The 64,817-nt window shown below is 39.2% G+C and overlaps 3 protein-coding genes across 6 annotated transcripts in view; all 3 read right to left on the reverse strand.

Annotated features, from left to right (window-relative positions):
• Window positions 1-2,149, reverse strand: part of Ms4a2 (membrane spanning 4-domains A2) — a 9,080-nt gene extending 6,931 nt beyond the window's left edge. The window contains exons 1-2 of one of the 2 annotated variants that reach the window (XM_039101547.2): window positions 1,208-2,149; window positions 307-430 (exon numbers count right to left, since the gene is read on the reverse strand). In XM_039101547.2, coding sequence (XP_038957475.1) covers window positions 307-430; window positions 1,208-1,476 — 393 coding nt within the window. In that variant the 5' untranslated portion in view covers window positions 1,477-2,149. 2 annotated transcript variants of the gene reach the window in all.
• Window positions 2,150-15,319: 13,170 nt separating this feature from the next.
• On the reverse strand, window positions 15,320-33,136 carry Ms4a3 (membrane spanning 4-domains A3). 3 transcript variants are annotated; one of them, XM_039101360.2, is made up of 7 exons: window positions 32,976-33,136; window positions 31,475-31,603; window positions 30,554-30,691; window positions 21,461-21,517; window positions 18,441-18,599; window positions 17,142-17,243; window positions 15,320-15,592 (listed from the first exon to the last, which is right to left on the reverse strand). In XM_039101360.2, the coding sequence occupies exons 1-7, from the start codon at window positions 33,024-33,026 to the stop codon at window positions 15,491-15,493; spliced, it is 738 nt and encodes a 245-aa protein (XP_038957288.1). In that variant the 5' UTR covers window positions 33,027-33,136; the 3' UTR covers window positions 15,320-15,490. The 3 variants fall into 3 exon arrangements, with proteins under 3 accessions (XP_038957288.1, NP_001413982.1, XP_038957289.1); NM_001427053.1 differs by having other exon boundaries at window positions 31,475-31,631; window positions 32,976-33,122; XM_039101361.2 differs by having other exon boundaries at window positions 31,475-31,587; window positions 32,976-33,077.
• A 136-nt stretch (window positions 33,137-33,272) lies between these two features.
• Window positions 33,273-55,585, reverse strand: Oosp2 (oocyte secreted protein 2). The gene is made up of 4 exons (XM_006231112.5): window positions 49,154-55,585; window positions 46,909-47,090; window positions 45,073-45,176; window positions 33,273-37,658 (listed from the first exon to the last, which is right to left on the reverse strand). The coding sequence occupies exons 1-4, from the start codon at window positions 49,227-49,229 to the stop codon at window positions 37,430-37,432; spliced, it is 591 nt and encodes a 196-aa protein (XP_006231174.1). The 5' UTR covers window positions 49,230-55,585; the 3' UTR covers window positions 33,273-37,429.
• Window positions 55,586-64,817: the final 9,232 nt, after the last annotated feature.

Below are 64,817 nucleotides of genomic sequence, written 5' to 3' on the forward strand. Positions count from 1 at the left end.
ATACACATCACACACATCTTTATTTAGATAGTTATGGTATACATGCATAATTATTCCTTCTATCTAATTAACAGCAGACATTTTGTATCCTTCTTCCCTGCTTTCCACTCATGACCTGGTAACCTAAAGTCTTTATGAGAAAATGCTTTTCTCTTTCCAGAGTGTGCAAATAATACCATCAACTCCTCACCTATCAAGAATGCTATAGAACTCCATCAGCTCACGAGAGAAAATATTAATATAACTAAATATTCTTTCCTAGAGTCAATCTGCATTTTGAGTTAAGAATAAAGGCTATGCACTCACGCCCAGGAACTCCAACTCTTTCTTCAAAAATGACTGCCATGTCTGCTGTGGTGGGGGTGAGGCTGGCTTCTCTGGTAGAGCTTTTGCAGGAGGGGACGCTTCCAAGAGTTCAATGTCAGGTGCGCTGAAATTTATAAAAATCAACAATTTCTAATTCCTTGCGTTATTTTGTTACCTGTCAGAAACTGGAGCATTATGTGTTAGCTGTTCCTCAAAAGAATCCTGCAGTTGAACTTTTTAGTGTAGTACCTGAGAAAAAGTCCCTGAGAGTCAAAGCAACCGACCACCAACAATGAATATTATCCAAGTGTTTGCATGCACCATAACAGAACAAAAACCATGCTGCATGCTCTTATTTATCCAGGGTTTCCATAAGTTCCTTCCTCAAAACCTCTATCTATAATATGCCTGTCTGTCAGCCTCAAAGAGATTTAGCATAGAAATGTTTCTACATGTGTTGTGTCAATGCATACAATGCATACAACTTCATACACAGAGGACGGCTTTGAGGGGATAGCTTAGTCTCCATTTCTATTTCAATCTTGGGTGCAGGATTCCATGGCCTAAGCATCAAAAGGGTCAACCAGGATCAAGATCATTTTGTAAATCCTGTGAGTCCTAAAACACACATAAGATATGGAAGCAAGAGATCTGTATGTTCCAACTCCCTGTCCCATACCCCAAACCACATGCCTTTAATGTTAGAAAATCTGATATTTCCAGTTTTCAAATCAAGTAAAAACCTTGTTCCCAACCTCTGAGATAGTAAGACATTAAGAAATTTAAGTAATCTTCTGGATTCTGTAAATAAATCTATGAATTGGCATCTGCCTGCCCAGCACTGTGAATTTCTGTGTCTTGATAAATAACTTTAATAAAAAAAATAATAGTCTTTGCTTACCTGGGGGATTCTTGTGGGTTTGGGAGAGCAAGATCTGCTCTGCTCTTATTTTCTGTGTCCATTTTTTTCATTAATTGGACTATCCAGGAATAAAAGATATTGTTACACAGAAACGTGGTGTGCTCTGAATGGGCAGTTAAGATGGGTTGACTCTGAATACCAATGATTATCTTCATGCAGAACCTACTTGTCAGATAAGTCTCCAGGCTGATGGATATCAGTGGTTCTTTTCTCTTGCTATAATGGAAAGTAACGCAAAACTGAGACATCTATTGAATAAAGAGCAGGATGAGAAGGGAAACATGAACATTTTAGAGCATAATTCTGCCCAAGATGTGGGATTTAAGGAACTTAACACTGAAGCATCTAGGCACTGAGAAGATGAAAGAGAAGAAAAAACAAGGGTGCTTTTTGGCAACTTCATTACTATACCTATACCATGAGCTCATCAATTTGGCTTCATGTGTGGAATCAAAGCTGAACTGTATGTATTTCTGACTTTACATTCTCTCTCTTCACCCACCCTTTCCCTCTCCCTCTCCCTTTTCCACTCCTTCCTCTTCCTTTCCCTCTCCCTCTCCTCACTCCTTTCTCATTTTTTCTTCTTCCCTTCTGGATAGTATTTACTATCTGCAGCAAATGATTTTGAAAAAGGACCATCAGAGTTCTAACTGCTGTGAACCATGCCTCGGAAATTATTCAATGTACTATTTGAATTACGAAATATACTTTATCTGAACATTTCTATGGCAACTGCTGCACTCTTGTAAGAACAAGACAAGGAAAATGTGGAGGGATGTGAATGTCGTGAAGAGAAATGGTGTGAGCAAGTCTGAATTGTGGAAGCTAAGCAATAGATTTGCCCAAAGTGCTCCCTTGACTATACCATACCTAACTTCCTGAACACAATGAACAAGAGGGAATTCACAGATCTCCCTTGATTAAATGATTAAATTTCAGTTTAATTCAATGAATGGTTTTGCCCAACTGCAAGATACTATGCATAGAACCATAAGTCACCTCAGTTATTTTCTGAGATATAATGTCTCAAAAAGATATATATATATATATTTGTAAATATATAATATATAAATACAGAGAGAGGGGGGATTTTAATGTACATACTGACAAACTTTTCATAACAAAATACTACTGTTCCTTCTTTCCACTGTACTGATGCTTTGGGAATCAGTACATCTAACAAGTACACTATAAGAATTAAGAAATAAGCCCCATCTTCTTCTTCATTTATACAGAAAGGACTTGATACTTCTTGCTAGCAACTGATGATATCATGAAGCAAGCACTATTGAAGGCCTGATCTCAGACTTATCTAGCCTACAACCTTGCAGGTATGAACAAAGAAAAATGATTACCCAGAAGGTAAAAGGCCAGAGGCTTCTGAAACATGACGCAGGTTACAACACTGACTGATAGAGCTTGCATAGAGCTCAGAGAAGGAATTCTCAGGGAACGTGATATTTGAGCCTAGCCTTAAAATGATTGGTTCTCTACCCAATTTTCACAAAACCACTTGTGTCTGCAGGGGAAGTCTTGAATAAACATAATGGTCTTTTGTGATATTTCCTAATAATATATGAAGGGTTATGCCCAACAACAACAACAAAAAGATGAGCTACTTAAGATTTGGACAGTATCTTTCTGTGTTTGGGCATATGCTGTGTTGTGAGGATTTCCAACAGCACTTTACAAGATACTAATAGGGTACTGAAAGGTGTCTTATGACTCCCAATTATTTCATGGCTCAGTGTTCATCAACAGCTTCATCTTCCTCCTTTCTGAGATACTGAGCACATTCTGTACTCAGAGGCCAGTTCCCTGCAGCCAAGCAGTTCTAGATCTCCAAGACAGTGAGTATCGGAGAATATGATCAAATGACTTCCTTTGAGGCTGGGTACTATTATCAAGATGATTTTTAACCATGCATCTGCCTGGACGGAAGAGATAACAGAGCTAGCATTTCTTCCCCAACACACAACGGTTCTCTGCTGGCACACACAGGCTTTCCACGTGTACTTTATTCTGGCCTTCTCTTTGATATCAAGTTTCTTTGCTTAATTAATTATATCTTAGATTTTTCATTATACTTTTAATTTTTCTTAATTTTCATAGAATATATTTTCGTCATAGTCTTTCTCCTCCCACAAGTCCTTACAGATCCTCCTTAGTTCCCAACCCACCCAACTTCATGTGCTCCCTCTCAAAACAATACAAAGAAATAACCCCCAAATCTCTCAGCAACTATCAATTACAAATAGGTTGTTGGTTGGGGTGTGTCCCTAAATTCAAAAGAAATTTACTTTTAAATTCCTTATGAGCAAATGTTTTCTCAAAGTAAATTCTAACTTTAACTAAAATAAATATTTTTTTTTATTTTAGGTGTACGAAACAACTTTTCATCTCAAAGGTTTTAAGTTAGGTTGTCTGTAGAGGGTTTTTTCTGATACTTCCCACCAAGTAACACAACATCTGTCCCTATCATTTCTTGTCTTTCCTTTTGCCACAACCCAGTTTCCTCTCTTCCTTTCCTTGGTGCGTAAAGGTGCTTTCTGCCAGTCCTGAGGGCCTGTGTTCAGGTTCTGGGCCTCACATGACGGAAGCAGAGAACTATTCTCTGACATCCATAGTCACATGGGTGTACATCCACACATGCATACATGCAGATGGCAAGCAAAGGAAATACTTTATACATATACACATAATATGGTTTAAACAGTCTAGACTGGCATCATGTTTCACTGTTTCATAGCAAATACAATTGTAGAAATGGCCATGGGGCAAATGGCTCAAAATGTTCAAGGGCCAAGTGCAAAGCAAAGCCTTCATCTTTTTATCCTTATGACTTCAGAAATGTTCAGAACAAGATTATGCAGTTCATTATGACTCTAAGATTTCCTTGAAGCCTTGTAGACAGCTTTTGTCTGGGATTATAGTCTAAGGGCCAGTTAGCAACCAAGGTGATTGTGTAATTCATATTAATTCTTATCTTTCCATATGCCTTCTATTATCTAAATTATGGATAATGATGGAAATAAATATGAGGAAAATAAACATGCCATATGGTTGTATTTTTAAAAAAATAGAAATATCTCCTGATATGGAATATCATGAGCAAAGTTTAGATATCATCTGTCATTCGTGGCATTATGAATGAGTTGCCATGACATCTCTCTTACACCAAACATTCTCCTACCTATGACCCTGAAATCATTATATTTGAATATTTAACCAAGTCTATTTTATTGTTTCCACTGTAATTCCAGAACCTTTAAGGAATTTTCTATTCTATTTGGCTTACATTCTAAGTCAAATGTTTAGCTTACAAAATCTTGTACTCATGAACTCACTCTCACTGTGGATACCTGCATAAGACTTAAGTAAGTTCAAGCCAACAAGATCAGTCAGAATATCAGTAAGTGGCACTAATTGGACCTGGTGGATTATGAAATAAAAGGGGGAAATAGAGAGAACATGAAGTTGTGAGAGAAATGAATTAAGAGATTGTCCAGGAGAAATGGGAAGTAGATTTCATAAAGATAATTGTATACAGTGATAATTTTTTCAAAAAAAAATAAAATGTTCAAAAATGATTCGAATCAAAATTTTCAACTGTAACCAGAATGTTAACAAGTTATTTTTTAAAATTGAAAAGATGCAAATATGCAAGGAAAACCATGTAAATCAGAGAAAAAATATAAAAAATGTGTTCTAGGTGTTAAGAACCATCATAAGCTATATCACTAAACAACAACAATGTATTATCCTAACAACAGGGAGGAAATGTCACTGGCCTAGGAAGTTGCCAAAGGAGCATTGTACAATTCTGTATCTGAATATGGCAACATCTTAGTGAAAAGTTCTAGAATTTTTTAGCTTCCTACATAGATGTTATAATAATAGTACAATAATGTCATTATCTATAGTCAAAAAACAAATTCATAAGATAAAATAATTTAAATATAATAAAAAGTGAAGTATTTAAAGTAAATTTAAGTAAAGTCTTAAATTTTAAAGACATGAAATTTTTAATTTTAAAAATATGTGCTTTCTGCAGTAGAAAGCCTGTGGCATTATACCTGCTACTGAGATAGGACAGCAATTTCTAAGGTTGAGCCCACTGAGTTTTGCATACTGAAATGACTGCATGGTCTCTTTCTCCCATTTGCCCTTTCTCCTTCAGAGCCTGACGACAGAGTTACTGTTGCAAATTGCTTATTCCCAGAGTGTTTTGCTGTGTTGGTGGATACAGCCCACACTGTTCCCTTTTATACTCAGGAGGTGGAGTTAGCAGAAGATTAAATAGTAATATTTAATCAGGAGCACACAGTGCTGGGCTGGATCAGGAACCCACGTTTTCTGGCTTGTAGGTCCTGTTTCTGTGTCTCTCCAAGCACAGCAGTCCATAGTCCAACACAGATGCTGAAGGGAGGGGGAATAGAACTTTGAAAACTCTGCTCCGGATGCAGAATTTCAGAGGAAGGAGGAACGTTGGGATGGTGGCCATAGGGTTCTGCTGCTGTTGTCTCATGTAGCTTTCTAAAGAGAAAGTTGGCACGGTAAGCACCGGTTACCTGTTTAGCAGATTTTTCCATGTTCAGTGCAGTCTCGTGGTCAGTAGACACAGTGCATGGCATAGGTCCAGATCTTACCTCTTGTGTCACTGGTGTTCTATGCCCTGATCAGCACCGAGCTCCAGCTGCTCACTCTTCCTGACCTCCCATAGTACACACTTACACCCGATCAGGGAGAGATACATGGATATGGATACACTTGTGAAGAGTATGCCCAATGCTCATTTGTTAGTAGAAAATACATTTTAATCTACCATGTTTATAATAATAATTGGTCATGAATATGTTTAGCACATGCATTACCCTGCACTGAGCAAGTTACAAGCATTATCTGAAGAGAAAATTGGTGACTTAAATAGCTCCCTCTGACCATGGGTTGTTCAGGAAAAAGTTCCAATCTACAAGAAATGAGATTATTGAACAATTTACAGAGTAAGATAATAACCTTAAACCATTTCTTAAGACAGATGCAGATGTGATTGGTGGCAGAGCCATTTCCTAGAATGTACAAGGTCCTGGCCTCTATTACCCCAAGCGACTAATCTGGAAAATCCTAAATTCAAGGCTAGCCAAGGTTTCATTGTGAGACCTCACCTTGCCTCAAAATGACTAAGAACCTAAGGTCACAAGGCCTTAGGTTCTATCTCAAACACTGACATTTTAATTAATTCTCAGGAACTTGGTCCACCTTCGCTTCACTTCACAAGAACTCATTTAATATGAAATACTAAGATTCTGTGATGGAATGGTCAGCGAAGGCACTGTGAGAGGAGCTGCAGCTCCAGGCCAGGAGTAGTGTAGGTAGAGACTGGAGTGTATGCCAGGCCAGCCAGAAAATGCAAACTATTCCTATGAATGCATCTTTAGGAAAAGAAAAAAACAACAGGAATCAGAACTCACGAAGCCCCTTGCACGGGACAAAAATGTTCTGACTGACTATATTTAATTTGTTGTCAGCCTCTTTAATTTTCCTCTGAACATATTTTTCCTCTCTTTCTCTGAATAAGTTTCATTTCTGGCTGCAAAAAAAAAATGTGCTTTCTGGTTTCTGCCTGTGCCTTGAACTGACCCTATACCACAGCTTTCTGTACCCAGATCCTGGGGGGAGAGAGCTGGTCTCCCAGAAGTGATGACACAACCAAGAACACAGGTGACACCACCATTTCTGCTCACATTTCTGGTCAAAGAGGAACCCTCATGGAGCCCTCTGGACACAAGAACCAAGGAGCACTCTGAGACAGGACCCTTCCAGTTTCTGCCTGGGCACAGAGTTGACCCTGTGCCACAGCTCTCTATACCCAGATCGTGCTGGGAGAAAGCTAGTCTCGCAGGAGTGCTGACACACCTGAGAGCACAGGTAAGATGAACACTTATCTTCTGAGGTACCCATCCAGAGCTCTCAGAACAGTGCCGTCTGGAAAAAGATCCTTCCAGTTTCTGTTGGCACCCTGAGCTGACTCTGTGCCTCAGCTCACATACCCCTGGGAGAGAGCTGATCTCCAAGTAGTGCTGACACACATGCTTGCAGGAGGGTCAAGCCACTGTCGGAGACAGCAAGACCAGATAACAACAAAGATAAGCAGATGGCGAGGCAAGGGCAAAAACCTAAGCAACAGAAACCAAGGCCACTTGGCATCAACAGAACCCAGATCCCTGACCACGACAAGCCCTAAATACACCAACACACCAGAAAAGCAAGATTTGGATCATAACTCATGATGATATTAGAGGACTTAAAAAAGACATAAATAATTCCCTTAAAGAAATTCAGGACAATACAGGTAAACAGTTAGAAGCCCTTACAGAGGAAACACAAAAATCAAACAAACAGGTGAAGGAACTGAACAAACCATCCAGGATCTAAAAATGGAAATAGAAACAATAAAGAACTGACAAAGGGAGACAACTGTGAAAATAGAAAACAGAGGAAAAGAGATCAGGAGTAATAGACACAAATATTACCAACAGAATAGAAGAGATAGAAGAGAGAATCCCAGAGCAGAAGATATCATAGAAAACACTGACACTTCAAAGAAAATGTAAAACAGAAAAAGTTCCTAACCCAAAACATCCAGGAAATACAGGACACAATGAGAAGAAAACCTAAGTATAATAGGTATAGAAGAGAATGAAGATTTGCAACTTAAAAAGCCAATAAATATCTTCAACAAAACTATACAAGAAAACTTCCCTAACCTAAAGAAACAAATGCCTACACAAGTCCAAAAAGATTCGACCAGGAAAGAATTTCCTCCTGTCACATAATAGTCAAAATACCAAATGCACAAAACAAAGAAAGAATATTAGAAGCAGTAAGGGAAGAAAGTCAAGTAACATATAAAGGCAGACCTATCAGAATTACACCATACTTCTCACCAGAAACTATGAAAGCCAGAAGATCCTGGGGAGATGTCATACAGACCCTAAGAGAACACAAATGCCAGCCCAGGGTACTATATCCAGCAAAACTCTCAATTAACATAGATGGAGAAACCAAGACATTCCATGACAAAATTTACACAGTATCTTTCCTCAAATTCAGACCTACAAAGGATAATAGATGGAAAACTCCAACACAAAGGGGAAACTACACGCTACAAAAAGCAAGAAATAAATCTTTCAAATAATCCAAAAGAAGAAAACCACAGAATCATAATTCCAACTCTAACAACAAAAATAACAGGAATAAACAATCATTGGTCCCTAATATCATCTCAACATCAATGGATTCAATTCCCCAATAAAAGGGCATAAACTAACAGACTGGATACATAAAGAGGAACCAGCATTTTGTTGCATATAGGAAATACACCTCGGTGACAGAGACAAAGACTGGGAAAAAATTTCCAAGCAAATGGTTCCAAGAAACAAGTTAGATTAGCCATTCTAATATTAAACAAAATAGACTTTCTACCAAAAGTTATCAAAAACAATGAGGAAGGTCACTTTATATTCATCAGAGAAAAAATCCACCAAGATGAACTCTCAATTCTGAAATCTACACTCCAAATGCAAGGGCATCTACATTCATAAGAGAAACCTTACTAAAGCTCAAAGCATATATCACACTGCACACAATAATATTGGGAGACTTCAACACCCTACTCTAATAAATGGACAGATCATGGAAACAGAAACTGAAAATGACAGAGAAACTAACAGAAGTTATAAAGCAAATGGATTTAATAGATACCTATAGAATATTTTATCCTAAAACAAAAGAATATACATTTTTGAGAGCCAAAATTGACCATGTAATCAGTTGAAAAACAGGCCTCAACAGACACAGGACAATTAAAATAATCCCATGCATCCTATCAGATCACCATGGACTACGGACGGTCTTCAATAGTAACAAAAACATCAGAAAGCCCACATATGCATGGAGATGGAGGTTGAACAACCTCTTCTCAATGATAACTTGGTCAAGGAAGAAATAAAGAAAAAATTAAAGCATTTTCAGAATTTAATGAAAATGAAGGCACAACATATCCAAACTTATGGGACACGATGAAAGCAGTGTTAAGAGGGAAACTCATAGTGAAAGACCCCCTTCCAGAAAAGGGATTATACAAGCCTATCCCTAGGCCCTCAACCATAGAAATGACAGATGAATTTTAATACACAGGCCTGAAACTAAAATAAGCCTTATGAGAAAGTTCAAGAAGTTCATATGAGTCCCAAGCTTTGTGGGACAAGCTGACCCAGCATTAAGACAAAATAGCCCCGAAAAGAAAACAAAATGCAGAAACTAGACTAAAATATGGGCATTGCTCCATGGGCCACCTGGCAGGGAAAAAGAAACAGTCCCTGACCCCCCGGGAGACCCGACCACCATGTACTTTTTGCTAACTCATTGTTATGATTATAGCCAAAATAGGTAATGTACATGTATGTTTCATTTATTCCACCAATCACATCCCTGTAACCATGCATCTGCTTCTGTAAGCCTGCTTCTGCTCCCCAAAATACTATAAAAAGCCTACCCTGGTTCTGCTAGGCGCGCCAGTCTTCCGAATTGACTGGGACGCCCACAGATACCTGTGTTTCCTGATCAATAAAAATCCTCTTGCACATTGCAGCCTGTGGACTCGGACTGGTCATTGGGGCTTGAGGATCTCCCTCCTGAGGGAAGATTCTCGCTGAGAGTCTTTCAATAGCTCTGAGTGCCTCCAAAATGAAACTGGAAAGAGCATACACTAGCAGGTTGACAGCACACCTAAAAGCTCTAGAACAAAAAGAAGCAAACACACCCAAGAGAAGTAGACAGAGGGAAATATTCAAACTCAGGGCAGAAATCAACCAAGGAGAAACAAAAAGAATTATATAAAGAATCAACAAAACCAGGAGCTGGTTCTTTGAAAAATCAACAAGATAGATAAATATTTAGCCAGACTAACCAGAGGGCACAGAGTGAGTATCAAAAGCAACAAAATCTGAAATGAAAAGTGAGGCATAACAACAGAATCTGAGGAAATTCATCAGATCCCACTACAAAAGCCTATACTCAACAAAACTGAAAAATCTGGCTGAAATGAACAACTTTCTAGACAGATACCAAGTACCACCACCACCACCACCACCACCACCACCACCAACAACAACAACAACAACAACAACAACAACAACAAAAAGCCCAGGACCAGATGGGCTTAGTGCAGAATTCTATCAGACTTTCACAGAAGACCTAATACCAATACTTTCCAAACTATTCCACAAAATAGAAATAGAAGGAACATTTAGGCCACATTTAGGCTTATACCTAAATGACACAAAGAGACAACAAAAAAAGAGTACTTCAGACCAGTTTCCTTTATCAATGCTAAAATACCAATAAAATTCTCACAAACCAAATCCAAGAACACATCAAAAAGATCATCCATCATGATCAACTGGGTTTCATTTAAGGGATGCAGGGATGGTTCAATATATGGGAACCCATCAACATAATCCAATATGTAATCAAACTCAAAGAAAAACTCCATGATCATCTCAATAGATGGTGAGAAAGCATTTGACACCATTCAACACCCTTTCATGTTAAAAGTCTTGGAAAGATTAGGAATTCAAAGCCTATACCTAAACATAATAAAAGCAATAAACAGCAAACCAGTAGCCAACATCAAACTAAATGGACAGAAACTTGAAGCAATCCCACTAAAATAAGAGACTAAACAAGGCTACCCACACTCCCCCTACCTATTCAATGTACTACTCAAAGTCCTACCCAGAGAAAGCAGACAACAAAAGAACTTCAAATGGATACAAATTGGAAAGGAAGAAATCAAAATATCACTATTTGCAGATGATACAATAGTATACTATCATATCTACCAGAGAAGTCCTAAACGTGATAAACAACTTAAGCAAAGTAGCTGGATTTGAAATTAACTCAAATAAATTGGTAGCCTTTCCCTACTCAAAGAATAAACAGGCTGAGAAAGAAATTGGGAAAAAATACCCTCACAATAATCACAAATAATACAAAATACCTTGGTGTGACTCTAACCATGCAAGTGAATGATCTGTATGACAAGAACTTCAGGTCTCTGAAGAAAGAAATTGAAGATCTTAGAAGACGGAAAGATCTCCCATGCTCGTGGATTGGCCGTATTAATATAATAAAAATGGCCAAAAGCATTCTACAGACTCAATGCAATCCCCAACATAATTCCAACTCAATTCTTCATAAAGTTAGAAAGAGAAATTCTCAAATTCATCTGGAATAACAAAAAATTCAAGATAGCAAAAACTATCCTCAAGAATAAAAGAACTTCTTGGGGAATCACCATCCCTGATCTCAACCTGTATTACAGAGCAATAGTAATAAAAATCATATGGTTTTGGTAAAGAGGCAGCCAGATAGATCAATGGAATAGAATTGAAGAACTAGAAATGAACCCACATACCTATGGTCACTTGATCTTTGACAAAAGAGCTAAAACCATCCAGTAGAAAAAAGATAGTATTTTCAACAAATGGTGCTGATTCAACTGGAGGTCAGCATGCAGAAGAATACAGTTCGATCCATTCTCATCACCCTGAACAAAGCCCAAGTCCAAGTGGATCAAGGACCTCCACATAAAACCAGATATACTCAAACTGGTAGAAGAAAAAGTGGGGAAGAGTCTCAATCTCATGGGCACTAGGGAAATTTTCCCGAGCATAGCACCAATGGCTTATGCTCTAAGATCAAGAATTGAAAAATGGACCTCATAAAATTGCAAAGCTTCTGTAAGGCAAAGGACACTGTCATTAGAACAAAATGGCAACCAACAGATTGGGAAAAGATCTTTACCAATCCTACATCCGATAGAGGGTTAATATCTTATATATACAAAGAACTCAAGAAATTAGACTCCAGAGAACCAAAGTGGGTACAGAGCTAAACAAAAAATTCTCAGCTGAGGAACATTGAATGGCTGAAAAGTACCTAAAGAAACGTTCGATGTCCTTAGTCATCAGGGAAATGCAAATCAAAATAACCCTGAGATTCCACCTCACACCAGTCAGAATGGCTATGATCAAAAACTCAGATGACAACAGATGCTGGGAGGACATGAAGAGGAACACTCCTCTGTTTTTGGTTGGATTGCAAACTAGTACAACCATTCTCAAAATTAGTCTGGATGTTCTTCAGAAAATTGGACATAGAACTACCTGAGGACACAGCTATACCACTCCTGGGCATATACCCAAAAGATGCTCCAAAATATAACAAGGGCACATGCTCTATTATGTTCACAGCAGCCTTATTTATAATAGTCAGAAGCTAGAAAGAACCCAGATATCCTTCAACAGAAGAATGGCTACAGAAAATGTGGTACATTTACACAGTGGTATACTATTCAGCTATTCAAAACAATGACTTCATGAAATTCATACGCAAATGGATAGAACTAGAAAATATCCTGAGTGAGGTAACTCAATCACTATATATATATATATGTATATATATATATATATATATTATACTAACTGATAAATGGATATTAGCCCAACAGCTTGGATTACCCAAGATACTATCCACAGACCACATGAAGCTCAAGAAGAAGAACGACCAAATTGCAGATGCGTCAGCCCTTCTTAGATGAACAAAAATATTCACAGGAGGAAATATGAAGACAAAGTTTAGAGCAGAGACTGAGGGAAAGGCCATTCAGAGCCTGAGCCACCTGAGGATCCAGCCCATATACAGCCACCAAACCCAAACAATATTGCTGATGCCAAGAAGTGCAAGCTGACAGGAGCCTGATATAGCTGTCTCCTGAGAGGCTTTGCCAGAGCATGACAAATACAGAGGCAAATGCATGCAGCCAACCATTGAACTGAGAACAGGGTCCACATTGGAAGAGTTAGAGAAAGGATTGAAGGAGCTGAAGGGGTTTGCTACCCCGTGAGAACAATACCAACCAACCAGAGCTCTCAAGGACCAAACCACCATTCAAAGAGTTCACATGGACAGATCCACGGTTCGATCTGCATCTGTAGCAGAGGATGGCCTTGCTGGACATCAATGGGAAGAGAAGCCCTTGGACCTGCCAAGACTCAATGCCCCAGTGTAGGGGAATGTCAGGACAGGAAGGTGGAAAGTGGTGGGAATGGGTGGGTGAACCCCCTCATAAAAGCAGTGGGGGTTATAGATGGGAAACTGGGAAAGGGGATAACATTTGACATGTAAATAAAAATATCCAATAAAAAACAGAAAATGAAAAAAAGTTAATTCTTATTTTCCTCAACAAAAATATGTTCCTCTGTAAAATTAAGTTACATGTGTAGACCTAAATGTGCTTGACTTTTTGAAAGTGTATAAGGAATTACATCCTAATAAGTGACCCAGTGTGAAGCTCCAAAGCTTCCAGATTGTGGAAAAGCTCACTGAAATGTATAGAATTTGGATCTGGTTAATTTCAATATGTAATGTGTTTGCTTTGCAAGTTCTTTTAATAAAATAATACAAAAATGCAAAATGTATAAACCATATTTAAAAGTTAAATTGACTACAACAGGAATTGGGAATACTTGAAAAAATGAAGGAAACAACAAAAATAGAAGTTAATAAGTACAAAATATTTGTCTGGTGAGACAGCTCAATTCATAAAGTCCTTGCTGTACAAACATGGGTTTGATTCTTGGATTAAGTAAGTTTAAAAAAATGAAATAAAAGCCAGACATGGTGTCACACTCTGGTACTCAGCAAAGAAAAGTAGACAAGCAGATCCTTGGAGCTCCTTGGCCAGCCAGTCAACCAATCCTAACTGATGAGCCCTCCTTCCAGTGAAAGAGCATGTCTATATAACAAACAAACAAGGTAGTTGGTGCCTGAAAATGCTTGACACCAGAGGTAATCCCCTGACCTGCATGCACATGTCCCAAATTTACGAGACATCAGATTCTATATACACATTCCAGGGTTACTAAATTAAAGTTGTTTTTTATTTTCTAAATTTCTCATGTGTGAACCCCAGAGTAACTAACTATTCAGCAACTTTCAGATGTTATCTCCTAGTGGCTTCCATTTCAAGTTATATTTGATTCTTATATTTTATGAAAAAGTCATAGAGTCTCCTCAGTGAAGATGACTCCACACTAGAGCCAAACTGTTGTCCGTGAAGAGGTTATGAACCAGTGCACTCATCAAGATAAGTATTTTAATAGAGTAAGACCATTCAAGGTGTGTCCCTAAAACTCAATATGAGGTCAACTCCAGCAGAATCTGAAGGTGGTTGTCAATTCTGGTCATAGGAAATGCTAGTGGGGAAGCCACAGTGTTCTTGTGTACTGTTAACATGCTTTAATAAAGGATGATAGAAGATGTATTCAAATAAAAGGAAGCAGACCATCTGTAACACAATAGAAGTCGAATCAATGGAACCTGGCCATGCAGAACAAAATCCCTGAACCCAAACCATCATTGTATCGGAACATGTTTGACTCCCAGAAGCTGGTGGAAATAAAACCTGAAGCTTAAAGTTCAAGTCTAGTAAAAAGCAAATTAATCACAATGATATTTTTAACCTTCTAGATTTGTAATTCTGGTATCAGCCAAATCAAAAAAAAAAAACATTTTTTTTCTGTGCTGAAAAAAATCTGACTCATTCTCATTCCCAGGAGGTGGCTGAAATTTGACTTTTACTGAGATCCAGACAATAGGGCTTGTGCCTGGGTAATGTGGGTAATGGGTATGTGGTCGCTCACACCTGTAATCTCAGCAGTCGGAAAGCTGAGACAGCATGGGTGTTATACGTATAAAATATCAAACTAAGTATGCTTGTGTATGCCTATAATCCTGAAACTTGGCAGGTGACGATAGGACGAGCAGGGCTTCAAAGACGAACTTGGCTTCAGGGTTACTAAAAGCCAGCCTATAGGGCATGAGACACTGTGTTTCAAAAGAAAGGGGAAAAAAGAAAATTATTACATGTTCTTTCATCCTTAAGCCTCACAAAGCAATGGGGTAAGGAAAAAAGGATTCGATAGCTGGAAAGAGCTTTGGAAGAAAGACTATAGAGGTTGCAAATCCAAGAACACCTAAGGAAATGTATTTATTCTTCTAGATCTAGACCGTGCTAGTGGATTTACAGGGAGGATGGGGAGAATTGGGACAGATGCCAGCTTTCTTGTGAATATTTCCACGACAGAAGGACTGTATTTCATCTGTTTATGCCCTCCTGAGTTCTCAATGAAATTCTCACTCTTCGATGGTTTGAGGCTGGGTGATCAGGTTCTCAGAATCGCTTTCTTCAGGGGGTATTCCTGACTCCACAGAATTAGGAGGTGAAGAACTGATCTCCTAGAAAACGAGACATCAGTTCTCAAGAAGAGGATCCTCATCTTCCCTCTCCACTCCGTCCTTTCTCATTACCCCCAACTATCACTATCACAGGTCCACAAAGATTCCTTCATTGGTGCTTACTCTGATAAACACTGAATAATGGTCATATGCATATGGACAAAAAGACAATCAGAACATTTTTATTTTCATTTCCGTGGGTTGCCACTAAATAGGTGGTTGCAGAACTGAATATGAAGATTGGGGAAGCAGTCAGGAAAATCAAATGTACAACCTATCTAAGTTGTTTCTGCTTGTTCCTATCGAATTATATGTCTTCACTGAAGACTTGGTCCTGAACACACAGCATGCTGCTGCCACACCACAGAACACCAGTGAAGACTGCTCAGATTAGATAATAGTGTTTGTTCTGAATGGCAGCAATGTCTCTCATAAAAGTATAATAATATAATAACAGAAGACAAATACTGTAATATTTACTACTATCCTTCCTTAGCATATAAGTAACAAATTATATCTTTGGGTTGTTTTATTTTTGATTTTTGATATTGCTGTTTGGATTGCTGACTTGAATTTGTAAAACATTGTTGAATGAGTTTTGACTTGGGGTTACGACAAAATTTCCAGCATTTTTCAAAATGGCTATAAACATATTTTTGTTGTTTTGTGTTATATTTTAATGCAAAGCAGTAGACTCAGCCTTGACAATAATAAAATCAGAATATCTATCAACTTTCAGAAACATGAAAATGATCTCCCATCCTGTAACATCTAATATTTAGCCAAGATGTCATTATTGTGAAAAAATAAATACAAACATTCATTTTGTTAATGTGCAAATTTGCTTTGGTCTTTAGTACATCGTAAAATTATATACCAACTAATTGCTTTAAATAGATTTTTCTATGATTTACTATCCATAAATGTTATAAAAATAAACTATCTTTTAGTTATTCCTCCCTCATATAATACATCCCAACTGCAATTTCCACTTCCTCCACTTTTCCTAGTTCATGTTCCCACTTCCCTTCTTCCCCCAGGTCCCCTGTTCCTCCATTTCTCCTTCAGAAAAGATCTCCTGTGGATATCAACCAAATACAGCCTAACAGGATGCAACAAGACTAGAAGGAAAGGGGTCCAAAGAGCAGGCAAAAGAGTCAGAGACACATCCATTCCTGCTCTTAGGAGTCCTGCTAGGGCTGCATAAAGCTTCCTTGGCCAAAAAGGAATTGCAAGTGGAAAAAAACATTTAAAAACTGAATTACAAGATCTAAATATCTAGCAAGAATATGTGGTCATCCGGAGACATACCTTTCAAAAGTAAAAAGTAACATGAATTTGCATTAAATTAAAGTGCATTAAAGTGTATTCTAACATATGGCTTGCATTTTCAAATCTGAATCATTTCTAGCCTTACTTCATCTCACACATTGATTTAATAAATAATTCCCAGAGCCCCACAAATCATAACCATACAAACGTTTCTTATTCTAAAAGTTGGAAATAACTTCAACTGTTGTGGAATTTTCAGACAGCAACACAAACTCACCTCTCTTAAACCACAAACATTTCCTAGGCACCACATGACTGAGAGCGAAATGGTCAGGGCCAGCTCCAGCAGGGTGAAAATCAGCATTAAAGACACCAGGCCCTAGGGAATGATGCCTCAGATCAAATCAGTGCAAACATTCAGAAGGAAAACTTGTCAACAGGAAACCAGACTGAAAGCCCCTCAAAATGTAACAGAGTGAAACACAGATTAGACTGAAGATTGATCTATATGAACTAGTCAAAGGGAGATGAAATCACAGAAGAAAAATTCTAACACTCAGTAACACTTATCAATGTAATAAATTACAGAAAAGAATACACAGTCTAGTAAAATGGGCAAAAATTATGATTTCATTAACAGGATTTTAGGAGATTTACATTAGGCCTATAGAACAAAATACAGTGCTGGGAGAAACTCAACACATTACTGCAGAAAATTACCCTTCTATTATTGCTGAGCACCTAGAAGAAATACATGATCAAATTCCTATACAGGGAAAATACCACTTAATCCATAAAAATAGACATAGACAAATACAAATTTAGGTGATTAAAAAATTAATGAAAGATGGGTTAGAGAGGTGACTCAGCAATTAAGAGCACCTGTTAGTCTTACACAGGACCCAGGTTCAGTTCCAACCACCAATATGGTTTGTCAATACCATCTGTAACTCCAGGTCCAGGAGATCAAGTACCTCCTTCTGCCTTCCTCAGTCACCAAAAACACACATAGTGCACATACATACATTCATACATACATAACCTATATACATACATAATGCTGGGGATATAGGCAACACACTCACATAGTCATACAAAACCTAGGCCAAATATATGTATGGTGGTAGTTAAAGTTGATAGAGTATACCTAACATACACAAATATTCTAGCTTGCAGATTAAGTGGTATGTCCCTGAAGTTTGTTTCATAAAACAAACTTATGTGACATAAATTAATTTATTATCTATCTCTGGAAAGTATAATAAATAGCAGTGATAATAATACAACATGATGACTAAACACTGTTTCCATTACTTATCAAATATTATCATATTGAATTTTATAGCAATCTATAGTATAGTAGGTACTACTCATTATTATCTTTAATATGATATTATAGATATTTAGATATATATTTATATACCATATTATCTTCAAAGATAAGAACATTAAACATTAAATAATTAAATCTAATGTGTCCTTCATTACAAAAGTAGTAAAGAGCAAAGCCAACATTCATATTAACATGTATATTTTGAATGATTTGAAATACGTTATTAACAGTTTTAAAACATACATTTGATGAGGAACCCAGGAAAATGCAAATATCAGGTGACTGTGAAGACCGGCAAGCTCTGAAAGCCAGGGTATTGAGTGCCAAATGTACAGAAAGGAAAGCAGTCCCAACAAATGCAATCATCGTGCTGGCAATGTTCATCCCAAAACTGTTTTGCATCTAAAACAAAGCCAAAATGTCCATTAATATATGCAGAACATCCTTTAACCCCTTGGCAACTGAAGTATATATTTAAGTACCCAACAGTAATTTAGGTGCAGAGCAATCTCCTGTGAACTAAGATTCTCCCACTGCACAAAGGACATACAGTCTAGCAGTAAAGACAAGGGGTTAGCATACACAGCTCAAGTTGTAGAATGCTTGCTTAGCATGCATAGGGCCCCAGTATAAGTCATTAGCACTGCAAAAGCTAGGTGTCACTGTCATTCCAGCACTCTGTGGGTGATGGCAGAGATTACCACTCAAAGCTAGCCTATAGTATTTGAATTCATATCTCAATTTACAAACAAAAAATAACAAGGAAAGCTATAAACACACCAGTGTATAAATTATGCCATATTTTTAAGTAACTAGGTATTGAGGCTAATAGAATGGCATAACAAAATGGAAATTTAAAGAAAGTAGTAGAGGTTTGTGACATTGCATAGTAATGCATATGAGTATAGAAGATTTCCCTAGATAGTCCAAAGGAAGTCTGGGTAAAGAAGATAGGTCAAAGTCCGTGAAGCCACATGTTCCCAGGAAGCAAGGGAGCCAGTGTGGATAAGGTTAGGAAACTAAGTCAGAATTAACAGAGATATACATTATGTAAAGCCATGTAATTCATAAAAAGTCTATTTCTTTTTTTTCTAATTCTGAAAAAAATACAAAATTGATGGAAGATTTTGAGCAAAGAAATGACAGATCAATAAGCCACACTGGGTCACTTTGTCTTTATTAAGATCAGGAAAATGAGATCCACCAATAGAAGAAAAGAGCCCAGTTAGAAGACTCCATGGAATGCCGTCGGAGGAAAGATGAGAAAAAGCAAACACAAACGGAACTCGTAAGATGGAGCCCATGCAATTTGCTGAGATACTGGCTTCAGGATGTGAAAGAAGAGGTTGGGAGAGGGATAGCTCATGTTATTGGTCTAAGAATCTAGAAGGATTAGGTTTCCATAATGAAGTTGAGTTTGGGACCTTCTAAGTAGAAGCAAAATTGATGGGAACAACCCGATGCTCAGGAGAAAAGTCTTGGCAAAACAAAAATCTTGTCAGAAGTGCATATATCAGGAATGTGATCATAGCAGTGTCATCTGAAGCAATGAAAATTGCTAAAATCATCAAAGTAAATATAGATTGAGCACAATAGATGCCAATGATGGGAACACTGGGAACCCAGCCCTAAACAGTCTGGAAAAAGAGACAGAGACTGTTGTGGTAAATATTTAATCTCAATTGGAGGTTTCTACCCTGCCTTTGATCATTCAGTTTGCAAATAAAAGACACAAAACTTTTATATTAATAATAAGCCTTTAAAGCACTAGAGCTGAGCAGATATCAATCCCTGTGCTATTATTTCTACTTCCCTGCCAATAACCCCAAGATATATGAGTTGCCATGTTCTGCCTGGGCCGCTCTTAGTGACGGGCCAGCCCTCACGGCCAGTTCATGTCTTACCCATGACATTTCCTCCTCTCTTCACCTTCTTTCTCCCTCCTGGTTCTCTCCTCAGATCCCAAGCCCCACCTACCTCTCTTCTGTCCAACTATAGGCTGTAGGCATCTTTATTCAGCCAATAGTTTTAAATTAAGGATCAAGGTTACATAGCATCACTGATTCCCTCCTACTTGAGGCAACCAGATCTTGAGGGCCATATTTAGCATTACAATAAATGGCAACAGAGTAAACCTCAATGGGAGACTGTAAAGGAGATTTCAAAGGACAAGACAAACATAAGTTACTCAAGATGTCCTGGAGCCCAAGAGAAAAATTACCAGAAGAGGAGTTGGGCTGAACACTGCTTATAAGTGAAGGCAGAAGGGGAGCAAAAACTGAGAACTGGACACCTTCAACATTCTTTCAGAGGCCAGGAAGAAACAAAAGAGTTAGGAAGGTGGGATCATTTAACTATAACTGAAGAGAGAAGAATTGGAGACAGAGCATAGATAACTCCTTTAAAATGGAGTTTTGTCGGGCTGGGGATTTAGCTCAGTGGTAGAGCGCTTACCTAGGAAGCGCAAGGCCCTGGGTTCGGTCCCCAGCTCCGAAAAAAAAAAAAAAGAACCAAAAAAAAATGGAGTTTTGTCACAAACAGAAAAAATAAACTATGCATAGCTATCAGGAAAAAATAATACCAAGATGATATAAATTTAGATAGATGGATAGATAGTCAGAAACGTTCTTATATGCTGATTTAAATTTAAAGTACCCAGTAGAGATAATGTATTAGAGTGATGAATTTTATATAGTAGAAAGGGGCATGGGCTAGAACACCCAAGTAGGAGGATCAGCTTTAAAGAAGTCAGTGAGTTCCTCCATGGTAAAAACTGAGGTAAACATACACCGGAGCAGGTCAAGCATACATGGCAGACGTTATAGTGTTTTAGTGTGTGTGTCTGAAACTCTCTCCATGGCTGCAGTTTCTCAGAACCGAGAGCGAGCCCATCGTCAGGGAGTGGGGATGAAAGAAAAAAAGATAGGTGTTTGAGGATGGACTACTGTGATGGGAAAGCCAGGGGAGTACAGGGTGTGAGCAGAATGGGACTGGGGAGCTAAATCACCAGAGAACATAGAACAGAGAGTTACCTGCTGTGGAATGAATAATCAAAAGGAGAGAAATTTTTGCTTTCAAATTTGAAGATAGTGGTGAAAGACCTTTCACTAAAAAGAATTTGTTAAACCTGACAGCACACGAAAATGTTGTGCATTAAATGGGACTTGGTTCCTCAGCCAGAGCCACCCTCTGCTTCCCTATGGCTGGTGGGTCATTTATTTCTCATCTGGTCACAGAGAAAAAGAGGGAGAAGCAGCACTTACCAGCGTTCTTGTGGGGCTTCTCCCTGCTGCAACACTCAAAGATCCTGAGGTGATGAACTGTTTAAAATAGAAGCAGGACGAATAAAGGGACATTTACTTTTGACCTCTTTCTCTGTGGCATTCCCCTGACAGCCGCTATCAGTAGAAGTTACCCAAATTGTTTTTGTTCAGTTCACACAAAAGTATACTTTGCATTATGCATTACTTTTTATGACTAAAATTTTAAATAGTTCATATTATAAGAAATTCATCATAATTTTATTTTGTTTGAATCTAGCTTTTAATGGCTTAGTGTATGATTATAAATAATAAAATGCTATAATTGTGCTTAGATTTATGTTGCTATAAATGATATATTTTAAAATTCACATAGCGCTGCCCATATTTCAGATTTATCTAGTTTTTTTGGTCTAGATTCTCAAAAAAAAGCATTTCTAAATCTAAATGTATTCTCCAGTTTTAAAATCATTATATTCATGCACTATATTCCCCTGACTCTAATTTTGATAAATTGGGTTTTCTATATATTTTATGATCTTCCAAAATTTTTCATTGTTAAGATTTTACAACTCTTTAATCAACTTACCAAATATTGGAGAATAAAGGGTTGCTAAGCAAAACTTAACTACTGAATTCTGGGTAAACATGTAGGAAGAGACTTTGAGTTCTGTCTCAGACACCAGAGATTTTCACAGGTCTTCCCACCTCTGTATTTTGTGAATGAGCACCTTCGTGTTCAATAGTAGCTCCAACTCATAGCCAGCAGAGGATCCTGGGTAAATTACTGAGGCTTTCTTCACCTCAGCTTCTTTTCCCACCTAACAGCATATCCTCATGTTAGCATCATCTACTAACAGTTGTGTTCTATTGAAATGGGGAAAGTATAAAGTGCAGTAGGCAGAAAACATCCAAATTAATGATAATATATGCTTCTCATTTGATTTCAGAGACCCCAAAAGATGATCCATTTCTGACATCCTAGTAAGGAAACTGAGGGCAAAAGTTCGTGTCTAATCTTTTAAACCACATCCTTGATAGGATGATAAGAGATGAAGCAAAGACTCTATAGTGGGTATACAGAAGGCATGTTCGTGGTTCCAGGAGTTGATGGCTATAGGCAAAGGCAAACATGGAGTACAGAAAGGTCATACACCTGGAACTTGCCCTGAAAGTGTATTAGGGCCAGAGAACAGCTTCAAGAATTGGAATCAATTCTCAAATCTTGTGCTGAAGATAAAGCAAATCCTGATCCCTAATTCCTTCCCCCTTTTAAATTCATGTGTGTGGCCTGCATGTGTCTCTGTACATATGCACAGTTCCCATAGAGGTCAGCAGAGAGTGTTGGATCTAGAACTAGAAGTACAGATAGTTGTGAGCCTCCTTGAGGGTGCTGAAAATTGAAGCTGAGTTCTCTGGGGAAACAGCCAGTGCTTTTAACTGCTGAGCCATCTTTCTGGCTCCCTTTCCATTTTGAAACAAACTAATTTCACTTTCTAAGAAGATAAAACCCAATTCTTGTGCGATGCCTGAAATTCTTCATTTCTGTCTTTTCTAAAATGCAGACCACAAAGTCTTCACTTGAACTGTCAGATTTATTATGCAAAACAACTCAGGAATACTTCAGAGCTTAACTCTTCCATCAAAATTTTTTCTTAACTGTCTCAGAATTTCAGGAATATCAAGTTCAAAGCACCATTGTGAATGAGCGCCTTACACCATGAACTGAAAATGCATGGTCTTTTCTCAGACTGAGAACCAATGCTGACCATGATCTTCTTTCACAAGACACTTCTGCTGCTGCTGTCTTCTGTCCCTCTTCCCTTCCTTCAGATCTCTTTTCTCCTTTCCTGGTCTCTATTCTAGTCTCACAACTTACACCCACACCCACACATACTTAGGTGCATATGTAAAAATTAAAATCTAGCCCAGGAGCGGCAGGACTTCTGCGCCTGAGACACCGCCGGAACCTGAAAGAAACAGACCGGATAAACAGTTCTCTGCACCCAAATCCCGTGGGAGGGAGAGCTAATCCTTCAGAGAGGCAGACAAGCCTGGGAAACCAGAAGAGACTGCTCCCTGCACACACATCTCGGACGCCAGAGGAAAAAGCCAAAGACCATCTGGAACCCTGGTGCACTGAAGCTCCCGGAAGGGGCGGCACAGGTCTTCCTGGTTGCTGCCGCTGCAGAGAGCCCCTGGGCAGCACCCCACGAGCGAACCTGAGCCTCGGGACCACAGGTAAGACCAAATTTTCTGCTGCAAGAAAGCTGCCTGGTGAACTCAAGACACAGGCCCACAGGAACAGCTGAAGACCTGTAGAGAGGAAAAACTACACGCCCGAAAGCAGAACACACTGTCCCCATAACTGACTGAAAGAGAGGAAAACAGGTCTACAGCACTCCTGACACACAGGCTTATAGGACAGTCTAGCCACTGTCAGAAATAGCAGAACAAAGTAACACTAGAGATAATCTGATGGCGAGAGGCAAGCGCAGGAACCCAAGCAACAGAAACCAAGACTACATGCCATCATCGGAGCCCAATTCTCCCACCAAAACAAACATGGAATATCCAAACACACCAGAAAAGCAAGATCTAGTTTCAAAATCATATTTGATCATGATGCTGGAGGACTTCAAGAAAGACATGAACACACTTAGGGAAACACAGGAAATCATTAATAAACAAGTAGAAGCCTACAGAGAGGAATGGCAAAAATCCCTGAAAGAATTCCAGGAAAACACAATCAAACAGATGAAGGAATTAAAAATGGAAATAGAAGCAATCAAGAAAGAACACATGGAAACAACCCTGGATATAGAAAACCAAAAGAAGAGACAAGGAGCTGTAGATACAAGCTTCACCAACAGAATACAAGAGATGGAAGAGAGAATCTCAGGAGCAGAAGATTCCATAGAAATCATTGACTCAACTGTCAAAGATAATGTAAAGCGGAAAAAGCTACTGGTCCAAAACATACAGGAAATCCAGGACTCAATGAGAAGATCAAACCTAAGGATAATAGGTATAGAAGAGAGTGAAGACTCCCAGCTCAAAGGACCAGTAAATATCTTCAACAAAATCATAGAGGAAAACTTCCCTAACCTAAAAAAAGAGATACCCATAGGAATACAAGAAGCCTACAGAACTCCAAATAGATTGGACCAGAAAAGAAACACCTCCCGTCACATAATTGTCAAAACACCAAACGCACAAAATAAAGAAAGAATATTAAAAGCAGTAAGGGAAAAAGGTCAAGTAACATATAAAGGGAGACCTATCAGAATCACACCAGACTTCTCGCCAGAAACTATGAAGGCCAGAAGATCCTGGACTGATGTCATACAGACCCTAAGAGAACACAAATGCCAGCCCAGGTTACTGTATCCAGCAAAACTCTCAATTAACATTGATGGAGAAACCAAGATATTCCATGACAAAACCAAATTTACACAATATCTTTCTACAAATCCAGCACTACAAAGGATAATAAATGGTAAAGCCCAACATAAGGAGGCAAGCTATACCCTAGAAGAAGCAAGAAACTAATCGTCTTGGCAACAAAACAGAGAATGAAAGCACACAAACATAACCTCACATCCAAATATGAATATAAAGGGAAACAATAATCACTATTCCTTAATATCTCTCAATATCAATGGCCTCAACTCCCCAATAAAAAGACATAGATTAACAAACTGGATACGCAACGAGGACCCTGCATTCTGCTGCCTACAGGAAACACACCTCAGAGACAAAGACAGACACTACCTCAGGGTGAAAGGCTGGAAAACAACTTTCCAAGCAAATGGTCAGAAGAAGCAAGCTGGAGTAGCCATTCTAATATCAAATAAAATCAATTTCCAACTAAAAGTCATCAAAAAAGATAAGGAAGGACACTTCATATTCATCAAAGGAAAAATCCACCAAGATGAACTCTCAATCCTAAATATCTATGCCCCAAATACAAGGGCACCTACATACGTAAAAGAAACCTTACTAAAGCTCAAAACACACATTGCACCTCACACAATAATAGTGGGAGATTTCAACACCCCACTCTCATCAATGGACAGATCATGGAAACAGAAATTAAACAGTGATGTCGACAGACTAAGAGAAGTCATGAGCCAAATGGACTTAACAGATATTTATAGAACATTCTATCCTAAAGCAAAAGGATATACCTTCTTCTCAGCTCCTCATGGTACTTTCTCCAAAATTGACCATATAATTGGTCAAAAAACGGGCCTCAACAGGTACAGAAAGATAGAAATAATCCCATGCGTGCTATCGGACCACCACGGCCTAAAACTGGTCTTCAATAACAATAAGGGAAGAATGCCCACATATACGTGGAAATTGAACAATGCTCTACTCAATGATAACCTGGTCAAGGAAGAAATAAAGAAAGAAATTAAAAACTTTTTAGAATTTAATGAAAATGAAGATACAACATACTCAAACTTATGGGACACAATGAAAGCTGTGCTAAGAGGAAAACTCATAGCGCTGAGTGCCTGCAGAAAGAAACAGGAAAGAGCATATGTCAGCAGCTTGACAGCACACCTAAAAGCTCTAGAACAAAAAGAAGCAAATACACCCAGGAGGAGTAGAAGGCAGGAAATAATCAAACTCAGAGCTGAAATCAACCAAGTAGAAACAAAAAGGACCATAGAAAGAATCAACAGGACCAAAAGTTGGTTCTTTGAGAAAATCAACAAGATAGATAAACCCTTAGCCAGACTAACGAGAGGACACAGAGAGTGCGTCCAAATTAACAAAATCAGAAATGAAAAGGGAGACATAACTACAGATTCAGAGGAAATTCAAAAAATCATCAGATCTTACTATAAAAACCTATATTCAACAAAATTTGAAAATCTTCAGGAAATGGACAATTTCCTAGACAGATACCAGGTATCAAAGTTAAATCAGGAACAGATAAACCAGTTAAACAACCCCATAACTCCTAAGGAAATAGAAGCAGTCATTAAAGGTCTCCCAACCAAAAAGAGCCCAGGTCCAGATGGGTTTAGTGCAGAATTCTATCAAACCTTCATAGAAGACCTCATACCAATATTATCCAAACTATTCCACAAAATTGAAACAGATGGAGCCCTACCGAATTCCTTCTACGAATCTACAATTACTCTTATACCTAAACCACACAAAGACACAACAAAGAAAGAGAACTTCAGACCAATTTCCCTTATGAATATCGACGCAAAAATACTCAATAAAATTCTGGCAAACCGAATTCAAGAGCACATCAAAACAATCATCCACCATGATCAAGTAGGCTTCATCCCAGGCATGCAGGGATGGTTTAATATACGGAAAACCATCAACGTGATCCATTATATAAACAAACTGAAAGAACAGAACCACATGATCATTTCATTAGATGCTGAGAAAGCATTTGACAAAATTCAACACCCCTTCATGATAAAAGTTCTGGAAAGAATAGGAATTCAAGGCCCATACCTAAACATAGTAAAAGCCATATACAGCAAACCAGTTGCTAACATTAAACTAAATGGAGAGAAACTTGAAGCAATCCCACTAAAATCAGGGACTAGACAAGGCTGCCCACTCTCTCCCTACTTATTCAATATAGTTCTTGAAGTTCTAGCCAGAGCAATCAGACAACAAAAGGAGATCAAAGGGATACAGATCGGAAAAGAAGAGGTCAAAATATCACTATTTGCAGATGATATGATAGTATATTTAAGTGATCCCAAAAGTTCCACCAGAGAACTACTAAAGCTGATAAACAACTTCAGCAAAGTGGCTGGGTATAAAATTAACTCAAATAAATCAGTTGCCTTCCTCTATACAAAAGAGAAACAAGCCGAGAAAGAAATTAGGGAAACGACACCCTTCATAATAGACCCAAATAATATAAAGTACCTCGGTGTGACTTTAACCAAGCAAGTAAAAGATCTGTACAATAAGAACTTCAAGACACTGAAGAAAGAAATTGAAGAAGATCTCAGAAGATGGAAAGATCTCCCATGCTCATGGATTGGCAGGATTAATATAGTAAAAATGGCCATTTTACCAAAAGCAATCTACAGATTCAATGCAATCCCCATCAAAATACCAATCCAATTCTTCAAAGAGTTAGACAGAACAATTTGCAAATTCATCTGGAATAACAAAAAACCCAGGATAGCTAAAGCTATCCTCAACAATAAAAGGACTTCAGGGGGAATCACTATCCCTGAACTCAAGCAGTATTACAGAGCAATAGTGATAAAAACTGCATGGTATTGGTACAGAGACAGACAGATAGACCAATGGAATAGAATTGAAGACCCAGAAATGAACCCACACACCTATGGTCACTTGATTTTTGACAAAGGAGCCAAAACCATCCAATGGAAAAAAGATAGCATTTTCAGCAAATGGTGCTGGTTAACTGGAGGGCAACATGTAGAAGAATGCAGATTGATCCATGCTTATCATCCTGTACAAAGCTTAAGTCCAAGTGGATCAAGGACCTCCACATCAAACCAGACACACTCAAACTAATAGAAGAAAAACTAGGGAAGCATCTGGAACACATGGGCACTGGAAAAAATTTCCTGAACAAAACACCAATGGCTTATGCTCTAAGATCAAGAATTGACAAATGGGATCTCATAAAACTGCAAAGCTTCTGTAAGGCAAAGGACACTGTGGTTAGGACAAAACGGCAACCAACAGATTGGGAAAAGATCTTTACCAACCCTACAACAGATAGAGGCCTTATATCCAAAATATACAAAGAACTCAAGAAGTTAGACCGCAGGGAGACAAATAACCCTATTAAAAAATGGGGTTCAGAGCTAAACAAAGAATTCACAGCTGAGGAATGCCGAATGGCTGAGAAACACCTAAAGAAATGTTCAACATCTTTAGTCATAAGGGAAATGCAAATCAAAACAACCCTGAGATTTCACCTCACACCAGTGCGATTGGCTAAGATCAAAAACTCAGGTGACAGCAGATGCTGGCGAGGTTGTGGAGAAAGAGGAACACTCCTCCATTGTTGGTGGGATTGCAGACTGGTAAAACCATTCTGGAAATCAGTCTGGAGGTTCCTCAGAAAATTGGACATTGAACTGCCTGAGGATCCAGCTATACCTCTCTTGGGCATATACCCAAAAGATGCCTCAACATATAAAAGAGACACGTGCTCCACTATGTTCATCGCAGCCTTATTTATAATAGCCAGAAAATGGAAAGAACCCAGATGCCCTTCAACAGAGGAATGGATACAGAAAATGTGGTACATCTACACAATGGAATACTACTCAGCTATCAAAAACAACGAGTTTATGAAATTCGTAGGCAAATGGTTGGAACTGGAAAATATCATCCTGAGTGAACTAACCCAATCACAGAAAGACATACATGGTATGCACTCATTGATAAGTGGCTATTAGCCCAAATGCTTGAATTACCCTAGATCCCTAGAACAAACGAAACTCAAGACGGATGATCAAAATGTGAATGCTTCACTCCTTCTTTAAATGAGGAAAAAGAATACCCTTGGCAGGGAAGGGAGAGGCAAAGATTAAAACAGAGACTGAAGGAACACCCATTCAGAGCCTGTCCCACATTTGGCCCATACATATACAGCCACCCAATTGGACTAGATGGATGAAGCAAAGAAGTGCAGACCGACAGGAGCCGGATGTAGATCGCTCCTGAGAGACACAGCCAGAATACAGCAAATACAGAGGCGAATGCCAGCAGCAAACCACTGAACTGAGAATAGGTCCCCTATTGAAGGAATCAGAGAAAGAACTGGAAGAGCTTGAAGGGGCTCGAGACCCCAAAAGTACAACAATGCCAAGCAACCAGAGCTTCCAGGGACTAAGCCACTACCTAAAGACTATACATGGACTGACCCTGGACTCTGACCCCATAGGTAGCAATGAATATCCTAGTAAGAGCACCAGTGGAAGGGGAAGCCCTGGGTCCTGCTAAGACTGAACCCCCAGTGAACTAGTCTATGGGGGGAGGGCGGCAATGGTGGGAGGGTTGGGAGGGGAACACCCATAAGGAAGGGGAGGGGGGAGGGGGATGTTTGCCCGGAAACCGGGAAAGGGAATAACACTCGAAATGTATATAAGAAATACTCAAGTTAATAAAAAAAAAATTAAAATCTAGGAACTGTGAAAGAGAAAAAGCATACAGTCTTTATCTTTCTGACTCTAGAAAGCTTTGACGCTATAGGATTCTTCATGTATGTGCATATGTCTGTCTGTCTGCCTGCCTGCCTGCCTCTCTCTCTCTCTCTCCCCCCTTTCTCTCCTTTCTCTCTCCCCCACCCCAAGTGTGTGTATGTGTGTGTATGTGTGTATGTGTATGTGTGTGAGTGTGTGTATGTGTGTATGTGTATGTGTGTGAGTGTGTGTGTATGTGTGTGTATGTGTGCGAATGTGTGTGTATGTGTGTATGTGTATGTGTGTGTGAGTATGTGTATGTGTATGTGTGTGTGAGTGTGTGTGTGTATGTGTATGAGTGTGTGTGTATGTGTGTGTATGTGTGTGTATGTGTGTGTGAGTGTGTGTATGTGTGCGAATGTGTGTGTATGTGTGTGAGTATGTGTATGTGTGTGTGAGTGTGTGTATGTGTGTGTGAGTGTGTGTGTGTGTATGTGTGAGTGTGTGTGTATGTGAATGTGTGTGAGTGTGTATGTGTGTGTGTGTATGTGTGAGTGTGTGTGCATGTGAATGTGTGTGAGTGTGTGTGTGTGTGTGTGTGTGTGTGTGTACATTCTACCACTGAGATACTTACTTATAAACTCATATTTATTGTTGCACTATTCACAATACCCAGGAGATGGAACTGGTCGTTTTCATTCTGCCCATCAACAAATAAATTGATAAATAAAATGTAGTTCATACACACAACTTTATTTGGCCATAACGAAAAGTAAAATCAGAAGTTGTAGTGAAAGAAAGAGGCTTTTGCCCACTTTTGTCAGAAATTATAAGTCAAAACCACAGTTGGTAATCTTCAAAGAACACTTTCATACTGAGCACACTAGCAGTGCTGGGTAAGAGATGGTCTATGGCCAAGGGAATAAATACTCACAAACACAGCACCCCAGAGTGGGTAGCCTGTGTAGAAGGTGAAGAAGAAGAAATTGATGAAGTGGTGGGACAACTGTTTTAAACAAACCAAAAAAATACCCAGAGCTAGAATCAGTATTCCATTCAGGATCTGGATGGCCTGTAAGGAAGAAGAAAAAAAAGAAAAAGCTATAATTCTATTTTTTATTTTCCTCAGAAAGGACTTACCGTGGCTTTAAATGATTTAAATGCTATGCCCAAATCTTAGCTAAAGCTAAGATCTTGTTTTGAGAAGATTTTGTTTAGGACTAAAATATGACAAAGTCAGATAGCTGTTAAATTTTTATTTTAAAATATTTTTATTTAAAATATAATTATGGCCATCACTGGTGATGAGGCAGAAACATCTATCTGAGCTACAGAATGAGTTCAAAGCCAACCTGTGTTATTTAGCAAGACTTGGTATAAAAAATGCACAAAGGGTTGGAGTTTTAACTGAATAATAGTGTTTTTTCTGGCATCCACAAGGACCTGGTTCTTATCCGCAGAACCATAGGAAAGAAAGAGGAGAGAAGAAAGAAAGAAGAGAGGAGGTAAAGGAAGGCAAGGGTGAGGGAAGGGAATGGGAGGGAAAGGAGAGAAGGGAAGAAGAGGGGAAGGGAGGAGAACTTCACAGAACTCAAGCTCCTGATACCAGTGGTCAGAATGCACCAAGAAACAATGAAGAGCCTTAGAAGAAATTCTCTGAGGTATGCTAGGATGGATATTCTGCCCTGTGAGAGACTGATTCTGCATTTCTACTCCTCGGATCTCCACGATCCTATCTCGTCTTCAATGACTTGATAAATAACTCAGAAATTTCTCTTCTGGTCATACAGGAGGGTGTCCATATAATCTTTTCCTTCCTCTCTCATAAGCCAACTTTGTAACAAAGGCAACTTACCCCAAGGGCTTGCAGTACTCCTCTTTGAACATGGTGTATCTCATCCAAGGGTCGGTAAACAGAATCATGGGTCTCCTCTGGCTTCATGTGTCTGCCTGGTGAGGTCCCCAGTCCTGTATTATGAAATTCCTGGGAGGCCATTTGGGGCTGTTTGTGGCTGTCATGGGAAAGAACCCACAGGCTTGATGCCTCCTTCAACCACTTTCTAACAGTATTTTTAGTGTAACAGAAGAGTTCATCTTGTCCATGCATCAGGATTGCTCCCCTGAGGAGGGCCTGAGTTCCAGGAGTCCCACCTTTTTCCGTGCCTTTCTACCCTAGAACCTTTCCCTTCACAAAGCAAACCCTCTATCCCCACTACAATTTGTCCTGGATATGGCCTGTGAGTCAAGCTTTCAAGAAACCCTTTTAGTCCTGGCCTAGTCTGGTTGGTGAACCTGTTCTTTGTGCTCTGGGGATCCCTTCAGCACACGTTTCACAGGCCTCAGAGAAGCCTCAATTTTAAAGGTGCTTGCCTCTCACTCTTCACTCATCATATTTGCTCTGCGGTCTCACTGTCTCACGGTTCATGCATAGCTAATACATACGTCAGAAATAGCCCTGTTTAAGAGTAATAACAGAAAATACACTAGCAGGCACTGGTCTTCATGTTGGAAGTACCACACAATGGCTTTGGGGGGCAGGGAAATAAGTCTGACACATTGTTGACCTTTTTAGAAAAGCATCAAGGATGATATTCAGCCTTTAGGTAAAGCAAATAAAATAAAATATAGTGCTGGTCTATAAAATACCGTTAATTTGACTTTTAAAAGAAACCAAGAAATTATAGGCTCTCTACGATCCACCAAGTAATTTGCCTCCCAGCTCTAACTGTACAAAAGACTTCTGGATGTTTTATTCATGTCAACCAATTCAATTCTCAAAACATTCATTGGAATGGGTATTGTCATTATGACACTTTCCATTTTACAAACGAGGAATCTAAGAATCAGAGTATTAAATAATATTCCCAAGCCCACCAGGCAGGGATCTGAGAAGCTAAGGATCAAAATCTACCTCTAGCTATCACTACACTCTTCTTCTGAGCCCATGCATGATCTGTCTCACCAAACATGTCATCATTCATGTATGTCCAGGCCACCTCTCACAGCTAGACATGGCCACCAAACTCAGAGGCAGCCTCTTCAAAATGTGGTGTGTGTGTGTGTGTGTGTGTGTGTGTGTGTGTGTGTGTGTGCGCGCACGCGTGTGTCCATGTATGCTTGTGCCTGCCTGTCATCTGCCTATCTATGTCTACATTTTCCAAATATATTATGCCAAAAACGATGGAACCAGGGTGATATCTGCATTCTAAAGGCATTTGTCCACACAGCTAAAAATTTCAAACCTCTACTGAGAAATCAAATAAAAGACTTTTATCCCAAGAAGGCCATAGGGAGGCACCTTCAGCAGACAAAAAAGAAAAGACGATTCCAATGGAGACAGGGCTAGTAAGATTTACCTTGAAGACTTCAGAAATTGACAGAGTCCTTCCCCTGCAAGTCCATCTCATTACAGAAGAGGAGACAGTCAGTAATGATCACCAGAGTCTATCCCCCAAAACCAGCAGTCTCCTCTTCCTTAGACTTAACGGATCTCTCCCTTGTGCAATGCCTCAGCAGAACCAGTGGAAGTGTTTCTGCAGGCTGCCTGAAAGGTGTGCTAATAAAACCCATATTTGAGGGCACTAATGGTCCATCCACTTCCTCAAGTATACCCATGAAGAAGGAAGCTGGTATCTGGAGCCATCAATTTCTGGCTCTAAGATGTTGCTCCACACTATTGGAGCAAGAAATAAAAGAAGAACATGTGGCTAAGTCAGTGGAAGGTAGTGTGGAATAGGGGAAGAACAGGTCTAGCTATGTAATAAAAGGTGAAGCCAGGCAGAATGAATAGTGTTGGAAGGAGGTCCAACATACTGTGGCCACTGAAGGACTGAGTTTACATAATGTATCAGTGATGTTGCTAAAATTGTTTTTATAGACATGATAAATGTTTAATCCCCCTCAGGCCAAGCAAGGTTAGTTCATTTGTCATAAATTAAGACAATGGTAACTTAAATATATTGCGTTTACTATTACATCAGCTGCTGTTTGCTGTTCAACTTGCTTCAGGCTGAATCCATTTCTTCCATCTTCAGGATAACCTATCGCTACTAAATTAATGTGATGGAAGACAAAACTGACCTAGAGAAGATAATCAGATTCCCTCATTTTTCACCAGCTCTATTGGCCTGTTGTCTGATGGTATAAGAGAATACCACTGACAGGGTAAGTTATAAAGAATAAGAGTTTATTTTCCTCATGGTCGTAGAATCTGAGAAGTCCTGGGAACACTGGGACTGCTGAGGACCTTCGCGCCATGCCATAGCATAGTAGGAACAAGGGGGGATACATGAGAGAAAGCAGAGGGTGGACACTCATAATTAGTCATTTACGATCACCTGGGAAATGGATATGACTCTGGCTACTTCTGTGAGAGAGCTTCCATAGAAGTTTAATTGGAAGATGAATCCTGAACACGGGACTTGAAATCTCATGGCTGGGGCTGTGAACTGGATGAGAAGGGGAGCATGAGCTGCATGAGCACTCCTGTCTGTTTCTTGACTACAGGGGGTCTGACCAGCCTTGTCACACTCCTGCCGTCACAGCCAGAGCAGCCTTTGTCACCACCCCTCCTTTGGTGTGCTACCTTCAAATTGTGAACAGATATAAAACTTTTCTAAGTTTCTTTAGTGTGGCTTTTAGTCACAGCAATTTTAAAAAAACTAAAAGAGAGGATAGAGAGGGCAAACTTCATCCTCTAAATGGAACCAACTTTTGGCTATACCTCACTGCTGGTAATGGTGATAACCTAAGCCCATGTCCCATGTTCTGGGAGTTCCAAGATGAATGGCAGCCCTCCAGTCCCTTACCTTGACCCACTGTACCCCAGTGGCTTTCAGGGATCATCTGAGGCCTCAGCTCAGGTTGAGACCCTGTGTCTGAAGCCCTCCAAGACTAGAACTCAGGTAGTTTTGCATGGTGGAAATGGCTTAACCTCACATATGGTTTCTGTGAGGACTTTATTCCCACAATTTCCCACCTAGGCATCTAAAGTGTCTGCAATAGTCTAAAAATCTAAGAAACAGCCTTTATTTTACATGTCTAAATAATTGGTGACACGTGGCCAACACCAAGGTTCACATCTCACACCTTCTCTGGGACAGGCTGACACCTAGGCTTACTTGAGCCATGGCTAAAGCATCTGGGAAGTGCTATTCTGGAATATTGGGAGCAGAATACTAAGAGCTTTGTCAGGGAGCACCTGGAGTCCATCCTGCATCCATCTCCCCAAAGCATTCTGATTTTCAAAACTCTAGGCTTTAAAGAGCAGATTTGAAAAGCTCCAAAATCCTTTGTGGGCTTCTCCCCATTGTCCATGATCCCTCTGTCTATGCTAATCTCAATTAGCTACACATGTGACTTTGCATTCTTCTCCTGGCCAGTCTGGAAATATTTCAACTCTTTGCCTTTTAGTTTATTTTTTCCATTGCAAATTCTACCTTAAGCTCTTCTCCTCTTGAATCTTACTGTTGTCAAAATGATCATACAGCAGTTGGAAACCTCTTGAATTCTACATTCTATAAAGTCCTAGGATGCAAACATAACCTCTTACTGTGACACAGGGACTCACAGAGCTCAAGCTAGCTTCAGTCTTACTGTAGAATTAAGAACAGCCTTGAGCTTTTGAGCCTGCTCCTTTGGCAGGTTCTCAAACTACAGGCATGCATCTTCATATTTGTTTTAAGAGTGCTGGGGATGGAAATCTGAGTTCTGGGAACAGTAAACAAGCACTCTACCAAAAGAAGTACACAACTAGCCCAGGCATGAAATCTTGCCAACTTCTTTGCAGCTATGTACTAGGGATGAACTTGACTCTAGTTTCCAGCGCCTTGCTCCTCCTAGCTACAATCTCATGAAAAATGCCTGTCATGTCCATGTGCCCGAGGATATCCTGAGTGATATCAAGAAAAGCTGAACAATCCATGGAAGAGTAAAAGGATGAAAAGTGAGGACCTAGTAATGGTAAAAGCCAGATCCTGGATAGAAACATAGAAGAGGAAGAGAGCATGATACCACAACCGAAGGACGGTTTGAGGGTAAGAGATGGTGGAGATTAGGCAAGCAGGAGCTCAGCAGCAGCCCTGTGGTCAAGGCTGACTCCAGAGCACAGAGCCAAGTGCAGGGACAGGTGAAAGATAGACCTAACAGAAGTTACAAGGAATTGGTGAAAGGATAGTGGCAAAAGACAGAACAGAACACATCGCCACCTCTACTCCCATGTCACCACCACCGCTGCCACTGCCACCACCACCCGCATACTCTTTCAACAAAAGCCATTGCAGGTGGAATATCACAAAAGAAAAAGCAACAAGAACAGGAGTCAGAGGACAAAGGATAAAGCACAAGAAAGTGGGGAAAAAGCTAAGTGTTTTTTTTTTCATTTAGAGTTGAAAAGTCATCAAGGGAACTTGAGGTTTCAGCTGTATTGTTTGTAAATTGAAAATGTGAGCACCCGTTTCAGCAAGCATTGTAAACAAGTTCAAAGACAGAAGGTGTGCAAAGCTCTTCAGTCACAGGAAGTGACATCTTAAAGGTCAAAATTAGGCACCTCTGTATGCTTTAAACCAGTAGTTATTTCTTTAATAGAAAAAATACAGCCATGAGAGAGAAGCTTAAATTATTGGTAAAATGAAGAAGGAAACTGGATTTGTTCCCAGTTCATCCTTAAATCACCATGTACATTTAAGAAACATTGCTTCCCCACTGAGTCTGACCAACTGGCCTGTGAGATCAAGCACTGGGATAACATGTTTTAGAATCATCTTCCTGAAGCCTGGCTGACCCAGAACTGTTCATCTTATTCTCTAAGAACTTGAAAGGAGAAAATTGGTGTGCCTCTTCTATTAGTCAGCTTTTCCACTGCCATGAGAAACTACTCAAGAAACATACTTGAAGGAAGATACATTTTGTCTCAAAGTTTCACAAACTACCTCTGATTGTTTGTGCTCTAAGTGCAGGCTCTCTGTTGAGAGGGAAAAAGACAAAAGTACTTAGCAACAACAAAAAATATTTTCCAGTGGACTGATCCACAGGATGAGTCCATGCCTGTTAACTTGGCCAGTTATTATAAATGCAGATGAAACATTACCGAAGGAGAGAGACATCTGACATCAAACTTCAGTGGTGGGATTATTTGCTTAAATTCAAACCATGAATTGAATTTTCTCATAGATTAATCATCTGAGTATGCTGTCACCTTAAATTAGTTTTAGAATGTAGCTTATTTGAATTAGAACACTAAACATATTAAAGTTATCTGCAAAGAAGAGAGTATTTAACTTTCCTAGGAGTTAGCTTGTTAGTAGTTAAAATTTAAACTAAGCCCAAAGTTTCTATTCTGATGCATTAATACACCTATCCCTGTTCATTATTCTTATTGAAAACAGTTAGATCATGAAAATTTAGAAGAAAATATGTGGGCTAGTAGATAGATAAGCAGTTAGTGGTGCCTACCACCTGTCCTGACAACCTGAGTTCCATCCCTGGGACTCACATAGTTGAAGAATCAACTCCCACAGGTTGTCCTCTGCCCTCTATACAAGCATCATGGTGAGTATGTGCACACACATGCACCACCACCACAATCACAATTTAAAAAATAAACATTAAATGTTCAAATTTGCCATTAAGAACATATTCTTGAATCTAGGTACAAAAGATAAGACAAAATTTAAATGAATAATATACGTTACCCAATAGGTAACATTTAACTAACAAGCCATACACATGAGTAAAGAAATCAAAGAATACAGCTTCATGAGCAGAGTCTTTGTTTATTTGGTGTATAGGAATGAGATATCTGATGAGAAATTTATGCAGGTATTGTTTTTCTTATTGAAAAAAAGGTTTGTCTTACAGTGAAATTCATGGTGAAATTCATGAAATTCACTGTCTCTATCCCCCCCTTCAGGGAGGAAGCAGCTTGGTGAACATTTAACAACCCCAACTCTTCTGGCGTAGCTTCAAAGTCAGTCATAAAGTGACTCTCGGGTGGTTTTAAGTTCTCCTCAGTAGACGCTGGCAGAAGCCACACTGACTTCCTAAAGAAAAGAGGAACAGAGAGAATTAAGATTGGAGTTCTTGGTGCCACAGTTTTACAAGTTAAAACTTAGAGCCAAATTATTCTTATCTATATTAAACACCATCACATCAACTTGATAACTTTGAAGGCAGAGACAACAGAATCACTAGAAGTTCAAGACCATGTCTACATAGTAAGTTTCTGGTCAGTAACTCGGTTGGATTTCTGAAGGTGAATGAATGGATATAAGTTTGTGTACAACCTTAAAGTCTATGCACCAAAGCTCTGTTTATGTCTGTTTGTCTGACTAGTTATCATTTTTTTAATTTTAGACTTATTTTATATGTAAGAATGTCTTGCCTGCAGATATGTATGCATACAATGTTATCAGGCCTTGGTGCCTGAAGAAGTCAGAAGAAGACTTCAGACCTCTGGAACAGGAGAGATTGATGACTGTAAACCATCATGTGGGTGCTAGGAATTAAACCTAGGACATCTGCAAAAGCATTAATACTCTTAATCATTAAGTCTTCTCTCCAGTCCATTATCATCACTTTTTCTAAGTTAGGTTTGCCAAGAACAAGAGAGTAATTATTGTTTTCAGAGGAATGACCATTCATCTCTGTTAATATGGAAGCCTCTGAAGAAGCACTAGCCATGAGACAATGGGTCAGAACTCTACATTACAGCCAGCATTTAATGGTATATGGAAAAGATGATATATTTATGTATGTATATGCATGTGTGTATATATGACGTAATCAAGTTTGGCTTTAATTTGGGGTCCTGGTACCCCCAGGATGTCACTAAATTCCTCAACATAGTTTATCTCAGAAAATACTTGTATGGAAGGTCATAAATACTATGAAGGTAAATAATATGTTCTGTACCAGTGGTAATGCTGGTAAACTTTATGTTATGTGGATTCTATCACAGTGAAACAAAACAGACATATGATTTGCCACATTAAAACATGTTACACATTTGCTCTGAGCTCTACATTCTTTTTTAATATCAAGCATGTTTGTATATTAGACAAGGTTATAAGTGGGTTTTTAACATTTGGTGTAAACATTTCTACATGGCAAGTCGTGCATCAGGATGCTATTGCATTTCATCTCAAGGTTCCTATGGGGCATTTTCTGGATCCAATATTAGTATCATAAAATTGCAAACAAGTGCATTTAATAATACAGGTGAACAAACCTTTCTTCATTCTCTACTAGTTCATATTAAAATGGCAGATTTGTTTTCCACTCACATTTTAGGCATGTAGTCTCATAACATTAAAAAATAAAGTTTATTAGGAGAAGTGTTCTATAAATGAGATAACAGCAAAACAGTGATGCCACAGACCAGTGGCTCAGCAGGTAAACTCTCATGCCAAATAATCTTATGAGCCAAGTTCAATTCCCAAACTCCACAGATTGGAAGCACAGTAACAATTCCCACAAATTGTCCACTGACCTCCATAGAAACACTGTGACATATGCACCCACAAATATACACAAAATAATTGAATAAGTGAATATAAAACAAACTAAATTTCAGATTCCCAAATTAATATGTATGGGTGTGTCTCGATGCCGAATTCTTCTATTTAGCAAAGGTGATGGAATATTTTATTAACTTCATTTGTAGCTGTAAACTATAAAGCTGTAAAATAATCTATGACCACTAGATTGTATGTTAGATCCTTTCAACTTGGTAGTGTTTTGATTCTAAAATTATGTTATATATTTAACTTTTTAAACTGTAAAAGAAACCAAACAAATGGGACCAGAAAAGAAGATCCTCTCATTACATAATAATCAAAACACAAAATGCACAAAACAAAGAAAGAATATTAAAAGTTTCAAGGGAAAAGGGCCAAGTAACATACAAAGGTAGAACTATCAGAATGACCCCAGACTTCTCAATACAGGCTATGAAAGCCAGAAGAGCCTGGTCAGAGATCATGCAAACACTAAGAGAACACAAATGCCAGCCCAAGCTACTATACCCAGCAAAACTATCGATCAACATAGATGGAGAAAACAAAATATTCCAGGACAAAACCAAATTCAAATAGTATCTCTCTACCAATCCAGTCCTACAGGGGATCCTAGAAAGAAAACTCCAACACAAAAAAGGTACCTACACCAAAAAAAAAAAAAAGACAAAACATTAAGCATCTCTCAACAAAGCCCAAGGAGAGAACCACAAGCACATAAAGCCACCTATAAAAACAAATATAATGGGAACCAACAGTCATCTGTCTTTAATATCCCTGAATATTAATGAACCCAGCACACCTATAAAAAGACATAAGCTAACAGACTGAATATGCAAACAAGATCCAGCATTTTGCTGCATGCAAGAAACACAGATCAATAACAAAGACAGATACTATCTCAGAGTAAAAGGATGGAAGAACATCTTCCAAGCAAATGGTCCTAAGAAACAAGCTGGAGTTGCCATCCTAATATCCAATATTCCTAATATCCTAATATCCAGTCAACCAAAAGTTATCAAGGGGGATGAGGAAGGACACTTCATAATCATCAAAGGGCAAATCCACAGAAAGTCTCAATCCTGAATGTGAATGTGGGTGCCCAAATGAAAGGGCACCCACATTCATAAAAGAAACATTACTAAAGTTCAAAACACACACTGAACCCCACACAATAATAGTGAGAGACTTCAACACCCCAATCTTACTAATAGATAGGTCATTGAAACAGAAACTAAACAGAGACACAGTGAAACTAATAGAAGTTATCAGATATCTAGAGAACATAGAGAACATTTCACAGAGAGAAAGAGAGAGAGAGAGAGAGAGAGAGAAAGCTGAAAAAAAAAAACACCTTCTCAGAACCTCATGGTGCCTTCCCCAAAATCAACCATATAATTGGTCACAAAACAAACCTCAACTGATAAAAGAAGATTGAAATAATCCCATGCACCCTATCAGACCACCATAGCGTAAGGCCGGTCTTCAAAAACAGCAAAAACAACAGAAAGTCCACATACATGTAGAAACTGAACAACTCTCTACTCAATGATAATTCGGTCAGGAAAGAAATGAAGAAAGAAATTAAAGACTTCCTGGAATTTAATAAAAAATATTGACACATCATACCCAAATTTATGGAACACAATGAAAGCCGTACTAAGAGGAAAATTCATAGCACTAAGTGCCTTGGTAACAAAACTGGAGAGATCTTACACTAGCAACTTAACAGCATACACGAGAGCTCTAGAACAAAAGAAGCAAACTACCCAAGAGAAGTAGAAGGTAGGAAATAGTCAAACTCAGGGCTGAAATCAACCAAATAGAAACAAAGAGAACAATACAAAGAATCAACAACCAAAAGCTAGTTCTTTGAGAGAATCAACAAACTAGATAAACCCCAAGCCAAAGAGCTAAAGGGCCCAGAGGCAGTATCCAAAAGAGAGACATAACAACAGAAATGGATGAAATTCAAAAGCTCACCAGATCCAACTACAAAAGCCTATACTCAACAAAACTGGAAAATCTAGATGAAATGGATGGTTTTCAAGACAGGTACCACATACCAAAGTTAAATAAAGAGCAGGTAAATTATCTAAATAGGCCACTATCCGCCCCCCAGGGAGACAGAAGTCATTAAAAACCTCCCAACCAAAAAATGTCAAGGGCCAGGTGGATTTAGTTCAGAATTGTACCAGACCTTGAAAGAAGACCTGATACCAATATTCCTCAAACTATTGCATAAAATAGAAACAGAAGGATCATTGCCTAATTCATTCTATGAAGCCACAATTACTCTGATACCTAAACCACACAAGGACCCAACCAAAATAGAGAGCTTCAGATCAATCTCGCTTATGAGTATCAGGGCAAAAATACTCAATAAAATTCTTGATTTTATTTATGAATCCAAGAACACATCAAAACCATCTTTCACTATGATCAAGTAGGCCTCATACCAGGAATGCAAGGTTGGTTCAATATATGAAAATCCATTAACATAATCCACCATATAAAAAAACTCAAAGAAAAAATCATCTCCTTAGATTCAGAAGACGAATTTGACAAGATACAATACCCCTTCATGTTAAAAGTATTGGAGAGATCAGGAATTCAAGGCCCATACCTAAACACAATAAAAGCAATTTACTGCAAACCAACAGCCAATATTAAATTAAATGGAGAGATACTTGAAGCAATCCCACTAAAAGCTGGGATAAGACAAGGATGCTCACTCTCCCCATACCTATTCAATATAGTACTTGAAGTGCTAGCTAGAACAATAAGACAACAAAATGAGGTCAAGGAAATATAAATTGGCAAAGAAGAAATAAAGGTATCACTACTTGCAGATGATATGATAGTATACATAAGTAACCCCAAAAATTCTACCAGAGAACTCCAGCTGATAAACAACTTCAGCAAAGTGGCTGGATATAAAATTAACTCAAATAAATTAGTAGTCTTCCTTTATACAAATGATAACAAGCTGAGAAAGAAATTAGGGAAACAACTCCCTTCAAAATAGCCATAAATAACCTAAAATATCTTGGTAACTTTTACTTATTTGGTAACTCTAACCAAATAAGTAAAAGATCCGTATGATGGTAACTTCAAGTCTCCCAAGAAAGAAATCAAAGATCTCAGAAAATGGAGAGACCTTCCATGCTCATGGATTGGCAGAATTAACATAGTAAAAATGGCCATGCTACCAAAGGTAATCTCCAGATTCAATGCAATCCCTATCAAAATTCCAACACAATTCCTCAAAGACATGGAAAAGGAATTTTCAAATTCATCTGGAAAGGCAAAAAAACAGAATAGTGAAAACAATTCTTAACAATAAAAGAACAGCTGGAGGAATCACCATCCCTGACCTCAAGCTCTACTTCTGAGCAATAGTGACAAAAACTACATAGTATTGGTACAGAGGCAGACAAGTTGATCAATGGAATAGAACTGAGAACCCAGAAATAAAACCACATACCTACACACAATTGATTTTTGACAAAGAAGTAAAAAATGTTCAATGGAAAAAATAAAGCATCTTCAATAAGTGGTACTGATCTAACTGGCTGTCTGTATGTAGGAAAATGAAAATAGCCCCATATTTTTCACTTTGCACAAAGCTCAAATTCAAGTGGCTCAAGGACCTCAACATAAAACCAGATACACTGAATCTAATAGAAGAAAAAGTGGGAAAGAGCCTTGAATTCATTGGCACAGGGGGAAATTTCCTAAACAGAACTCTAATGACTCACACTCTAAGATCAAGAGTTGGTAAATGGAACCTTATGAAACTGGAAAGCTTCTGTAAGGCAAAGGATATAGTCAATAGGACAAATTGGCAACCTACAGATTGGGGAAAAATCTTCACTAATCCTACATCCAATAGTGGGCTAAGATCTAAAATACATAAAGAACTCAAGAAGCTAACCACCAAAAAAAAATCAAAAATGGGGTATAGAACTAGCTAAGATCAAAACCTCAGGTGACAACACATGTTGGCAAGGATATGGAAATAGGAACAGTCCTCCATTGCTGGTGGGATTGCAAACTGGCATGACCACTCTGGAACTCAATCTGAAGATTCCTCAGAAAATTGGAAATAGATCTATCTGAATATCCAGCTATACCTCTCTTGGGCATATACCCAAAAGTGCCCCACCATGCCACAGGGGCATGTGTTCCATTACATTCATAACGGCCTTGTTTGTGATAGCCTGAAGCTGGAAACAACCCAGATGTCCCATGACAGAAGAATGGTTACAGAGAATGTGGTTCATTTACACAATGGAATACTACTCAGCTATTAAGAATGAGGACATCCTGAGTTTTGCAGGCAAATGGGTGGAACTAGAAAATATCATCATGAGTGAGGTAACTCAGACACAAAAGGACATGCATGGTATGTACTCACTAATAAATGGATATTAGCCAAAACATAAAAAGTACAAAATACCCAAGATACAGTCCACAGAACTCAAAAAGTCAACAAGCTGAAGGGCCCAAGTGAGGACGCCTCAGTCCCACTTGGGAGGGAGAAGAAAGCAACCACAATGGGGGAGGGAGGGAGTTGTTTGGGAGGGAAAGGGGGGTAAGGAAGGGGGAGAGGGGAACATGGTCTGATATTGGGTTGGAAAGGATTGAAGCCCTGAGGGCCAGCAGAAAAAAAAATGGAAACAGGCAACCTCTAGAGGTAGAAGTTTGGGAGGACCCTCCAGAATGTACCAGGACCTGGTAGGTGAGAGACTCCCAGGACTCAAATAGAGGGACCCTAGATGAAATACCCCACAGTGGGGAGAGAGAACTTGTAGAGCCCACCTTCAGCAGAAAGACAGGGCATCAAGTAAGGGATGGGGTTGCTATCCCACAACCAAAACTCTGACCCATAATTGTTCCTGTCTGACAGAACTGCAGGGATAGAAATGGAGACCAGACTGAGGAAAAGATAGTCCAGTGACAGCCCCAAAGAGGGATCCAGCCCCAAGTCCTGACACCATTACTGAGGATATGGGGCATGCACAAGAAGGGACCTATCATGACTGCCTTCCAAAAGACCTGAAAAGCAGCTGAAAAAGTCAGATGCAGATATGAACACCCGTCCAATGAATAGAAGCTTCTGACCCCTCTAACTGAATTAGGAGAAAGCTGGAGGAAGCTGAGGAAGAAGGCAACACTGTAGGAGGACCAGCAGTCTCAATTAACCTGAATCCCTGAGATCTCTCAGACGCTGGATCACCAACCAGGCATCATACGCCAGCTGATATGAGGCCCTAAACACATATACAGCAGAGGACTGCCAGGTCTGGGTTCAATCAGAGAAGATATATCTTACCCTCAAAAGACTGGAGGCCCCAGGGAATATAGAGGTCTGGTGCAGTGGTTGGGGTAGGAACATCCTGGTTGAGACATGGGGGGTTGGGGTGGGAAGAAGTATAGGTATGGGATGTGGAACAGTGGGAGGGTGGACCAGGAGGGGAACAAAATCTGGAGTGTAAAAAGAAAGAAAGGAAGGAAGGAGGGAGGGAGGGAGGGAGGAAGGAAGAGAGAGAGAGAGAGAGAGAGAGAGAAAGAAAGAAAGAAAGAAAGAAAGAAAGAAAGAAGGAGGGAGGGAAGGAAGGACAGTTAGGAAGGAAGGAAGGACAGGAAGGATAGGAAGGAAGGACAAGAAGGAAGGGAGGGAGGGAGGAAGGAAGGAAGGAAGAAAGGAAGGGAGGGAGGGAGGGAGGGAGGGAAGGAAGGAAGGGAGGGAGGAAGGAAGAGAGGACGAAAGGAAGGAAGAAAGAAAGGAAGAAAATAATAAGGTATCTACTGAAGTATTTTATAAATAGTAACTTAGAGTTTGTTTGAATTATTCTCATGGGCAAGTCAGGATATAGTCTCTAAAGTCTCTTTTTCTGTGGGAGAAGCTCAAAGGAGAGAGATCCATAGGACTCACCGAGATGAACAACACAGCAAAGGGACTATCTGAAGTTTGGAACAATGATGCCTTGGACGAAAGTACATCTCAGTTTCAAAACATATGGTTTCTTCTGAGATAACCTAGGAGATCACATGGTTTAGGAGGAAGGTATTCTAGCAACAGAAGACGTGAATATGAAACAAAAATCATCAATATTTCAAAAGTGGCTTCTGTCATTCTCAGGTGCAGGTGAATTTCCAGCCACTTAAAAGAACAGAAAAGGATCACGGTAAGTGTGAACTGAACGTACTTTTAGACAGGAGTATCTAAGACACAGAAGCAAACTGTCATTTAACAGTCTTTGTAATAGAGTATTAATGAAAAGCATTCAGGAGTTATTTCTGAGTGCCTTTGTCTCTCTGTCTCTTCATTGTTCTCTTTGTATTTCTCTGTTGCATTTCCCTGTGTGTGTGTGTGTGTGTGTGCGTGCATGCGTATGCACATGCACCCATGCATGCATGCATGTTCTACACACATGCATGTGTGTGTTGTGGCCTGCATGTACTAGATGCACGTAAGTGTGTAGATGTGCACATGCAGAGCCAGAGCATAATGGAGATGTTTTCCTCTATCGTGCTCCAACTTATTGCTTCGTGGCAGGGTTTTTCACTAAACCAGAAGCTCATGATTTGGGCTAGGCTTGCTGGCCAGCAAGCCCTCAGGATCCACCCATCTCTGCTCCCCAGTGATAGGATTACAGGCCTCTATAGCCACACCTCCCTTTTCACATGTTTCATGGGCTTTCAAACTCAGGTTCTGATGTTTGCAGAGAAAGTACTCTTACCCACAGAACCATTTCTTTAGCCCTCAACAGTTTTTTAGTAACAATTTAGAGCCAAATAACAAAAAAAATGGTTTAAAGCACAGGTTCTGGAGGGAAATCAGTCTAATTTGTAAAACCTCACCAGCCCATTAATCACACCTGGGTCAATTGTGTAAACCCCCATCTGAAACTCTGGGTAACTAAGTTTCCAAATGCAGTGCCTTATCTCGTAAGTAATAAGACAATCAGTGAATGGCTCAAAAATATTACTGTAGTATAAATATAAACTTTAAAAATCTACAGGAAAACAATGTCCCTAAATGAAATTACATTTTTTAAATCAACCTAACCCTAGCTGAATAGTTAACAGATATTTAATTCTAATGAAAATCCATTCTCCTGTAGGCACAAATCCTAATGGAGCATGGGTAAATTTCAGATGACTGAACTGAATTGACTGTTGAAATGAACATTGAATATCATATGCATTACCAGGACTGGTGACCTAGAACATGAGAAGCATTGAATAAAATTTAAAATTGTTTGTGAAGGGGCTAGGAAGATGGATAGGTGAATAAAAGTGCTTGAGGCTCTTGCAGAGAACCCAGTTTGGGTTCCGAGCACCCACATTATTTGGCCTACAACTGTCTGTAACTCCAGGGGATCCGATGTCCTCTTTTGGCCTTCATGGACATCTGCACATATTCATGTGCAAATATAGATAAACAAAAATAAAATTTTGCTTAAAACCTTCTTGCCAAGCTTCTGTGAAATAGACTAATTAAATTATTTAAAATTAAATTATTTTAAATTATTTAAAATTATTGCCTGCATCATGAGTCTGCAGATCTGTGCTACAAGTTTCTGGGCCTTAAATTGACCCAATAACTGGGGAGGAATACATATGGGACTCTAATATGCTGTAGTCATTGGTTATTCTCAGTAGAAGCATGTAAATGGCTCAGTTAAAGGGCCATAAGGTTGACAGTAAGTCAATAAGCATGGCAAGAAACTTATTGCTTTTACAGACAGCACTTCAAAGTTCTCACCTTTGACCTGATGCCACAGTGAAAAACAGGGTATATAAAGTCATACTGATATGTGAGTACTTGAGTTGCAAGGCAGCCCTTTCCCAGAACTAATTCATCAGCAAAAACATATGGATTGTCTGTGTTACTGGAAGTCGCGCTAACGATGACCATCATCCAGTCCTGAGAACAATTTACATTCACTGCAGAAAGATACACATGAAAAAAAAATTGAGTGTGTATTAGCTTCAGAAAAGAGCTAATTTTCTGTCAAGAGTAAACATAGCTTTAAAAAGAGCCTCTGAAGGACTTTGAGGTTACCATTATTTTTAAATGCATCTGCTTAATTACTTCTCATGTACATAGATAGATGTCTGATATATCACAGGTGGAATACAGCAACATCAAGGATGACAAAATAAAATCACCTATGTTTTTTTTTCCTACTGAAGAACTGAGATCCCACAAAAGGTGCTTTATTCGAGAGTGTGTGAAAGGGAATGCTTTATCCTCACGACCTTTGTGAAGGGATGAAGAGAAAATATGGTCCCGAAGAACTCGAAACAGCCTCAAACATGAGAGAAAACTCAACCTCCTCCGAGCTTCCCAGCGCTGGAAAATCCACCTTCAGGTAAAGCTTACACACTGAGACGTATACACTTCTATGTCTCAGCCCATACACTGAGACCTTCAGGAAGCCAACCACTAACATAAGTGGACAAACTTTACATAATGAATTTTCCCTAAATGGGAAATATATGTGGTCAATGAGTGTGAGGCTGCAGCAGTCTCCAAAATCAGTGCGGCCTGTGAGTTCTTGGTCTTTAGAGACAAGCCTTCATTAAGAAGACAAGGTGAGTTTGGGGGAATTTTTGGGAAGGCAGGTGTTCTACATCTATGTCTTTGTGTGTTTAAAATTTTATTCTAATGTGCCCTAAATAGGAGACTTGGGAAGAACGTCCTTAAAAGAAAAAAACATATCTCACCACCTAAGATTAAAATTGGGTTTGAAAAGTAAGTGGACCTAGGCAGACTGAAAGTCTAGGCTACACAGCTTTGCTCCCACCTCCCATCACCACGTCACTCAGCTGGATGCTTTATGGTGGTCCCTCCAACATCAAATAAAGTACTGAGGACCACATATAACTGTTGTACACATCAACTTAAGCAATTCTTCCTGTCCCCAAACAGTAACTAGGACCAGGTCACAGATAGCTTACTCATTCTGTCCCAGAAAGCTGGAATCTGCTAGTTACCATTTCCTCTCTGCATGTGCTTCCCTTTTCAGCCATTAACTGCTGCATGGCCTAAAGACTGCATTGTAAAGTGCAAGGATACCAGAAACTACATATGGTCCTCACTCCTACAAGGTTTCCAAGTCAGGCGAAAAAGAGACCTACATCTCACTTCTAAAAGAAACTCCATTTCCAATAAAAGGCAATAGACAAGTCAACTTTGTAAATAATAACGCAAGAATTCTGCCTTGGTAAAGTTCGTGTTTAGTCAGATCTTAAAACTAGGAAGTATCTTGATTCTAGGTGAAATGGGGGAAAGATATCAAAGTGAATCTTTAAACATGACAGACTTGCTTTACCTTGGTCTTCATGGCTTCCTAGAACCATCATGATCTGATACGGGTGACTGGCAGAGCAGTACTTTTGTGTGTGTGTTTCTGTAGCCCAGGCTAGCCTTGAAATTGCTATGTAGCCAAAGGTGACTTTTGAACACCTGATTCAGCAGCTTCACCTTCCCAAGTACTAGAATTAGATAGACTTGTTTCATCACAGCCAGTTAGGGCAGTACTTTTAAAAGGACAGAAAGCAATATTATCATCGAGAAGAAATACGGAAGCAGGAAGATCAGTTTCATCGACACAGCGCAACTAATTTCAATACTGTCGAGTACAGACAATTGGTAATAGGTTTGAAAAGGCAGACTGGGATGCAGAGTCATGAAATACTTCTGTAAATGATATACATTATATAGAAAAGACAAAACCGTAGGAAAAGAGCATGTCTAAGAACTTAGACATTAGGCAGAAAGAGGAAAAATGTAGATTCACAAGTCTGCTTTGCCTGAAAGTATTACTCGTCTTCCAGAAAATTTATAGCAATGTGACAGCTCTGTCGGGAAGAAAGGACCTGAGTGCAAAACAATCACCACACACTAGTGTTTTCAAGGAAGCATCCTCCAAAAGAGCCTGCATGGAGGGCAATCAACTATTACACACTACCCTGTCTAGGAAGGATCTCCAAATGCTATTTACCATCAATGTCCCAAGCACAAGTCCAAACCAAGACAGCAAGGTGAACCAGGACCTCGAAAACCACAGAGACCCCCATTTGGGCAGACTTCCAGCTCAGCACCACTCAGAAACAAATGGGAAAAGTCAAGAGTGATTTAAGCGATTCTGTATGGCAACCCATGCTCAGCTGCCCTCATTTTTCTTGTTTAGGTAGCCTGTGGAGTTGAGGGGCCCTCATTGATGTGCTGACTACTTCAAACTCAGGTTCTCACCATTATTTACACCACAAATCTCAAAGAGGCATACCTGATAGGTGGATCATGCTCTAGTGGATGGTCCCACCGCTGTGCAGCACAAATTAGATACAATAGAGTATCACAAAAAGAAGACAGAAAGTTGGGGGTGGGGATTGAAAAAGGGGTAGAGCTGAGAAAATTCAGGGGGAAGGGCTAGGAGTAAATCTTATAAAAGTATGCTTTATAATTTGTGAATTTCACAAAAAATTAATTAAAAGTATTTTTAAATGTTTCCATTGATAACTATTTGCAATGAACTGTTAAAATCACCTAAATGCCCCCAATTACAATATTGACAGCGATTACTATGTTGTTGGAAATAGTTTGTATTGCATGACTTTTAGGTATCATAAAGTTTGAACTGATTTGTGATATTCTAACTCACATACATGTGAAATAAAAAAATAATTATTCCTAATTGACATGATTAAGTGTCCAGTTCATGAAATAAATAAAAAGGCAGGATTAAAAAAGTAATTAAAATTAAGAATATAATTTTCTGAGGAATCTCCAGACTGATTTCCAGAGTGGTTGTACCAGCTTGCAATCCCACCAACAATGGAGGAGTGTTCCTCTTTCTCCACATCCTTGCCAGCATCTGCTGTCACCTGAGTTTTTGATCTTAGCCATTCTGACTGGTGTGAGGTGGAATCTCAGGATTGTTTTGATGTATTGCCCTGATGAACATTTCTTTAGGTGCTTCTGGGCCATTCAATATTCTTCAGTTGAAAATTCTATGTTTAGCTCTGTCCCCCATTTTTAATAGGGTTATTTTAATCTCTGGAGTCTAACATCTTGAGTTCTTTGTATATATTGAACATTAGTCCTCTATCAGATATAGGATTGGTAAAAACCTTTTCCCAATCTGTTGGTTGCCATTTTGTTCTACTGATAATGTTCTTTGCCTTACAGAAGCTTTGCAATTTTATTAGGTCCCATTTGTCGATTCTTAATCTTAGAGCATAAGCCATTGGTGTTCTGTTCAGGAAATTTTTGCCAGTGCCCATGTGTTCAAGGCTCTTCCCCCCACTTTCTCTTCTATTAGTTTCAGTGTATCGGGTTTTATGTGGAGGTCCTTGATCCACTTGGACTTGAGCTTTGTACAAGGTGATAAGAATGGATCTATTTGCATTCTTCTACATGCTGACTTCCAGTTGAAGCAGCACCATTTGTTGAAAATGCTGTCTTTTTTTCCACTGGATGGTTTTAGATTCTTTGTCAAAGATCAAGTGAACATAAGTGTGTGGGTTGATTTCTGGGTCTTCAGTTATATTGCATTGATCTACCTGCCTGTCTCTGTCCCAATAACATACAGTTTTTATCACTATTGCTCTGTAATACAGCTTGAGGTCAAGGACGGTGGTTTTCCCAGAAGTTCTTTTATTGTTGAGGATAGTTTTCACTATCCTGGGTTTTTTGTTATTCCAAACGAATTTGCAAATTGCTTTCTCCAACTCTTAGAAGAATTGAGTTGGAATTTTGATGAGGATTGCATTGAATCTGTAGACTGCTTTTGGCAAGATGCCCATTTCTACAATATTAACCCTGCTAATCAATGAGCATGGGAGATCTTTCCATCTTCTGAGATCTTCAATTTGTTTCTTCAGAGACTTGAAGTTCTTGTCACACAAATCTTTCACTTGCTTGGTTAGAGTCACACCAAGGGATTTTATATTGATTGTTACTATTGTGAAAGGTGTCCTTTCCCTAATTTCCTTCTCAGTCTGGTTACCTTTGAGTAGAGGAAGGTTACTGATTTGTTTGAGTTAATTTTAGATGCAGCCACTTTGCTGAAGTTGTTTATCAGGCTTAGTAGTTCTCTGGTGGAACTTTTGGGGTCACTTAAGTATACTATCATATCATCTGCAAATAGTGATATTTTGACTTCTTCCTTTTCAATCTGTATCTTTTTGACCTCCTTTTGTTGTCTAATTTCGCTGGCTAGGAAATCAGGTTCTATATTGAATAAGTGGGGAGAAAGTGGGCAGCCTTGTCTAGTATCTTTAGTGAGATTGCTTCAAGTTTCTCTGCACTGTTTGATGTTGGCTACTGGTTTGCTGTATATTTCTTTTACTCTGATTAGGTATACACCTTGAATTCCTGAACTTGCCAAGACTTTTATCATGAAGGGGTGTTGAATTTTGTCAAATGCTTTCTCACCATCTAATGAGATGATCATGTGTTATTTCTTCACTTTGAGCTTCTTTATATAGTGGATTACATTGGTGGATTTTAGTATATTGAACCATTCCTGCATCCCAGGGATGAAACCTACTTGACTGTGATCGATGATCGTTTTGATGTGTTCTTGGATTCGGTTTGCGAGAATTTTATTGAGTATTTTTCATCGATGTTTATAAGGGAAATTGGTCTGAAGTTCTCTTTCTTTGTTGGGTCTTTGTGTGGTTTAGGTATGAGAGTAATTGTGGCTTCATAGAAGGAATTGGGTAATGATCCTTCTGTTTCTATTTTGTGGAATATTTGGAAGAGTATTGTATTAAGTCTTCTTTAAAAGTCTCATAAAATTCTGCACTAAATTCATCTGGTCTTGGGCTTTTTTGGTTGAGAAACTTTTAATGAATGCTTCTATTTCTTTAGGGGTTATGGGACCATTTAAATGGTTTATCTGATCCTGATTTAACTTTGGTACCTGGTGTCTGTTTAGAAAATTATCCATTTCCTCCAGATTTTCCAGGTGGTTTTTTTTTTTTTTTTGAGTATAGGCTTTCAACTAGGATCTGATGTTTTTTTTTAATTTCCTCAAATTCTATTGTTATGTCTCACTTGTAATTTCTGATTTTATTAATTTGGATACTCTTTCTGTGCCCTCTGGTTAGTCTGACTAAGGGTTTATCTATCTTGTTGATTTTCTCAAAGAACCAGCTCCTGGTTTTGTTGATTTTTTTGTATTGTTCTGTTTCTACTTGGTTGATTTTGGCCCAGAGTTTGATTATTTCCTGCCTTCTACTCCTCTTGAGAGTATTTGCTTCTTTTATTCTAGAGCTTTCAGGTGTGCCGTCAAGCTGCTGATATATGCTCTCCAGTTTCTTTTTGGAGGCAGTCAGAGCTGTGAGTTTTCCTCTTAGCACAGCTTTCATTGTGCCCTGTAAGTTTGGGTATGTGCCTTCATTTTCATTAAGTTCTAAAAAGTCTTTAGTTTCTTTCTTTATTTCTTTCTTGACCAAGTTATCACTGAGTACAGTATTGTTCAGCTTTCGTGTGTATGTAGCCTTTCTATTGTTTGTGTTGTTATTGAATACAATCTGTAGTCCATGGTGACCTGATAGGATGCATGAAATTATTTCAATCTTTTTGTATCTATTGAGGCCTGTTTTATGACTGATTATATGGTCAATTTTGGAGAAGTTACCATGAGGTGCTGAGAAAAAGGTATATTCTTTTGCTTTAGGATGAAATGTCCTATAGACCTCTGTCAAATCCAGTTGCTTCATAACTTCTGTTAGTTTCACTGTGTCTCTGTTCAGTTTCTGTTTCCATGACCTGTCCATTGATGAGAGTAGGATGTTGAAATCTCCCACTATTGTTTTGCAAGGTGCAATGTATACTTTGGGCTTTAGTAAAGTTTCTTGTATGAATGTAGGTTCCCTTGCATTTGGAGCATAGATATTCATAATTGAGAGTTCATCTTGGTGGATTTTTCCTTTGAAGATGAAGTACCCTTCCTTATCTTTTTTGATAACTTTTGGTTAAAAGTCAATTTTATTCAATACTAGAATGGCTACTCCAGCTTGTTTCTCGGAACAATTTGCTTGAATTTTTTTCCAGCCTTTTACTCTGAGGTAGTGTCTGTCTTTGTCACTAAGGTGCATTTCCTATATGCAGTAAAATGCTGGGTCCTGCTGACATATCCAGTTTGTTAATCTGTTTTTTTATTGGGTAATTGAGTCCATTGATGTTAAGAGATATTAAGGAATAGTGATTATTGTTTCCTGTTATTTTGTTGTTACAGGTAGTATTATGTTCTTGTGGTTATCTTCTTTTGGGTTTGTTGCAAGAAGATTACTTGGAACCAGCTATACCACTTCTGGGCATATTCCGAAAAGATGCTCCAAAATATAACAAGGCATATGCTCCACTATGTTCATAGCAGCCTTATTTATAATAGCCAGAAGCTGGAAGAACCCAGATGTCCTTCAACAGAGGAATGGATACAGAAAATGTAGTACATTTACACAGTGGACTACTACTCAGCTATCAAAAACAATGACTTCATAAAATTCCTAAGGAAATGGATGGAACTAGAGAAAATCTTGAGTGAGGTAACCCAATCACAAAAGACCACACATAGTATGCACTCACTGATAAGTGGATATTAGCCCAAAATCTTGGAATACCCAAGATACAATCCACAGACCAGATGAAGCTCGCTCAAGAATTTAGAAGACCAAAGAATGGATGTTTCAGTCCTTATTAGAAGGGAGAACAAAATATTCACAGGAGGAAATTCAAAGTCTGGAGTAGAGACTGAAGGAAAAGCCAACCACAGACTGCCCCACCTGGGGATCCTCCCATATACTGTCACCAAACCCAGACACTATTAGGGATGCCAAGAAGTGCATGCTGACAGGAACATGATATAGCTTTCACCTGAGAGGCTGTACCAGCGCTTGACAAATACAGAGTCCGATGCTCTCAACCAACCATTGGACTAAAAACGGGCACTCACTGGTAAGTGGATATTAGCCCAAAATCTTGGAATACCCAAGGGAGAAGTTAGAAAAATGACTAAAGGAGCTGAAGGGTTTTCAACTCCATAGGAAGAAGAGCAATATCAACCAACCAGATCCCCCAGAGCTCCAGAGACTAAACCACCAACCAAAGAGTACACATGAAGGGACCCATGGCTCCAGCCACATATGTAGCAGAGGATGGCCTTATAGGGTATCAGTGAGAGGAGAGGCCCTTGGCCCTGTGAAAGCTCAATGCCCCAGTGTCCCGGAATGCCAGGGTAGGAAGATGGGAGTGAGTGAGTGGGTATGTGAGGGAACACTCTCATAAAGGCAGGGGAGGAGGAATAGATAGGGGGATTCCAGAGGGAAATTGACAAAGGGGATAACACTTGAAATATAAGTAAAGAAAATACCCAATAAAAAAAATGGTAAGTGTAAAAAAAAAAGATATGCTGACTTGATACTTACATGACTAACAGAAAATACCGAAATTCTGTTCTCTTATTAAACCATTTTGCTTCTATAAGAGCAGAAATATGTGTACAATAAAAATACTACAGTCATAGCATTAAAAAAAAGAAAAAAAAGATTAAGAATATAAATGCCCAGAAAGGGGAAACCCAAAGGAAAACACATTTTTCTTAGTATAACAAAACCCTACAGATACAACTCAGCTGATTTCTTCTAGTCAGTGTTTTAGTTACATCAATCATTTCAAACCTGTTATCCCTTTACCAAAAGAAGATAATTTATATGGATGCATAACACACAACTTTATGCATATCCCAATACAAAGCAGTGTAGGTGCCAGATAAGTATGTTTGCTTCATATTCTAAATCTGTCAGACATGACATGAGAATGACTGTATAGTCTTTATTTTTTTATTTTTGAAACTAAAATATAATTATCTCATTTTTCCCTTTCTCTTTCATCCCTTTGAGAACCCCTTCAATGTGCCCCATCTGTGTTCTCTCTCAAATTCACATCTGCTCTCTTTTTTCATTCTGTTGTTAAACATCAATATATATGTGTACATATCTATAAATATAATATAAATCTACATATTCATAAATATGTAGATAAACCCACTCAGTCTATATAATGTTAATTGTATGTAAATGATCTCAGGGCTGACCATTCATAATTGGATAATCAACTGGGCATCTCCTCCTTGAGAAGACTTTCTCCTGCCTTCAGCGTTCCTTATTTGCCCATAATTCTCTTTACATCCGAACAGAGATCACTACAGAAAACCATAGCCAATAAAAATGCAGAAAAGAAATGATCATGTGATGTCCACTGAGGCATCTACAATGCAACTGTTGGAAATCAACAGCTAACAATACATAAGATTAGGAGTATGAATCGATGTCTATTATTGCTTTGTTACATGTGAGTAATATTTTCAAGTTTTCAATCTGTTTCATGCTATAGGGTCAATTCCCTATATGTTTTGGTTTCTCATCCGCAGAAACAATCAATTCTGCAGGTAGATACTTGAAGAAACATTTATCTGCGCTAACATCCTCAGGCTCCTTCTGTTATCTCAACACAGTGTGATGTTCTCGGCAGCATTTGTATTCTTCCAAGTACTAGAGGCAATCTAGAGATGATTGAAAGGATTTGGAAGTACATATAGTTGGTAAAAATCAAATTATGTGATATAAAGGGAACTTACACATATGAAGATGTGGTTATCTGTGGAGAGCCCTGGAGCAAGTCCCCCAGCACAAGTGCAAGGCTTCTGTGAGTGTTACTGAAGAACTTCCATTTCTAGCATCACATGAGCAGATGAGATCCCCAAATCTGTGTTCTACACCAGGCTGTCCATCATGAGAGCGTGGATGGAGTGTTGAGAAATGGCTTCTTTTCCAGATGAGCCAGGTTTGATTCCCAGCACCCACATGGCAGTTAACAACATCTGTAACTCCGGTCCCAGAGGATCAAACATCCCTTCTGACTTCTGTGGGTACTATAGGCTCATTGTGCCCTGACATAAATGTAGGCAAAGCACCCATACACATAACAATAAGTAACTTTCCAAAATTAAAACCTGAATAGCCCAGTCATCAACTCTCAGAGGAAGATAAGTCATAAGCTACTTTTCTCTCATTTCCTTTTTCTAAACATTTCACCCAAGGTTACTAACAATTCTGCTGTAATCTAACATCTGTTTGTGCTACATTTACATTTTAAACTACGCCTGTATAAACCCTTAAGATAATTCCAAAAGACTTCTACTAAGTAATAGCTTAAGCTCTAGACTTACTGGCCATGCTCTCCCATCTACTCATGTAAATTTAGAAGATTAAATAAGCTAAGGCTAAGCTAGAATTTCTCATTGATGGGGGAGATGCTGTTCATGCCCCACCTCTTACTAAGTAATTACTGGCAAGCAATAGCTGATGGGAGAGAAAGAATCACTTTTTGAGGGTGGAGCTACAGGTAAGTTCCCCGTGCTCATATGGGCATCACTAACTAGACTGAGTAAGTTAAAAAAATAGGGATGGGGACTAGAGAGATGGCTCTGTGATTAAGAGCATGGACTGTTCTTCAAGAGAACCTGGGTTCAATTCCCAACACCCTCATGACAGCTCACAACTGTATATAACTCCAGTTACAGGGTATCTGAGACCCTCTTCCAGCCTACTCAGTCACCAGATACACATGTGGTGCTCAGACATATATGCAGGAAAAATACCTATACTTGTAGAATAAATTAATTTTAACTTAATTTTTAATTTTAAAAAAACATGAAGTTTGGAGGGAATATGTTGGGAATGACATGGTGAAGTTGGAGAGAAGAAATTAGGTACATACTTCATTGTATTCTTCCATAAAATTCTCAAGAGTAAAGAAAAATGTTTACTAAGGCACATGTCTGTACAAAGCAAACAAAACTACTAGGTAAATTGTGATAATCCTCAAAGACATAAGTGCAAATAATCTACTTCAAATTATCCATATACATATACATATTTGTGTCTGTATGTGTGTACATGTGTACATGTGTATATAAGTAGATTTTCCTCAAACTTAAGCTCAGCTAGTTGTAGAATTTTAGGAATAATCCAAGGATTACATAAAGCCAAGGAATAAGCATAACCCATTCTTCACATTCCAGTATTAATACAGAGTTTTGCTATTAGTGAGGAAATCTAAAACACAATAAAAAAGAAATTGAATAGAGATGACCGAGCAGAGGAAAGATTTTTTTAAACCTTATTTAAGTACTTTTCAGGTGTTTGGAAACAAGGACTCCTGTATCCCAAGCTGACCTTGAGCTGAAGGCATAGCTGAGGCTGACCTTGAGCTTCTGACTCTCCTGCCTCCACCTCCCAGGTGCTTGGATTGCAGGTGCGCCTGGATATTTTAAGCAAATAAAGTCAATATATGGTTCTAAGAAATCTGGGGATTCACAGACTAAAACTGAACACTGTATTTTTCATATCGCTGCATGTTCAGATGTGTGTGCACACTGCTGCCTGCTAAGTGCCTCTGGACAGCATCCCACACCATCTGAGGCCAACCTTGTATTCTTCCTGCCTGTCTCCTTGCTGAAATTGGTAAAACATACTTGTTTTATTAAGTGTCAGCCCTTAAGTGCAATCTTCTCAATGCTGTGAGTGGCAAAGGAAAAGCAGGCAGAAAGCACTACAGCTACACATCAGGGGACGAAGATCCACTCAGTGGCAAGCTTTGTGCATTGGCTTGTAGCACATACTTGACCAACCTTTTTATTCAGGAATATAATGGATTCGTACAGGAAAGTGTACAAAATGTATATTATAAGGCAGGGACCAGGAAGTAGAGCCTAAGCAGGAGGCACATCTTAAGCCTATCTGTCAACATAGAGGTGCTAGTTAGTGCAATTTGGATGGATGAGCTCACCACAAGGGAACAACAAGGATAGCAAGATTAGCCATGTGGAGACTAACCTTTAACCCCAGAATATGGAGAGATATTGCAATCACGATGGCTCTCCTAAAGATGGTAGTCACTAAGGAAGGGCGGTGTGTTATGGAAGTGGGGGTTTCTTTCCTATAGGAAATAAACAATAGGGTCTGGTGCTGCTGCTACAACTGAGAATCAGTTTCTAGACTCGCCAATATAGAACTCATGAATTGTCTAAGTTAAGGCTTGGCTGAAGTGAGGTTAATATATGGGGACCTATATAAGAAAGCTGTGTCCAGGGACTAAGTCACTACCCAAAGACTATACATGGACTGACCCTGGACTCTGACCTCATAGGTAGCAATGAATAATTTAGTAAGAGCACCAGTGGAAGGGGAAGCCCTTGGTCCTGCCAAGACTGAACCCCCAGTGAATATGATTGGTGGGGGGAGGGCAGTAATGGGGGAAGGATGGGGAGGGGAACACTCATAGGGAAGGGGAGGGGGGAGGGGCTAGGGGGATGTTGGCTTGGAAACCGGGAAAGGGAATAACAATCAAAATGCAAGTAAGAAATGCCCAAGTTAATAAAGATGAAAAAAAAAAGAAAATAAAAGAAAGCTATGAACTGTGGATGGTACAGAGTGCAGAATGCTCTTCCCACATGAATTTGGAGCATATACTATAGAGCAGTGGTGATTGAAAAAAAACAACCATGGTATTGGTCCAGAGACAGACATGTTGATCAATGGAATAGAACTGGAGATCCAGACCCCTTGGGAAAGAGACCTCACCGCCTGGTCAGGTGGGCACTCCTGAGGCTGCAGAGCGGAAGAGACCACCAACACTGCCCACCCCTGCCCTCATCCCTGGCCCAAGAGGAAACTGTATAAGGCCTCTGGGCTCCTGTGGGGGAGGGCCCAGGAGCCGCAGGACCCCTGCCTGAGACACCGCTAGAACCTGAAGGAAACAGACCGGATAAACAGTTCTCTGCACCCAAATCCCATGGGAAAGAGAGCTAAACCTTCAGAGAGGCAGACAAGCCTGGGAAACCAGAAGAGACTGCTCTCTGCACACACATCTCGGACGCCAGAGGAAAACACCAAAGGCTATCTGGAACCCTGGTGCACTGAAGCTCCCAGAAGGGGCGGCGCAGAACTTCCTGGTTGCTGCCGCCACAGAGAGCCCGAGGGCAGCACCCCGAGAGCGAACTTGAGCCTCGGGACCACAGGTAAGACCAAATTTTCTGCTGCAAGTGACCTGCCTGGTGAACTCAAGACACAGGCCCACAGGAACAGCTGAAGACCTGTAGAGAGGAAAAACTACACGCACGAAAGCAGAACACTCTGTCCCCACTAACTGACTGAAAGAGAGGAAAACAGGTCTACAGCACTCCTGACACACAGGCTTATAGGACAGTCTAGCCACTGTCAGAAATAGCAGAACAAAGTAACACTAGAGATAATCTGATGGCGAGAGGCAAGCGCAGGAACCCAAGCAACAGAAACCAAGACTACATGCCATCATCGGAGCCCAATTCTCCCACCAAAACAAACATGGAATATCCAAACACACCAGAAAAGCAAGATCTAGTTTCAAAATCATATTTGATCATGATGCTGGAGGACTTCAAGAAAGACATGAAGAACTCCCTTAGGGAAACACAGGAAAACATTAATAAACAAGTAGAAGCCTACAGAGAGGAATCGCAAAAATCCCTGAAAGAATTCCAGGAAAACACAATCAAACAGTTGAAGGAATTAAAAATGGAAATAGAAGCAATCAAGAAAGAACACATGGAAACAACCCTGGATATAGAAAACCAAAAGAAGAGACAAGGAGCTGTAGATACAAGCTTCACCAACAGAACACAAGAGATAGAAGAGAGAATCTCAGGAGCAGAAGATTCCATAGAAATCATTGACTCAACTGTCACAGATAATGTAAAGCGAAAAAAGCTACTGGTCCAAAACATACAGGAAATCCAGGACTCAATGAGAACATCAAACCTAAGGATAATAGGTATAGAAGAGAGTGAAGACTCCCAGCTCAAAGGACCAGTAAATATCTTCAACAAAATCATAGAAGAAAACTTCCCTAACCTAAAAAAAGCGATACCCATAGGCATACAAGAAGCCTACAGAACTCCAAATAGATTGGACCAGAAAAGAAACACCTCCCGTCACATAATAGTCAAAACACCAAACGCACAAAATAAAGAAAGAATATTAAAAGCAGTAAGGGAAAAAGGTCAAGTAACATATAAAGGCAGACCTATCAGAATCACACCAGACTTCTCGCCAGAAACTATGAAGGCCAGAAGATCCTGGACTGATGTCATACAGACCCTAAGAGAACACAAATGCCAGCCCAGGTTACTGTATCCTGCAAAACTCTCAATTAACATAGATGGAGAAACCAAGATATTCCATGACAAAACCAAATTTACACAATATCTTTCTACAAATCCAGCACTACAAAGGATAATAAATGGTAAAGCCCAACATAAGGAGGCAAGCTATACCCTAGAAGAAGCAAGAAACTAATCGTCTTGGCAACAAAACAAAGAGAATGTAAGCACACGAACATAACCTCACATCCAAATATGAATATAACGGGAAGCAATAATCACTATTCCTTAATATCTCTCAACATCAATGGCCTCAACTCCCCAATAAAAAGACATAGATTAACAAACTGGATACGCAACGAGGACCCTGCATTCTGCTGCCTACAGGAAACACACCTCAGAGACAAAGACAGACATTACCTCAGAGTGAAAGGCTGGAAAACAATTTTCCAAGCAAATGGTCAGAAGAAGCAAGCTGGAGTAGCCATTCTAATATCAAATAAAATCAATTTCCAACTAAAAGTCATCAAAAAAGATAAGGAAGGACACTTCATATTCATCAAAGGAAAAATCCACCAAGATGAACTCTCAATCCTAAATATCTATGCCCCAAATACAAGGGCACCTACATACGTAAAAGAAACCTTACTAAAGCTCAAAACACACATTGCACCTCACACAATAATAGTGGGAGATTTCAACACCCCACTCTCATCAATGGACAGATCATGGAAACAGAAATTAAACAGTGATGACGACAGACTAAGAGAAGTCATGAGCCAAATGGACTTAACGGATATTTATAGAACATTCTATCCTAAAGCAAAAGGATATACCTTCTTCTCAGCTCCTCATGGTACTTTCTCCAAAATTGACCATATAATTGGTCAAAAAACGGGCCTCAACAGGTACAGAAAGATAGAAACAATCCCATGCGTGCTATCGGACCACCACGGCCTAAAACTGGTCTTCAATAACAATCAAGGAAGAATGCTCACATATACTTGGAAATTGAACAATGCCCCACTCAATGATAACCTGGTCAAGGAAGGAATAAAGAAAGAAATTAAAAACTTTTTAGAATTTAATGAAAATGAAGGTACAACATACCCAAACTTATGGGACACAATGAAAGCTGTGCTAAGAGGAAAACTCATAGCGCTGAGTGCCTGCAGAAAGAAACAGGAAAGAGCATATGTCAGCAGCTTGACAGCACACCTAAAAGCTCTAGAACAAAAAGAAGCAAATACACCCAGGAGGAGTAGAAGGCAGGAAATAATCAAACTCAGAGCTGAAATCAACCAAGTAGAAACAAAAAGGACCATAGAAAGAATCAACAGAACCAAAAGTTGGTTCTTTGAGAAAATCAACAAGATAGATAAACCCTTAGCCAGACTAACGAGAGGACACAGAGAGTGTGTCCAAATTAGCAAAATCAGAAATGAAAAGGGAGACATAACAACAGATTCAGAGGAAATTCAAAAAATCATCAGATCTTACTATAAAAACCTATATTCAACATTAAATCAGGAACAGATAAACCAGTTAAACAACCCCATAAATCCTAAGGAAATAGAAGCAGTCATTAAAGGTCTCCCAACCAAAAAGAGCCCAGGTCCAGACAGGTTTAGTGCAGAATTCTATCAGACCTTCATAGAAGACCTCATACCAATATTATCCAAACTATTCCACAAAATTGAAACAGATGGATCACTACCGAATACCTTCTACGAAGCCACAATTACTCTTATACCTAAACCACACAAAGACCCAACAAAGAAAGAGAACTTCAGACCAATTTCCCTTATGAATATCGACGCAAAAATACTCAACAAAATTCTGGCAAACCGAATCCAAGAGCACATCAAAACAATCATCCACATGATCAAGTAGGCTTCATCCCAGGCATGCAGTGATGGTTTAATATACGAAAAACCATCAACGTGATCCATTATATAAACAAACTGAAAGAACAAAACCACATGATCATTTCATTAGACGCTGAGAAAGCGTTTGACAAAATTCAACACCCCTTCATGATAAAAGTCCTGGAAAGAATAGGAATTCAAGGCCCATACCTGAACATAGTAAAAGCCATATACAGCAAACCAGTTGCTAACATTAAACTAAATGGAGAGAAACTTGAAGCAATCCCACTAAAATCAGGGACTAGACAAGGCTGCCCACTCTCTCCCTACTTATTCAATATAGTTCTTGAAGTTCTAGCCAGAGCAATCAGACAACAAAAGGAGGTCAAGGGGATACAGATCGGAAAAGAAGAAGTCAAAATATCACTATTTGCAGATGATATGATAGTATATTTAAGTGATCCCAAAAGTTCCACCAGAGAACTACTAAAGCTGATAAACAACTTCAGCAAAGTGGCTGGGTATAAAATTAACTCAAATAAATCAGTTGCCTTCCTCTATACAAAAGAGAAACAAGCCAAGATTGAAATTGGGGAAACGACACCCTTCATAATAGACCCAAATAATATAAAGCACCTCGGTGTGACTTTAACAAAGCAAGTAAAAGATCTGTACAATAAGAACTTCAAGACACTGAAGAAGGAAATTGAAGAAGACCTCAGAAGATGGAAAGATCTCCCATGCTCATGGATTGGCAGGATTAATATAGTAAAAATGGCCATTTTACCAAAAGCAATCTACAGATTCTATGCAATCCCCATCAAAATACCAATCCAATTCTTCAAAGAGTTAGACAGAACAATTTGCAAATTCATCTGGAATAACAAAAAACCCAGGATAGCTAAAGCTATCCTCAACAATAAAAGGACTTCAGGGGGAATCACTATTCCTGAACTCAAGCAGTATTACAGAGCAATAGTGATAAAAACTGCATGGTATTGGTACAGAGACAGACAGATAGACCAATGGAATAGAATTGAAGATCCAGAAATGAACCCACACACCTATGGTCACTTGATTTTTGACAAAGGAGCCAAAACCATCAAATGGAAAAAAGATAGCATTTTCAGCAAATGGTGCTGGTTCAACTGGAGGTCAACATGTAGAAGAATGCAGATCGATCCATGCTTATCACCCTGTACAAAGCTTAAGTCCAAGTGGATCAAGGACCTCCACATCAAACCAGACACACTCAAACTAATAGAAGAAAAACTAGGGAAGCATCTGGAACACATGGGCACTGGAAAAAATTTCCTAAACAAAACACCAATGGCTTACGCTCTAAGATCAAGAATCGACAAATGGGATCTCATAAAACTGCAAAGCTTCTGTAAGGCAAAGGACACTGTGGTTAGGACAAAACGGCAACCAACAGATTGGGAAAAGATCTTTACCAATCCTACAACAGATAGAGGCCTTATATCCAAAATATACAAAGAACTCAAGAAGTTAGACCGCAGGGAAACAAATAACCCTATTAAAAAATGGGGTTCAGAGCTAAACAAAGAATTCACAGCTGAGGAATGCCGAATGGCTGGGAAACACCTAAAGAAATGTTCAACATCTTTAGTCATAAGGGAAATGCAAATCAAAACAACCCTGAGATTTCACCTCACACCAGTGAGAATGGCTAAGATCAAAAACTCAGGGGACAACAGATGCTGGCGAGGATGTGGAGAAAGAGGAACACTCCTCCATTTTTGGTGGGATTGCAAACTGGTACAACCATTCTGGAAATCAGTCTGGAGGATCCTCAGAAAATTGGACATTGAACTGCCTGAGGATCCAGCTATACCTCTCTTGGGCATATACCCAAAAGATGCCCCAACATATAAAAAAGACACGTGCTCCACTATGTTCATTGCAGCCTTATTTATAATAGCCAGAAGCTGGAAAGAACCCAGATGCCCTTCAACAGAGGAATGGATACAGAAAATGTGGTACATCTACACAATGGAATATTACTCAGCTATCAAAAACAACGACTTTATGAAATTCGTAGGCAAATGGTTGGAACTGGAAAACATCACCCTGAGTGAGCTAACCCAATCACAGAAAGACATACATGGTATGCACTCACTGATAAGTGGCTATTAGCCCAAATGCTTGAATTACCCTAGATGCCTAGAACAAATGAAACTCAAGACGGATGATCAAAATGTGAATGCTTCACTCCTTCTTTAAAAGGGGAAGAAGAATACCCTTGGCAGGAAAGAGAGAGGCAAAGATTAAAACAGAGACTGAAGGAACACCCATTCACAGCCTGCCCCACATGTGGCCCATACATATACAGCCACCCAATTAGACAAGATGGATGAAGCAAAGAAGTGCAGACCGACAGGAGCCGGATGTATATCGCTCCTGAGAGACAGCCAGAATACAGCAAATACAGAGGCGAATGCCAGCAGCAAACCACTGAACTGAGAATAGGTCCCCTGTTGAAGGAATCAGAGAAAGAACTGGAAGAGCTTGAAGGGGCTTGAGACCCCTTATGAACAACAATGCCAAGCAACCAGAGCTTCCAGGGA

Source organism: Rattus norvegicus, chromosome 1 (assembly GCF_036323735.1).
Source record: "Rattus norvegicus strain BN/NHsdMcwi chromosome 1, GRCr8, whole genome shotgun sequence".
Lineage (NCBI taxonomy): Eukaryota > Metazoa > Chordata > Mammalia > Rodentia > Muridae > Rattus > Rattus norvegicus.

Coding starts and splice junctions, on each gene's coding strand:
- Ms4a3 (XM_039101360.2), bottom strand. CDS start 33,026: ATGAGATGGACTTGCAGGGGAAGGACTCTGTCAATTTCTGAAGTCTTC. Junction 31,604..32,975: donor CAATTTCTGAAGTCTTCAAG/GTAAATCTTACT, acceptor ATGGCCTCCCAG/GAATTTCATAATACAGGACT. Junction 21,518..30,553: donor CACTCTGGGGTGCTGTGTTT/GTGAGTATTTAT, acceptor TATTTTAAACAG/TTCATCACCTCAGGATCTTT.
- Oosp2 (XM_006231112.5), bottom strand. CDS start 49,229: ATGGGGGTCTCTGTGGTTTTCGAGGTCCTGGTTCACCTTGCTGTCTTG. Junction 47,091..49,153: donor TTGTGCTTGGGACATTGATG/GTAAATAGCATT, acceptor ATCTTTCTGCAG/TGAATGTAAATTGTTCTCAG. Junction 37,659..45,072: donor TTGCTGTGTTGTTCATCTCG/GTGAGTCCTATG, acceptor TCTTTTCTTTAG/GAAGTCAGTGTGGCTTCTGC.